General features: G+C 37.3%; 1 protein-coding gene across 1 annotated transcript; it reads left to right on the top strand.

Moving 5' to 3' along the window:
• The first annotated feature begins 34065 nt into the window (after positions 1-34065).
• On the top strand, positions 34066-63196 carry ZNF507 (zinc finger protein 507). The gene is made up of 7 exons (XM_027868204.1): positions 34066-34123; positions 38612-38729; positions 41748-43885; positions 45889-46006; positions 50906-51020; positions 58954-59088; positions 59220-63196. The coding sequence occupies exons 3-7, from the start codon at positions 41753-41755 to the stop codon at positions 59587-59589; spliced, it is 2871 nt and encodes a 956-aa protein (XP_027724005.1). The 5' UTR covers positions 34066-34123; positions 38612-38729; positions 41748-41752; the 3' UTR covers positions 59590-63196.
• Positions 63197-72089: the final 8893 nt, after the last annotated feature.

Here is a 72089-nt window from a genome sequence, read left to right as displayed (position 1 = left end):
CTAAACTGCCAAAAAATAAAATAAAATAAAGTGATCAATAATCCTCAGTTTAATAGCTGATATGAAACACTAGTAAGCAGTGCTCTAGGTTCTAGAAGTAAAATCCTCAGATCAACAGGCAATGAGACACTTATTTATTTGTCTTATTTCCCACTAAAACTTCTTGAAGCCAAAAAGCATTACAGTGAAGAAGGACGCAATTGTGTATCTGAAAGCACTAACCAGGGTACAAAAGAAATATAGATGGGATGAGTGAATAGTAAACTGAGAACATTCCCCAAGTCTGGGAGATGTGTGGTGAGCCCGTATATGGTCTCTGACATTCTGAAGCAAGGGTCAGTTGGGTCTCAATATGATTCAACGTACAAAGAAAAAATGGGAAAAAATGAAAGGCAGATGAATATAAGACAGCTCACTTTGTATCTTTGATTTAATCTGTTCTTTTACTTCTTGTCCCCCTTTCTCTAAAGTAAATCTCTTTCAACGTACATTGATTGTTCCTTTCAATGACAGCACCATAACACTGAAACCAAAGATCTATTTCTTGTTTCATAATACAATTTACATTCAAACACCCAACAAGACAACTTGTTTTTTGTTTTACAACACCAACTGGAAACATTCTAAAGGCAGACACTCTTCCACCTCCAAACTCAGGCAAGATCTAGCTCACCATCACTCTGTATTAATTCCAAGATAATATGATCCTAGAGACCAACAACAAATTTGCAGTGAAAAAAATTTCCTTAGCCTTTGAGAACTCCATTTACTCTTTTTTTAAAAAAACAGAAATAATCATTTTGAATATGTTTCAGGAAGTGAGGGAAGAAAAGTTATAGTAGAGAAATAACAAAAGGCCCATACTATCTTGCAGAGATTCCCTAATTGGGCTTCCAATATATAGAAAGCTCTCCTATTTCCCAAAAGAAAAGACCCCACCAAGAATACATATTAGAAAAATCACTCATGATGATGAAAAACTTCCTCTATTTAGTAGGGATATGGTGAGGAAGAAGTTTCAGGAGACTATAGATGTGGAATGCTGTATATGCTGTCAGAAGAGATCTCTGGGCTAATTGGTTCTGCTTAATTGTCTTCATTACAAGGTACAATTCTGGCTATGATGTAAAAACAAAAAATAAAAACTCAGTGATAAAACTTTAAATTGAATCCTTTAAAAGCTCCCAGAAAGAAAATGGGTAAGTTAAAGAATGAAGAAAGACAAGAAGCTTGAAAAGAGAGCACAATGAAATTAACAGTTCAAGAAATAGAAGGGTCTAGTTTGTAATTAAAAGAATGAGACATGAAAGCTCTCATTTTCCCTTGAAGATTTTTATATAACATACAGAGTATGAAAGTTATAATAGAGCATATTTTACCTTCATTTTCTGCTATTGAATCCCTTTTCCCAGTTTCTGGGCAACTATGCAATCATGTGACATACAGAAAAAGATAAATAAAACAATATCCCCACCTCATCAGGAGTTACAAATGCAAACAGTGTCTTGAGATGGCACTCGAAAATTCCAAGGTTTTCTGAAGATAGCAAATCTGGCATGACGCAAGAAAGGGAAAAAGATAGCAGGGGGGAAACAGCAACTTTGAAATAAATGGCCTTGGAAAGGGAAACATTCAGGTGCTTACCAAAAGACAACAGTATAGAAAACATTGTCTGTTGGAAGAAAATAGAAACTCAGAAAGGCAAAGACAAAATCAAGAGATGAGGCTTCAAAAGGGAATTCCATGGCAAATAAGAATTGTTAGTAAAAGGGGGCAAACGAAGGTTTAAATGAGAAGGAATTGACCTTGATACAAAAGGTGTGTGAAGTATTCACCTGAGGATAACGAGAAATGTTCATGGTTCATAAGCACTACTGGGTCACACCATGGTTTTGGCTCTTACTAGGAACCCTTCTGGTCATTGATAAGAAAACCTGTTGGCTACATCGCAGCTCTTCACAAATGTGGGCCAGACAGGTTTAATTGTTACAAGTGTCAATACAACGGAGGTATCACTTGTTTTTCTTCAACATTTAAAAGATTTACAGGAAATCTCATAGTAGTTCAGCTGAGAGGCTAAGCCTGTCCTTAAATTGGCCCAAAGCCAGTACTTCAGTGAGTAACTTTAATTCTTGGGATACAGTCATACAATCAGGAAGCAATTCTGACCCCAATAAGGTCAGTGTCATAGTCAACTACCTAGTGCTCAATTTAGAGACATAACTATAGCAACTACTGTGCCCAATAAGTTATTAGAGGAGATTTATTGACGGATATGCTTGAATAGCAGGGCCATTAATTGCAATTACCAGACAAGACACTTTGTTCATCTAGGGAACTGAATGCCAAAATGCCCTAACAACTTTAAAATCCCATTTGCTCTTAGGCTCTCTGATGGCATTACAGCACCTGACTACAGCTTGAAAACTCTCTGAATAGAAGAATAAAGTGAACTCCATTTTCATACAGTTCTGGTGACATGAGAAGAATGAGAAAAATGCTTCCATATTTGGCTGGGCATTCTAGACAGAACCTGACACGATGGCAAGTGGTGCATATTTGACCTTCAAGTAAATCTATCTAAACTGCCCCCCAAAAGAGCCATACATAATCCCAAGAAATTCCGCACCATGACGTGAGTATGCTGAAGTAGACTCAATGCTCTCTATACCAACATATGATTTTAGTATTCTATCTCTGCGGTCTTTGCTAAGGGTTTCATTCCTCCCCGAAATATCTTCCTACCTCATCTCTGACAATACATGTCAATCACTTTCTTCAAGATCCAACACAATACTCAACTCTTCTCAGGCTTTCTTGACAAATCTTAGCCTATTCTGATCACTCTCATGCTCTCTGTTTCTCAGTACTTACATAAAAGAATTCCTTATTATCTCTACCTAGATAATATACTTTATACTATATTATCTCTAATTGCAATTTATTTTACATCCCTATCACTCTACTGAAACTGTCATCTCTCAAGATTACCAACAAACAATTGCCCAATCCCATCCTTTTCCTTCTTGATAGTTTCCTCCTTGGATTCCATAACCAAATTGTCTCTTCAGTTTCCTCCTACCTGCCTGACCATTCCTTCTCAGTCTCCTATGTTTATCCATTTTCCTTCACCTTCCCCGTAAATTCACATGTCTCTCAGGGCTCTGAAATGCCCTTTTCTCTTCTTTTTCTCTATCTCACTGGCCTCTATCATTGTCTCTATGCAGATGACTCCAGCATCTATGTTTAACTCTAGCCCTGAAATCTTCCCTTTAATTCTACAATTTCATCTCTTACTGTCCACTTAAAGAGTTTGTCGAGATATCCTTCTAGCACCTTTGAACTTAACATATCTAAGACTGAACTGACCATCTTCACCTCAAAATCTGTTCTTTTTCTACTAAAGGCAGCACTGTTTCTTTTAAACCTTATGCCATATAAATGTGAGCTATTTTATTATTCTCCCATTCACTCAGACCCAAATTTTCAAGTCATCTCTGACTCTTCCTCTCTCTCACCTCCAACAACCAAATAGTTGCCAAGACCTAACAATTCTTCCTCCACAGAATCTTTAATATGCTTCCCTTTCTCTCCGTTCATCCTACCATGATGCAGCACTTCATCACCTTTTGCCTTAACTACTTGAACAGCCTATTAACTGTTTTCCATGTTTCCTGTCTCTATCCTTTCCAATCCATCTGTCAAAATAATTTTCCCAATACATAGGTATAAACATGTGACTCCCTTGCTAATAATAATAATAATAATAATAATAATAACAATAACAATAATAATAACAATAATAAATGTTAAAAGCACCTTCAATTGCTCCCTATTACCTATACAATAAAGTAGAAAATCCTTACCCTGGCATGCAAGGCACTCCACAGTTTAACTCCAACCTACTTTTCTAAGCCTTATTAAACATTATTTTTAGCCGTCTATATTACAATTAAACTGGCACAGTGCTGTTACCCAATCTCATCTTCAACCTACATTCCCATGTTGCCACATTCATGAAGACTATCCTCCACACCTAGAAGACACTCTCTCCTCACCTCCCCCTGTTAAAACTTTCTCATCCTTCAAGATCCAGTTCTGGTGACACCTCCTCCATGATGTCTTCCCTCTTCAATTCTTTATTTTTTTTTTCTGCCTTTATCCTTTGCTCTTAACACATTTTACCTCATATGTACTTCTTTGTGTATGTGTTGCATTTCCCTATTAGATTTTAAATTCCTGATGGGCAAATAGTGCCATGTAGCAGTTCCTTGTTAAGTATATATTGCTTTGAATTTAAATTTTCTATATTTTCTGGTCATTTCTTCTATGTATAACATGTATATCTCTCCAACTAGATCATAACCTCACTGAAGGCAAGAAATGTCTACTTTTTTTTACCATTCACCCCCCCACCCTCCAGAGTTGAGATCAGTTCTGCTCTACATGAAGTCTTTTTAAATGTTTATTAAATAAATGGTTGGTAGTATGGTTTACCTGAATCCCTTATCCATACATTTTTACTTTTCCATCTCTGATAGAGGATATAACCACCAACTATTCAGTTTTAATTCTTCCTGTAGGGTGTCTGAGTATGCAAACTAAAATAGAAATAAAGGGGATAAAAAAATCTCCTAAAGGAAGGAGACATTTAGGCAATGACCCTTCATTCCACTGGTTTTACATGTTGATTTTCTTTTATCTGCCCAGCTGGCAGTTTCATTTAACAGACTCAAGGCAGATTACAAATTACAAATCTCCCCCTCCAAATTCCAAACCCACTTGATAATCTCTCAGTTCATAAATTTAGCACTGAAGAAATGCAACATTTTAAACTTGAGACCAGTGAAACAGATCTCTCAGACTTTTAAGACAATAATGGTTCACTATCTTTCTGGAATGATTTGGATAGGATTCTTCCCAGAGGTATGAGGATGGAATAAATGGCACTATGCAGTCTCTTCCAACTATGGGATTCTGTCTTTTTTCCAATTAACTCAATGAATTTTGCCTCCAGGTACCAGTTCAAAATAGGAATTACCAAAGGTGCTCCTTTCATCCAAATTCTCTCAGCATTCATATGTGGAACAACCTTGACTAACTGGTACATTCAATTAGTTAGAATTTTTCTCCACTTAACTTTTAAGAGAAAGAAGTAAATGATAGACAAGATAACAGGGGTTTATTGGAAAGACAAACTTCTTAGGTAGTTTCTGGATTCATTACAGATTCCACCTAATCTCCCACTCATTTTACAATCCTCAATAATAAGAGTTGACATTTATATAGTGCCTTGCATATATTATCTCATTTGATCCTTCTATCACCTTAGGTGGGTAAAAAGGTACCATATTCCCATTTTAAAGATGAGGAAACTGAGATCTAGAGAGGTTAAATGATTTGCACAGGACCACATAGAAATAATGGAAGCAGGATCTAAAATCAGGCTTTGTCTGATACTAAATCCAGTATTCTTTCTCCTATTCCACATGGCCTTTCTATAAGAATTTATAAGAATGATTACCTTAAGGTCTTAGAAAGTCCTCAATAAGCAAAGAATCTATGATGTTCAGTATACTTTACTTATTAAGCCAGAGACATGAACTAACATATTTTAGAAAAATCTTCAACAGCAACGGCTAAAATAAAAATTCAAGGTTAACCAAAAGATCCAGTTATGCAAATACCCCATTATTCCCATGAGCTTTGTAGCTGATCAGGGTTTTACTATATTTAGCTCACACTATACAGGAATGCAGAATCAAAGTATAAAGTTCCTTCAAAGTTTTGATAATATACTAAGATAACAGCCTATAAATATTTAACACTGAATAGTACCTGTCTTTTACTATAATATAGAAAATCTATAATATGTATTTTTTCCTCTAACACCAGCACTATAATTTGTTCCCATGACACTGCCAACACAAAAGAAAAAGGGAGGAATGTAGCTAGCCAACCACCATCACGTAAGAATGTTACCTAGGTCAGGGAAGTCACATGAAGCAAATCATCAGTTCCCCAGTGCCTCCCACTCCTCACTATAGCACATTCACCCTGACAGGTGCTATGTTAGCTTCCCAGTTCAGAAATCATTATTATGAATGAACTCTTTTACTGGGTCCCACCTTATGCTTTGGATTAGAGATTCTGATATATAATGGTGTGGTATAATGGAAAAAGCACCTTATTTAGAGTCAAGAGGGCCTGGATTCAAATCATAAGAACCTATGCGTTGTCCAGGAAGTCATTTGAGTTCTCTGGGTATTGGTTTCCTCATCTGTAAAACAAAAGGGCCAGACTGCATGATCTTTTTCACTTCTGAATCATGTAATGCTATGAATTCTGGTCTAACTCAACACAACCTTGTGTTTGTTGTGGTTTATTTTCTTTGATTGCAGCCTGGACCATGCTTTTCCCCAAGATAAGATTCCTTCTGCCCCAAGATAAAATTAATCCTTTCAACAGTCATTAACCATTCACCTCATACCTACAGAGGCCAGGGATTCTATGGGCCTTTTTAAATTTCTTTGTATACTCTCTTGCAAATATAATAGGCTAATCCTTTTTCAGAAAGGACCTTGGACAGCACCAAAGTGAATGAGAACATATCTTTGCCATTGTGGCAGAGTTGCCCTAGCAGATGCTACCTTTGCTTCCTTCCTCCTCCTCCCCCCAGCTTCTCTGAGCCCATGGGTAATTAGCCTTACCTTACTCCAGGCAGTTGGAGGAGGATGGAAGATAGAAAATGGAATTGAAAGAGTTCCCAGGTGTTTTTCCTCAGCCCTAAAAAGATCAATAGGATGCTATTTGAGGTACACACCACCTGAATCTTATGACAAGAAAAAGGTAAACAAAATTATCACCCTAACTCATCTAGGCATAATAAGAACTAAAGAGCTTTTGTTGAAAAGATTTAGCCAAAGGTTTTCACAGTTATCTCAGGAGGTCAGAGTATGGAAGAAGTGATGGAACCAAGGCGTTTGTAGTTGCGGTTCTATGTGGTCACTGAGGAGACAGTAAAATTAGGATGGCAGGGAACTACAGATGACCAGAAGAGGGCTGAGCAGAGAAGCAACAAAGCAAAGAAGCCCAACATAGAAGAACAAGTCAACTGTTGCCCCACACTGGTACTATAAGTCACGCAAACTGTGAGGGTTTGAGGAGTTGAACCTCTAGCAAATCCAAATTCTTTCCCAAATTAGGGGAGCCTTAACTGAGTATATAACTATAAAGCAGTAGTGAATATGGGATCCCTAGGAATCCTGGGAGGAGTAGGCCCACCAGAAAGGGTAGATGAGTTTACTCACTATCTATGGGCTCAGGTACTTTGGGTAACAAATCCTTTCTGGGTTTTTTGTGGGGTAGGTAGTTATATTACATAAAACCCATTTTATTTTTCATCTCTTGTTAGCCTGAGTGCTGGAGTGGATCTTCCTTTTGGGAAAGTACCATGCATTGATATTTATATATGACACCTGAGAACAAAGTGAAACAGATATTGAAGCTCCTAGAATTATCTTTGGTGGCAGCAGAAAAAAAAAGTATTTTGTGAGAGGCCTTGCCAAGTTATACCTTGGTTTGTTACATCAGATGACAAAGGCCCAAATGATATAAGAGTTATAACATTATTTTTGTGTATGTTTTAACGTGTATTTCATTTCATATTTTGACATATTAATCTCCCTAAATAGATTCTATACCCCACAAATCCAGAATCCATGTCTTCTATTTCCTTTAAATCTCTTGCCCCTCCCTCATTTCCCTTAATCCCACTCTTACCCCCAAAGACCTAATATAAGGCTCTGAACAGAGGGTATTCAATCAAGGCTCTTATTTGACTGACTAACCAGAGGCTGCTTAGAAGTCTGATAGTAAAAGCAATGAAGTCAAGTTACCAGCAAAGCTGGGCAAAGCCCAGCTTTAAAATAATCAAATAAAGACATGGGGGAGATTGGCTGTCAAATAACAGAACCACTTGGTGGGCAAAGAGTAAAAAGCATGAAAGAGAAAGAGCTTGAACTCATAGACCTTTTCAGTTCAGGACACTTGTCCCTGAAGTCAACAGGAAGGAAGGACTGCTAACTAAAGCTTGTTTGTAGAACAGATCAAATATAATGCATGAGAGAATGACTGAGAAGAACAATTCGCTGAGAAGAATGCCTAATCATTTGTTAAAGTGTCAAGGAAAAAAATGAATGTATTAAGCAAACAGAGAGATTCATTGTTTTGCAATTTTAAAAAGAAAAGTAGAATCATTAAATGACTGAAGAAGCTCTATTGTAGGCAAGACCCAACAAAACAAAAAGGAAAAATGTCATGGCCACTGTTATAACATCATTAGGGTACAAACGAATTTATAACTCCTCAGCAGATAATTTGGATTTAATCAACGTATTACTATGTTTCTTTTTCAAAATGTAGATGATACATATCCAAGATTAAATTCACAGAAACCAACCCCTAGATGTCATTGTTGCAACTGAAATATCACCTCTTTGGTCTCTGAAACTTTTAACCTTAAAAGATAGCAATGTTGGTCTGAAGAAGTCATCTACATAATATAAATTCAATACATTTTAAATTTTTTAATGCCAAGCCCAAAGTCTTCTGGATTCCTTTTCAAATGTAACAAAATATTAGAATGCTAACATGCTTTTGGTTGACAAAAATGAGATCTGAGCAAAAATAAGCTGAAAACACACATTTAAACGTGATGGATGAATAACAAGCGGAACCAATTCAATTATTAAAAAAAACTGATTATATTCTGACCCCTTTCTCTTCCTCTTTTTACAAACTGTTTGCTGATTTTTATATATAAAACCTTCTTTAGGGCTACAACCCCAATTCATATTCAAATGGCCCTAGAGAGCCAGCTACCACTCTCAGGGTTCTAGGTGTAATCCTATGAATTACTTTTTTTAAAATAATATTTTATTATTTTTCCAATTACATGTGAAAACAATTTTTAACATTTGTTCTTTTTTTATTTTGAGTTCCAAATTTTCTCCCTCCTTCTCTCTCTCCAAACCCCACTCCATGAGAGAGGAAGTAATTTGAAATAGATTATACCTTAGCAATCATGCAAAACATATTTTCATATTAATCATATTGTCCTTATTAGTCATTGTGAAAGAAAACACAGATTAAAAAACAAACAAAAAAAGAATGTGAAAAATAGTATGCTTCAATCTGAATTCACGCTCCATCAGTTTTTCCTCTGGAAGTGGATAGCTTTTTTCCTTTGGAATTGTCTTGGATCACTGTATTGCTGAGAATAGCTAAGTCATTCACAGTTGATTATCGCACAATATTGGTGTTACTGCATAAAATATTCTCCTAGTTCTGCTTACTTCATTCTGCATCATTTCATGTAAGTCTTTCTAGGTTTTTTTGAAAGTATCCTGTTCATCATTTCTTATAGAACAATAGTATTGCATTAAAATCATGTGCCTCAACTTGTTTAGCCATTCCCCAATTGATGGGCATTCCCTCAATTTCCAATTTTTTGCTACCACTAAAAGAGCTGCTAAAAAGATTTTTTGGGCAAATGGGTCATTTTCTATTTTTTTTTTAATCTCTTTGAAATACAGACTTGGTAGTGGTATTGCTGGGTCAAAGGGTATGCAGTTTTTTAGCCTTTTTGACATAGTTCCAACTTCAGAATTTAGAATTGTCAGGACATGGCAACCAATTGGATGAGGAGGATGAGAGGAGAGTCAAGAATGATACCAAGTCATATTAGCTACCATCATAGATTTAGAATGTGAAAGGACCTTGGAGGTCATCTAGTCCAACCCTCTCATTTTATAGATGAGGAAACTGAGGCCCAGATAAGTTAAGTGATTTACCCAACGTAACACATTTAAGTTGTGACTAGGTTATTGGGATTGTTGAAACAGAGAAATGAAGAGGAATCTCCAGAATAGTTGGAGCAGCTCACAACTCCACCAACAAAGCATTAGTGTCCCAATTTTCCCATATCCCCTCCAATATTTATCATTTTTCTTTTCTGTCATATTAGCCAATCTGATAAGGATGAGGTAGTACCTCAGAGTTGTTTTAACTTGCATTTCTCTAATCAATAGAGATTTAGAGTATTTTTTCATATGACTATAGATAGCTTTTATTTCTTCATCTGAAAACTGCCTGTTCATACCCTTTGATCACTTATCAATTGGAGAATGATTTGACTTAGTTCTCTACATATTTGAGAAATGAGGCCTTTATCACAGACACTTGCTGTAAAATAATTTTTCCCAGTTTTCTGCTTTCCTTCTAATCTTGGCTATATGTTTTTGTGCAAAATATTTTTAATTTAATATATTCAAAATTATCTGTTTTACATTTCATAAAGATCTCTCTTGTTTGATCATAAATTCTTCCCTTATCCACAGATCAGACAAGTAAAATGTTCCATAATCCCCTAATTTGCTTATGATATTACCTTTATATCTAAATCATATACCCATTTTGACTTTATTTTAGCATATGGTGTGAGGTGTTGGTCTATACCTAGTTTCTGCCAAACTGTTTTCCAGTTTTCCCAGAAGTTTTTGTCAAATAGTGAGTTCTTATCCCAAAAGCTTGGGTCTCTGGGTTTATCAAATATTAGGTATCTATGAATATTTACCACTGTGTATTTGTGTGACTAATCTATTCGACTGATCCTTTACTCTATTTCTTGGCCAGTACCAGATCGTTTCGAAGATTACTGCTTTATAATACAGTTTGAGATCTGATATGGCTAAACCACCTTCCTTCACATTTTTTATTGATTCCCTTGATATACCTGACCTTTTGTTCCTCCAGATGAATTTTATTATTTTTTCTAGTTCTATAAAGTAATTTTTGGTAGTTTCATTGGTATGGTAAATTAATTTAGGTAGGTCATTTTTATTATATTGACTCAGCCTATCCATGTGCAATTAAATTTTTTGAATTGTTCAAATCTGATTTTTTTGTGTGTGAAAAGTGTTTTGTAATTGTGTTCATATAGTTCCTGGGTTTGTCTTGGCAGGTAGATTCCTAAGTATTTTATATTATCTACAATTAATTTAAAATAGAATATCTCTATGTCTTCCTCCTAGACTTTATTGGTAATACATAGAAAAACTGATGATTTATGTGGGTTTATTTTATATCCTGAAACTTTGGCAAAGTTGCTAAAGTTAATTGTTTCAATTAGTTTTTTAGTTGATTCTCTAGGATTCTCTAAGTCTACCATCATATCATCTCCAAAGAATGATAGTTTTTCTTCAACACCCATCTTAATTCCTTTGATTTCTTTTTCTTCTACAATAGCTAACATTTCTAGAACAAGATTGAATAATAGTGGTGAAATTATAAATAATGTTTAATGTTGGTTTTAGATATGTACCACTTATCATTTTAAAGAAAGCTCCACTTATTCCTATGCTTTCTAATTTTTTAAATGGGAATGACTGCTATGTTTTGTTAAAAAGCTTTTACTGCATCTATTGAGATAATCATATGATTTTTGTTATTAATATGGTCAATTACGCTGGTAGCTTTTCTAATTTTGAACCAGCCCTATATTCCTAGTATAAATCTCATCTGGTCATAGTGTATGATCTTTGTGATATATTGCTATTTGTTTGTTTGTTTTTTGCTAAAAAAAAAATACTTTGCTAGTATTTTATTTTAAATGTTTGCATCATATTCATTAGGGAACTTGGCCTATAGTTTTCTTTCTCCCTTTTTGTTCTTCCTGGTTTAGGTATCAGCACCATATTTGTGCTCTAAAAGGAATTTGGTAGGACTCCTTTGCTTATTTTTCCAAACAGTTTATATTACATGTGAATTAATTATCCTTTAAACATTTGGTAGAATTCACTTGTGAACCCATCTGGCCCTGGGAATTTTTTCTTAGGGAGCTCATTGATTGCTTGTTCAATTTCTTTTTCTAAGATAAGGTTATTTAAGTATTCTCTTTCCTCTTCTGTTTTTATAGGCAATTAATATTTTTGTAACTCCTCATTCATTTCACTTAGATTGTTAGATTTATTGGCATATAATTGGGCAAAAAAGCTCCTCACCATTGCTTTAATTTCATCTGCATTGGTAGTGAATTTGACCTTTTCATTTTTTTATACTAGTAATTGTTTTCTTCTTTAAAAAAAACTAACTAACCAATGGTTTATCTGTTTTATTGTTGTTGTTGCTTTCACAAAACCACCTCCTAGTTTTATTCATTAGTTCAATGCTTTCCTTACTTTAAATTTTATTAATCTAGCGTTTGATTTTCAGACTTTCCAATTTGGTGTTTAATTGCAGATTTTTAATTTGTTCTTTTCCTAGTTTTTTTTTTAGTTCCATGCCCCATTCATTGATCTGCTCTTTCTCTTTTTATTGATGAGATATAAATTTTCCCTGAAGTAGTGCTTTGGCTGCATCCCACAAAATTTAGTATGTTGTCTTACTGTTGACATTATCTTTAATGAAATTGATAGTTTTCTATGATTTGTTCTTTGACCAACTCATTTTTAGGATTATTCAACTTCCCATTAATTTTTTCATGTTTCTATGGCCCTTTATTGAATGTAATTTTTATTGCATTATGATCTGAAAAGCATATATTTAGTATTTCTGCATTCATCTGTGAAATTTTTATGCCTTAACACATGGTCAATTTTTGGGTGGGTGGTTTGCCCTTTTCTTCTCCAGCTTATTTTACAGATGAGAAAACTGAGGCAAAAAGGGTTAAGTGACTTGCCTGAGGGTCATACAGCTTAAGTATCTGAGGCCTGGTTCCAAACCCAGTGCTCTATTCACTGTGCCACCTAGCTGCCCTGCTTATCTCTATTTTGTGGATGAGTTCATCCCATTCACACTTGCAATTATAATTACTGTGTATTTTCCACCATCCTGCTTTTTACCCGTTTATCCTTCTCTCTCTCTCCTTTCACTCTGTCCCTCCTCAAAAGTGTTTTGCTTCTGACCTCCTCCAATCTGCCCTCCCTTCTATCAGCATTCCCTATTTTTCTTACCCTCCTCCCCTCCTACTTCCCTATAGGGTAAGATAGATCCCTATACCCCACTGAGTCAATTCCAATGACAGTAAGTTTCAAGCATTGCCTGCTACCACACCCACCTTACCCTCCTCTGTAAAAGCTCTTTTGCACTTTTTTTATGTGAGATTATTTACCCCATTCTACCTCTCCCAACCCCCTCCTACCAGTGCATCCCTTTTTCTCACCCTTAAATTTTATTTTTTTATATCATCCCATCATAGTCCACTCACATCTGTGCCCTCTGTCTACGTACACTCCTTCTAACTGCCCTAATAAGAAAAAAGTACTTAGATGTCATAAGTATCATCTTCCCATGTACCATGTAAACAGTTTAACTTTATTGAATCCCTTATGATTTCTCTCTCCTATTTTACCATTTTATGATTCTCTTGAATCTTGTGTTTGAATGTCAAATTTTCTATTCAGCTCTGGTCTTTTTATTAGGAATGCTTGAAAAGTCCTCTATTTCATTAACTATCCATTTTTCCCCTGAAGGATGATACTCAGTTTTGCTGGGCATATGATTCTTGATTATAATCCTAGCTCCTTTGGCTTCCAAAATATCATACTCCATGCCTTCTGATCCTTTAATGTAGAATCTGCTAAATCTTGTGTTATCCTGACTCTGGCTCCATGATATTCAAATTGTTTCTTTCTGGCTGCTTGCCTTTTTTCCTCCTTGACCTGAGAGCTCTTGAATTTGGCTGCAGTATTCCTGGGAGTTTTCATTTTGGGATCTCTTTCAGGAAAGGATTGGTGGATTCTTTCAATTTCTAGTTTACCCTCTGGTTCTAGGATATCAGGACAGTTTTCCTTGATGATTTTTTGAAATATGATCTCTTGGCTCTTTTTTTTTTCAATCAAAACTTTCAGTTAGTCCAATAATTCTTAAATTGTCTCTTCTGATCTATTTTCCAAGTCAGTTTTTCTAATATTTCACATTTTCTTCTATTTTTTTCATTCTGATGATTTTGCATTATTGTTTCTTAATGTCTCATGGAGTCATTAGCTTCCACTTATCCAATTCTAATTTTTAAGGAACTATTTTCTTCAATGAGTTTTTGTACTTCTTTTTCCATTTGGCCAATTCTGCTTTTTAAGGAATTTGTCTCTTCAGCCTTTTTTAACATTTGGCCTATTCTGGTTTTTAAGGTGTTATTTTTTTCAGTATTTTTTTGTGCTTCCTTTCCCAAGCTGTTGACTCTTTCTTGCATCATTTTCATTTCTTTTCCGCATTTTTCTCTGCTTCTTATTGGATTTTTTTAAACTCCTTTTTGAGCTCTTCCAGGACCTGAGACCAATTTACATTTTTGAAGTTTATCTAAAGCTGTTTTGACATAGATCTTTGATCTTATTGTCTTCTTCTAAGTTTGTGCTTTGATCTTTCCTGTCACCATAGTAACTTTCTATAGTCAGGTTCTTTTTTTGATATCTGCTCATTTTTCCAGCCTTTTTCTTGACTTCTAACTTGATATTAAAGTTGGACTCTGAGGTAAAGCGGGTACTATTCCAAGCTATAGGATTTTTGTGCTGCTGTATTCAGAGCTAGTTCTGAGAGTCTCTAGGTTTCAGCTCTTCCAAAATAGTATGACCTAAGGAGAGGTGTGATCACTGCCCTCCTAGCCTATGCTCTGGTCTGTGGGCAACCACAAGTACTCTTCCTAGAAGTGAGACCAGGGTCCAAGCTCCAGCTAATCCTCCTCCTCATCCTGGGACTGCAACCCAAAAACACGTATGGACAATGCAACAGAGTCCTACATCCAATGCCAGCAAAAGGACACCTGGAATCTCCTTCTGACCCCCTTACTGTCTGAGAGATGAAAGCTTCAGGAATTGCCCCCACCGCCTTTGATTCAGTCACCCCCAAAGCAGGCTGTTGGCTTGCTCCAAATGACTCTTAATATTATAGGTCACAAGCTCCCATCAGTGTGATTACCACTAATAATCAGCCAGTATATACAACATCTATGAATTTGAATTTGTGTCCTAGAATTAGAAGCTATAATTCGGTTTGTTTATTGTACATATTTTTGTATATGGATATCTAATACCATCCATTTTTTTTGGATTTTTTTGCTGGCTCTCTTGTTGAGTATTACCTCCTATAAATTATTGGTTATTTTTACTGATGTTCTTCTGCCTGTGTTATGCCTTCTAATTTCTTTTTGATATGACTTCCCATTTCCTTTTTCATTTAAAAACTCTTTAATCTTAGTTACAGGACTCCAATAAAATATATTTCAGATGCACTCTATCCAAAAAAAAAAAACTTTGTTCCTGTGTTTTAAGCCATAGTCCAGAAATTCAAACCCCATTATTACTACAAGGTAACTAACTCTATAGTAGGTAAGATGTTTCAAAGTAGCATACTCAAAGCTAACACAAGACAAGGAAGAGTAGTGTGAAGCTAGCTGTGGTGTCAAATAGTTGTATATAAACCTGAGAAAATTTATGCTGCTACCAAACAAAATTCTACCCTCTGAGTTCTGAGGTATGATAGAAGACTAAATGGATCAGGAGTCAGCAACTTTTCAAATGCAGCATGCTGATTTCCACAGTAAAATAAGGAGCATGGGGAATGGCAGCTATTGTATTTGAGAAGGAAAAGGGAGATTTGAAAAGCTCTATAGCCCACTGTCATTACAGATCTTACAGATCCTACATTAAAATGCAAATCTGACTGACTTGGTACCATAACTTAAGTGCTATTAGCTAACACCTTAATTAGCAATTAGTACCACAGCAGGGATTAGCTGATCTTCAGACCTTCAGCAGAGAATCAGAATCAATCAATTGACAGATATTTAAGTGCCTGCTATATGCCAGGCATTACAGAAATGAAATAGCCTCTGCCCTCAAGGAACTTACATTCTATTGGGAAAGATAATATGTACATATATATATAATAAACAAGTATAACAAAGTATAAGTATAAATAAACAAGCATATACAAAACAAAAATAGGGTAATTTGGCAGGGTGTGAAGAGATGGCACTTGCAGCTGTAGACATAAGAAAAAGCTTCACACACATGTCCTTTGTTCAGAACTTTGAAAAAAATTAGGAATTCTAAAAGTTTGAGGTGAGGAAGGGCATGCATCCCGGGCACAGTGGATGACAGCCTTTGCAAACACACTTTAGTTGTAACAGTGTATGTACAGTAAGGCTTCAAAGACAGAATTGAAATCATGTTCTGAAGGGCTTTAAATTCCAAAAGAATTTGTATTTAATCCTAAAGGTAATAAGGAGCACTGGAGTTCATTGACCAGAGGTACGACATGGTTAGACTTGTGCTTCAGGAAAATCACATTGGCAACTCTGTGTAGAATGAATGAGAGAGGAAAGAGATGCAAGGCATGGAGACCCAATAGGAAGTTATGGCAATGGTCTAGGAGTAAGGTAATGAGGATCTGGATCAGGGAGAAGACCAATGCAAAAGAGATATTCTAGAGATCTGGCAATTAACTGACTGGACATGTATAGTGAGGGAGAGGAATCAAAATGACTACAATAGTGTGAAATGGGTGACTAGAAGGATGCCCTCAGAAGAAACAGAAAGTTGAAAAGAGGAGTGAGTTTTGAGGAAAAGACAATGAGCTCTCTTTCAGACAAATTAAATTTGAAATGTTTGTGAGACATTCGGTTCAAAATATCAAATATGAGACTAAGCTCAGGAAAGAGATATTTAGCTAATAGTAAGAAGTGAATCAGGCTTAAAGCTACTAGCATAAGTTCCTTACACAACAGCTTGGTCCTAGATCAAAGATCAGTAAACCTTTTAGCTTCAAGTGTCACTAACATAGACCTTTCAAAAGTGGGGAATGGGAGTGTTGGTACTCCTGGCAAAAGGGCCCTGGTATTCTTTGGCAGAAGCAGGAAAGAAGCTGCAGAAAGACCTGAATTCAAATCCTGCCTCAGAAACATACTAGTCCTGTGACCCTGTGTGACTCTCGGCCTTGGTTTCCTCATCTGTAAAATGAGGAGGTTGGACTACATGGTCTTTCCAGCTCTAAATCTATGATCTATAAAATGGATTATGGAAGGGAAGAGGGGGGAGAAAAGAAAAGTACATCTACTCTTGGTGACAGATTCCTCTTAGCAGCTCTTTGAGGTCAGGGACCAAAATTTTGTATCTCTTACATAGTACCTTAGGCATCATCTTGCATATAGTAGGTAATCAACAACATCTGCCAAACTGAATTAAGAACGGGACCCAGCATAGGTACAAAGAGAAGGAAGAAGTGAGAAGTAGAGAATGCCAAAAGAGAAAAGGGGGGTGCTGACAAGAGAATTCACCAAACCATAGGTTAACAGAGTAAGAGTTCAAGGGAGCTTTTGAGGTCATCTTGTCCAATTTGTTCATTATATAGAAGAGTAAACTGAAACCCAGAGAGACTAGCTGAGTTGCCCAAAATGGTAAGTAGCAGAGCTAAGACCTAAAACCAGGTCCCGATTCCAAATTCATTTACTCTTTCCATTGTCCTAAATGAACAACTTGCCATTTTCCCCATGTCTGGCCCTGCCTTTTTCCCTCAAAATCATCTCAAGTATCATGTTTAACATGCATGTAAGTTTGAATGAAAGTCCAAAGCTTCTAAGTATTTGTGTCACAAATAAGTCTTGGGGGAAAGCCTTGCTAATAGGCAAAGTAATTCTTGAAGATTATAATTTCAGAAATCCTCAATAAACAGCAGGTGGTTCCTTAGTAGAGTAGTTTTGTATTATTTAGACTACAGCTATTGGATTTAAAGATAATCTTATCTAGGCCAATCTCCCTGTGCCCCAAACTCCTGAAAAGAAAAAGAAAAAAAAGTTATAGACTCATAGTACTTGATTCAAATGAATTTAAGAAATTTCGCAGAGGCCTTCATCAAGAAAAGGCCATATTTTATTACAAAAGTACTTTCCCTTTAATAGTGGCAGTTGGGTTGTTCTATAAGTATGGCTGGAGAAGGAAGCTACCCCTTTCCTATCCCTCTAGTATAACCAAATTAAAAGATTAGGCCTCCAAAATGGAGATGAAAGTGAGGCACCCACATTGGAATTAAAACTTAAAATGACACTAGCAACACAAAGATGCTGAATCTTTGATCTTCTACGTGATATAGCCTTTAATTGACTTAATGAACTCTTTAAAGTTATGGGGAAAAGAGGTGTGTGTGTGAGTTTGTGTGTGTGTGTGAGAGAGAGAGAGTGAGAGAGAGAGAGAGAGAGAGAGAGAGAGAGAGAGAGAGAGAGAGAGAGAGAGAGAGATTGAGATTTTTAAGGACCAGGTACTATTGATAGATTTTTTTTGAAAGGTAGTATGATATGGCAGGGAAAGCACTGGACTATAAGACCTGTGTTCAAATTGTACTTGGAACATTGATTAGCTATGTCATGACAAGGTTGAGCTGCTTTCCATCACTGGGTCTTAGTTTTCTCATAGTAAAATGGTGATAATAACAATTGTACTAACTCAGAGGTGCTATGAGGAAAAAGCTTTGAAAATGTAAGCTATCATCAGAAACTTGAAACTACAATTACTTAATAGTATTGGTTAGAAATAACTACAATAGAGTTTTTTTTTTTAGTAATTGATCTGTATTATCATACATATACAGATTGCCTATCTATATGCATTATTTGCATTATAAACTTTTTTTTGTTGGTATGTGCACTTTAACTTCCAGAGAACCCTGAAAAACAAACTGTAACATTAACACTCTGACATCTTGCCAAGGTTTTTCTAACCAAAATACATCATTAAAAGAAATCCACTGAGCAATGAATGACTAATGTACCTGGCAACATGTGGTGAAAGCAGATTTGGCCCTAAAACCCATCACCATCCCCTGCCTTCAAAGATCTTCTGTGGCCCCTAGAGACCAAAAAGGGAAATACAAATGGCATCGAGTCAATAGCATTCTTTTTTTTTTATTCAGCTTCCATTTGTTCTCTTTTTCGTAAGGAAAACAATCCCCTAGGCATCCAGACATTTTATACTGCTAAATGCTGATCTTTGCTAAGCTCTACATCTCTATCAAGGGGGCTGAGTGAGCTTGTCAAAGACAGCATGGACAAGTAGGAATATCCCAGCAGGAGACATCTGGAGGCTTGGGTTCTAGTCCTCTCTCTGACTCTCACCAGCAACAGGACCTCAAGCAGGTCACTTCAACTCACTAGACCTTGTTTTTCTCCTCAGTTAATTAAGGGGATTGGAATAGATAATCTTCTAAAGCAGCAGTATCACACTCAAACAGAAATGAGGGCCACTGATCTGTACAGAAGGATCCCTGAGAGCCACATATTGACTTAGTTTTAAAATATAATATTTTCCATGTTTTAGTGGATTTTTATTTTGTTAAATTCTTCCCAATTACATTTTAAGCTAGTTCGGGCTACACTCAAGAGTGTTGCAGACCTTGTGGCCCATGGGCCCCATGTTTGATTCCTCTGCCCTAATGTACCTTCCAATTTGGAGGTTCTGTTATTTTAAGGCAGGTCTACAATTTCCATTAGTTTCTACACCTTTTTAAAGTACTTAAAGTAGGGGGCAGCTAGGTGGTGCAGTGGATAGAGCACCGGCCCTTGGACACAGGAAGACCTGAGTTCAAATCCAGCCTCAGACACATAACAATCACTAGCTGTGTGACTCTGGGCAATTCACTTAACCCCAATTGCCTCACCAAAGAAACAAAAAACAAAATAAAGTACTTGAAGTACTATGTAGGATGCTATATGAAGTAGGTGTTCAACATTCGATTTTGTGGTAATGATGATGACTGTTTCCAATCCATCTCTTGAAAGGCAGCTATCATACTTTAAAACAGTGACTCAGCCAAATTTTTTAAGCTCACAGTTATCCACTGCTCAGGATTCCTGTGCTCTGCTTGACAATTACATTTCTGCTTGTCTTCCCTTCTTCTCCATCTTGCTCCTTTTCCCATTATTAAAGGATACATAACATTGGACCTAAAGTCAGAAGTAGACCTGGGTTCAAGTCCCAGTTCCAATACTTAGAAGTTGGTACAACTCTGAGTATGTCACTAAATCCTTCTGCACCTCAGTTTCCTCATCTTTTAGTGGGGATGATAACACCTGCACTATCTGCTTCAAAGGATTGTTGTAAGAAAAATGCGCTGTAAAACTTAAAACATTAGAGAAATGTGAACTACTTTTGAAAATCTTTTTTTCTTCCTAAACAAGTAATGTTACCTGACATCCAATGGTTGCAAGTATAGTAAATAGCTACTGCCCACATAGGTTGAACTACACCACTTTCACGTCTCCAAGACTTTTCAGTAGATGAAGTGGCAAAAGGCTATCAGACTTAGCTAGGGAATGTTGGAAGGCTCTAAATCATATTTTCATCTCCCTGGTAGAAAAGAGACTGATTTTATTGACAAAGATGACTGAAAATTGCTCAGAGTATTCAAATAACAAGTCTGCCTCAAAGCAGGGAGACAATCTGGCTGAGGCAAACTCATTGCTCCACTGAATAACTCCACTGGGTCATGCTGAGCCTCCACAATCACTCTGTGGTATTTCCAAACCCAGACTCAATGGAGCCTTCTGTCATCCTCAAAAACCAGCCCCTCTCTACCTAGCCTCTATGCTACTTTTATGTTTCCTGGATCCAAATCATAAATCAAAACGAATTCTGAGAATCTCTGGCAGAAATAAGTTTCTTAGATAATACAGTGCCGAAGGGGTCTATCTAGAATAGTGGAGCAATTCAAATTTCCAACCTGCCTATTCCAATGTCAGGGGGGTAAGGCCGCAAATTTCATGCAAACCACTAGATGTCGCCAATACTTATTACTGCACGTACTTAATGACTGCAGAAGTCCACTTAATGGAATAAGCCCTCAGAAAGAATTCTGGGCAAAATTTTACCCAGCCCTTAGAACGCAATATTAAGTTTGGCTTCATGGGACATTCTGTGTCTCAAGGACTCTGCTCATCAAATCACTTTTTCAACATTTTGGTGCCTGCAGTTATTAGAGAAAATGCCCCAGTAAATACAATTAGTTAAGAAATACCCTACCCTAGAAAAAACACAAACTGTCAACCTGGAGCTTCACCTGGTTCTACATTTTGTCCCAACACTCAACTGGTCATTGTGGTGGTTCCCTAGCTCCTAGCTCACTTCAGCCCTTGCTAAAAATAAATTAAGGGGAGGTGACAGTAACACCAGAGATTTTCAATGGCAGTATGCTGCCGAAATAATGTAGGTCTTACGGCTTTTAGCATTGACTGAATGACAGACAGCTAATTTATGGTGATTCTGGAGACCTGCACTATAATTATGAAGTATTTCTAGGTGAATATTCAGGATTCAAAGTCTAAGAAACCCACAGCTAAGGTTAATTTATTACTGACAGCTGTATATGTAATAATATATCATGTCTGTTAATCCTACATTTCTTGACTACTTACATCAAGCAATCTCTTCATTCATTAATAAAATCAAGGCTTGCCATTCATCTTAATGACTGAAGCATGCATTGAACCTGGAGGACACCTATAATTATATTTTGCACTTCCATAATACCACACAAGTGAAGATGTAAAAAGAGATGATTCGAGCTTCCAATATTACAAGCAGGGCAAAAATGTCAAAGAGAGCACGCAGTAAACAAAGTCACAGGACAAATAGTAAGGTCAAAGGGAAAAAAGTCTGAGCTTCTCTTGTAACCTCCACATTTAGCATTCTCTTCCTTTTTGCCACCTTCCCTTTTGAAGATATTATATCTTTAAAAATTGCTTTTAAAATTCCTTGATTTATTTCTAAAAACTGTGGTTTTTAGCAGCTTCTAAGAATCATAATTGTTTCATTACCATCCCAGAAGAATTAAAATTACTAATAACCCAAAAAGCAATGAAAAGATGCACAACAAACATCTACAACCTGTAGCACATTACCAACCATGACTTTCCTATGAGGAGAGCCATAAACTACTTTATGGAAGATATAAAAGACTGAAAAAAGAAATGAGAAGATCACATAGCAAGAATAACAACATACTAAGCAGTGCATTAGTAACCCAGAGAAAGGGTTCTGACCTTATCAACTCAACTGAAACTTCTCTCTCCAAGGTCACCAACGATCTCTTAAATGCCAAACTGGATGGCTTTTTCTCTTTCATCATTGTCATCCTTCTCAACCTCTCTAGCATCTAACAATGTTGACCACTCTCTCCTCCTGGATGCTCTCATTTCTTTGTGCCCTTTCTTGGTTCTCTTTATACTAATCTAACTGCTCTTTCTCAATCCCCTTTGCTCAATTTCCATCTCATGCCCCCAACTGTGGGTATGCCCTCAAGACTCTGTCCTGGTCCTTCTTCTATTATCTCTTTATGCTCTTTCATTGGGTGACTTCATCAGCTCTTATGGGTTTAATTACCATCTCCATATAAATAACCATAAGAGCTAAATATCCAGCCTTAGTCTCTCTCCTCAGCTCCAAATGGACATCTCTAGTTGCCTATTAAATAGATAGCCATAAACATCTCAATCTCAATGTATCTAGAACTAAACTCATTGTCTTTTCCCCAAAACCAAATTCCCTTACACTCTTTCCTCTTAGTGTTACCTTCCCATTTGCAACCTTGGCAGTATCCTTAACTCCTTAGTCTCTCTCACCTCACATGTCCAATTAGTTGCCAAATCTTATTATTTCTATATTCACAATCTCTCTTGCATTCCATATAAGGCCATCACCTTTCTAACTACAAAAGATTGCTAATTGGTCTTTCTGCCTCAAGTCTTTCTGCCTCTCTAATCTATTTTCCATGTAGCTACCAAACGGCTATTGCTAAGGTACATGTCTGATCATGACACGCCTCTACTCCAGAGGCTCACTATTACCTCTAAGATCTAATACAAAACAATAACCCAAAGGAAAGTCAACGAGAGATTACAAAATAAGAGTAAAATAATAATAACTAGTATTTTATGTAACACTTTAAGATTTACAAAGCTCTTTGCAAATATTATCTTATTTTTATCCTCACAAGAACCCTGGGAAATAGGTGCTATTATTATCTCAATTTCACACGTGAGGAAATTGAAGCAGACAAAGGTTAAGTGACTTTGCCAAGATTACACAGCTAGTAAGTGTCCAAAGCCATACATGAGTTCAGGGCTTCATGATTTCAGGTCTATTCTACTACATAGCTTTCTCTATAAACAGAAGTGAAAATGAAAGCACAATTGAATTGATAAATAAAATTAGTAGTTTTTTTTTTGAAGGCCAATAAAATTGGGAAACCATTAGAACTTTAATTTTTAAAGGGAGAGAAAAAATGCACATCACTAAAATTGCAAATGGAAGAAGAAAGATTGCAGCAAACACCAAAGAAATAAATAATATTAAGGAATAATAATGATAACTTTCATTTATATTGTGCTTTAAGGTTTTCAAAGTTCATTATATGCATTTTATCATTTGAATATTATATATAGCAGTATTTTTGAAAATCAAAGAATTTAAAAGAATTGATAATTATCTACAAAATATATAAATTTTGAAAGTGATATAATGGGAAATTTCAAACAAAAAAATCACTCACAAAAAATATGTCCCAAAGTCACAAAATAATTCTCTCAAAAATTAAAAAACACAAATAATCTCTACATTACATAAATTATTCATAAACATAGAACAAATGAAACATCACCCAGAATTCTTTGAGTCAATATTATAATGATTTCAACATAGGTAAGGATAGAACTAAAAAGAAAAGTATAGGACAATTTCCCCTAACAAGTATAAATACAAAAATATTAAATAAAATAGCAGTAAATAGAATATAGCAATACTTTTCATCAAGATCAGGTAGTGTTTATATGAGGCAAGCAAGGCTAGTTTGATATTAAGAAAAACCATTGTCCTTGACTTCTCTCCCTTGAGTGCTATGATTCTAATTAGGTGCCAGTTCTTGTGGATTCTTCTTCCATAACACCTCTAGCATCTGTCCCATGGCTACCACCCTAGTTGAGGTCCCCATTACCTCTTTCCTGACAAGGCAATAGCCCCCTAATTGTTTTCTCTGCCTTAAGTCTCTCCTCTCTCTTATCCATCTTTCATATAATCAGCCACAGTGATTTTCCTAAAGTTCAAGCCTGAGTGCATCACTTCCCTACTCAATAACCTCCAATGGCTCCCTATTGCCTTTAGGATTAAATATAAATAAACTCCTCTGTTTGGCTTTAAAGCTGTTCCACAACCTGGCCCCAGCCTACTTTTCCAACCTTACTGCATTATTTCCATGTATGCACTCTGTAGCCCAGCCAAATTGGCCTTCTTGCTGATCTTCACACTTGATAAACTCTCCACTTTAATACTCCCTCTCCCTTCCTGAGTACCTTTGCCCTAATCATCCTCTAAGCTTGGAATACACTCCTACCTCAACCTCCTCCACACTTTAGAATCCCTTTACCCTCAAAACTGTTCAAGAAACACACCTTCTTCATGAAACCTATGCTGATTTCTGATCCCTCCACCAGCTTCCAATTCCCTCCCCTCTCAAAAAAAAAAATTATCTTGTATTTATTTTGTATATACTTATTTATGTGTATATTGTCTTCCCCAATAGAATGTAAGATCCTTAAGGGCAGGAACTATTTCATTTTTGTATTTGAACCCCTACTGCCTAGAACAATGCCTGACATATTAAGCATAGTAATGCATAGTACCAAATGCTTTTTGATTGATCATAACACATCAGTAGATAAATTTTTTTTTAAAAAATGGTCAAGAACCACACAGCATAAAAAAAAGAAAGAAAGAAAAGGAGTTGTGATTGGTATCAATGGAAAAAATGCCCACAGGGTTGAGATCACATCCATAAAAAAAATCAGAAACATTCAATTACAAGCTTAAAAATAACAATTTTATCCCCACTTAAAGAAGGTGTGCATTATTTATCCCTTAAAAATAATTCTTATTTAATGTCAAGATAAAGTATTTGTCTTTATCATATGCATGGCAGCTAAGTAATTTGCTTCCATTCTTTTTACCTATTTAAATGCCTCCTTCAAATGTAAATGAGCACACCTAGATTGTTTCATCTCAACTTTACTGTTAAAATTTTTGCTTACAAAAGTATAAAAAGAAACTTATTTAAACTGTAAAATATTGTCACTTGTCAGACTCCCTCATTTCCATGCAAGATGTATAGTCAAGATATTTGCAAGCCAAGTGGAACTTTTTTCCTTCATCAACTTATTAATTACTCCAAAAAAGAATAATATGTTGAGATAGTGATTTGGTTATCTACAGTATCTTTCATCTAGACACAGTATCAGATTCCATTGTACACAGGTTAGATAATAGAGTAAGCAAGTTTCATATCTTTAAAACAAATCCCTTGAGATGATGGGTTAATTAAATAATGATAAATATAGTTCCAAGGTAGGTGAAGGGTGATTAGAGGAGGTTACGTGAGAAACCCATGAGCTACGGGACTGAATTTCAAGGTTTCCATGTATCGTTCAACCTAAAATCCTTGATTCCTAACATACTGAAAAGAGCAGAAGATCTGCATTCAAATTCAACCTCAAGCTTACTACTTATGTAAGCTTACGTAAGTTATTTAACTTTTCTGAACCTTGGATGTCTGTTTCCCAGAAAAATTTTTATGTTCACGTGGAGCTCCATTATCTCTCTATCCCATAAGAAAACAGATTTCACAAATAACAAGATTGACCATCTTGTGCTGCCATTCCCATTTCTGAAGGACAAAAAATAAAAATGGGATTCGAATACATTAGCCCTTTGAAATTGTTGGTCTAGACTGTCAAGCAAGTTATAGTCTGTTCAATAAATGTTTATTAAAAGAATGAATCCCTATCCTATCTTCTCTGTCTTTAGAAATTATTATTTTTAATAATAGCTCACATTTTATAGTGTCTCAAGCAAACATTATAAATCAAGATACTGCTTCATTACCACTTCCCTCTATCTGCAACAGTTTTCTTCCTACTCATTTTATCTCTCCCTTTGACATTGGAAATCTTTCTCCCCTTTAAAGTTCCAGTTATCTTCAAAGATTTTCCTTCCCTCACTAGTTACAAGATCAAAATAGTCTTCATTTTAATGTATTTCCTTAATTCAGCATTCAAAATAACATAACTTTGGAGGCAGCTGGGTGGTGCAATGGAGCACTGGCCCTGGAGTTAGAAGGACCTGAATTCAAATGAGACCCTAGACACTTAGTAGCTGTATAACCCTGGGCAAGTCACCTAACTCAATTTACCTAAAAAACAAACAAAAAACAAAAACCCACCACTATAGCTTCATTCTTCCCCAAACAAATAACTGTCCACTTTATATCCAGAGCCCATGTACAATGACAGCCATTGTATAAAAAAAAAATTTAAACCCTCAACTAAGAATGCTACAAACTGGGAACTAATTTGACTAAACTCATGGGTCTTCAGGAATTTCCTTCTCTTTAAAAATACTGCTGCCCTGTCCCACCCCCTCCTTTTCTTTCTTTTGGTTTTTTTTGTTTGTTTATTTGTTTGTTTTTTGGTGAGGCAATCAGTGACTTGCCTAGGGTCACACAGCTAGTAAGTTTCAAGTGTCTGAGTCTGCATTTGACCTCAGGTCCTTCTGCCTCCAAAGCCAGAACTCTACCTACTGCACCACCTAGCTGCCCCCACCCCCTCCTTTTCTAAACTTACCTTGACTTCTTTTTTCTTTCTACCTTGGTTCTTTTCTGTTTGCTCAATGTGCTCACTCATTGCTAATTCTCCACTTGTTCTCTGGTGCTGTGATTTTTTTTTCTTGGGTGTTGTTGGGGCTGTTGTTTTAAAAATTCTGTAAAGCCTGCTACAAGAACAACCTTATTTAGCCCCATTGTGTTCCTGTTCTGATAACAGGTTCAATCCAATATTTGGGATCTTGAAGGTTTTACATCAACCTAAGCAACTCCCCAAATTCATCAGTCTTGAGATGCTGTGAAAGGAATGCTAAAAGACACAGCCTTATCAGCTTCCCAGTATGACCAGAAAAGGGACAGTAACACTTATAGCCTGCAGACCTCTATGTCCTGAGTTCAGAGAAAGACCCTGGGTAATTGTAAGTACACAATGGAGGCCCTTGGAAGCTCAAGGGAGCAGCAGTGACCACAGCAATTTGAGTAACTGGAAGGGACTGAATGATGATCCAGTGCTAACATTCTAATAGAAGGAAAAGAAACAAGTGTCCCTTCAGAACCTTGATGTCTTCAAAGGACATTAAGGAGTCAAATAAGAAAAACAGAGTATCTGAGATGTGCTGGCTATTAAGAGAAAAAAAAAAAAGAGAGTTTAAACTTATTATGTTTCTTATAACTGGAGTGTGTGAAAGGAGTAATATAAACATGAACAGGTGGAAGGAGTGGGCAACACTTTGTTATCAAAAACAGACAAAGAAGGGTTGAATTCTCTCCCTCTCCCTCTCTCTCTTTTTCCCACCCCCTTACCCCTCCACCCCCGTAACAATTGGTGTAGAAATACAGCAAACAGGGTGTTTCACACGCAAGCACACAGGTAACACCATTTATCATGCAGGAGAACACAGGAGGGCTCCTAACGCTAACAGGTGTCCTAGCACAGGTTCACTTTTGATCTGGTCAGATAGGAAGACAGTTTTGGAGGAGTAAATAAGCTTACTTTATTCTATCTAGTCTTCTCAATAGGGTTGCTGATAATGGGAGCATCAACTCCTACAGCATTGCCTAATCACACTTCTTGCAGGGGTGGACAAGAATAGGACTACAACTCCTTCAAGATCCCCTAAGCCTTGATGGGGGTCAATCAAGACAGGCACATGCATTCCTCTATGCATTACCCAAATCCCAAAATGGGTTCCTCACTTACTGACCAGTGCCCACTCCCTTTATAGGGCAACAGACAAAGAAGGCATCTTGCCAACATTAAGCTCATAATTTAATTTTAGCAATATTGTCATGACTAGCACATCAAAGATGGACATTACATCATCCCTATATCTCACTGCACAAACATGGTGGAGGTGTTTCCAACCATAATTCCTGTGAAACATTATCTAGGATTCTGGAGCTATTGTCTAAAAAGGAATAACAAAATCCTCCTTATACACACTAAAATTCACCTTACTTACACAGGGGAAGGTAGGTGGCACACTGGATAGAACACTAACCCCTAAGTCGGCACAACCTGGAGGAGTTCAAATCAGAACTCAGACCTTGGCCAAGTCATTTCACCCTGATTGCCTCAAAAAGAAAAAAGACAAAAATGAAACTGAGCTAACTCAACTGGAAAACAAACAGGAATAAAGAGAGGGTTATAAAGAGACAGGATAATACGAAGAAGGAAATATAAACAAGCAAAACAAACTTCCTGATCCTGAAAGAAGGATCAAAAGTGGGGGTAATGGAAGAAAATATCTAAATAGAATTGGGTGCCTTAGATGGCCTCTTGGACATGTTACCCACATCTTGTCAGAGATATGCATTTTTGGATACGAACACTGTGTGGATTCATTTTGTTTGTACTTATTATTTGCAAGGGGATTTTTTTTCTTTTTCTTAGAAATATTGTGGCTCCCCCCAAAAGGGAGCTGTTGAAATAATTTTTTTTAACGCAGAGAAGGAAGTTCAGTAGGAAGCACAGACATGCAAGACAATTTAAAAAATAATATGTGGAATTTATTACTTCTAAAAAGAGTATTATGAAATAGTCACCATTTCATATACAATCATTGTTTTGTGTTCTACTACATAAATATGAAAATGCTCTTTTTCATTAGTATTTAAATTTTTTAAAAATTTTTAAGGAATCCCTATGCCTAAAAGCGATTCCTGGAGTTGTCTATTAAAAAATCCTAGGGGCAGCTAGGTGGCACAATGGATAGAGTACCAGCCCTGGAGTCAGGAGGACCTGAGTTCAAATCTGGCCTCAGACACATAATACTTACTAGCTGTGTGACCCTGAGCAAGTCACTTAACCCCATTGCTTAGCCAACAAAAAAAAAAAATCCTATTGGGGGGCAAAACCAAGATGGCAGAGTAAAAGCAGTGACTTGCTTGAGCTCACCCCCAAACCTCTCCAAATACCTGTAAAAAATGGCTCTAAACAAATTCTAGAGGGGCAGAACCCACAAAAAGACAGAAACAAATTTCTAGCCCAAGACAACCTCGATGGTTGACTGGAAAGGTCAGTTGTGCCAAGCTAGGAGAGGAGCACAGTTCAGTGTGGGCCACACAGGTAAAGACCAACTGGCCCCAGCAATCCTGGAGCAGGCCTCCAGGGACTGAATCACTAGCAGCTGTGGTGGTTTCCAGACTTTTAAAGCCACAAACACCAAAGACAACTTAGAAGGTCAGTAGGAAAGGTCTGTCAGACCACAGTGAGAGAAGAGCTTGGTCCAGCCCTAGTCCCAGCACAGCCCTGGGGCGGCAGCTGCTTCCGGAGCTCTCAACCCACAGACAGAGGGGGTAATCAAGTAGCTGATCAGAGACAGACTGCAGGGACCTCTTTGCTGGTGCTGAGGCAGAATTCCCTTGCTTTGCCCATGTTTGGATCTGAGTCAGAGACCAGGGTGATGGTCCTGGGGCAAGGAGGAGTACTGGCATGGAGGAACTTGCGGTGGCAGTGGAGAGGGAATCCTCCTCACAGTTCCAAGACAGAAAAGAGTGCTTGTGGTCACTCATATACTAGAGCACAAGCTAGGAAAGGAGTAAACACCTTGCCTTTGATCATACTACCCTGGAAGAACTGAAAAATTACAGGTCCCTAGAGGTATCTCTGAAAACAGCTGCACAAAACCCCTGAAGCTTGGGATAGTACATTCTCCACACTGGAAGCAGACCCCTACCTTAACAAAGTGTTTAATAGTCAAGTAATTGGCTGGGTACAAGAGCAAACAGTGCAAAAAAAACAGGCCATAGAATCTTACTTTGGTGACAAAGAAGATCAAAACATACAACCAGAAAAAGAAAACAAAGTCAAAGTTCCTACATCCAAAGCTTCCAAGAAATATATGAATTGGTCCTAGCCAATGGAAGAGCTCAAAAAGGATTTTGAGAAGCAAGTAAGAGCAGTAGAGGAAAAACTGGATAGAGAAATGAGAGTGATGCAAGAAAATCATGAAAAACAAGTCAACAGCTTGCTAAAGGAGACACAAAAATACACTGAAGAAAATAACACCTTAAAAAATCGACTAACCCAAATGGCAAAAGAGGTCCAAAAAGGTAATGAGGAGAATGCCTTAAGAAGCAGAATTGGTCAAATAGAAAAGGAAGTCCAAAAGCTCACTGAAGAAAATACAAGCAAATAAAAGTTAATGACTTTATGAGAAATCAAGACATCATAAAACAAAACCAAAAGAATGAAAAAATAGAATACAATGTTAAATATCTCATTGGAAAAACAACTGACCTGGAAAATAGATCCAGAAGAGAGAATTTAAAAATTATTGCACTATCTGAAAGCCATGATCAAAAAAAGAGCCTAGACATCATCTTTCAAGAAATTATCAAGGAAAACTGCCCTGATATTCTAGAACCAGAGGATAAAATAGAAATTCAAAGTATCTACCAATCACCTCCTGAAAGATATCCCAAAAGGAAAACTCTTAGGAATGTTGTAGCCAAATTCCAGAGTTGCCAGGTCAAGGACAAAATATTGCAAGCAGCCAGAAAGAAACAATTCAAGTATTGTGGGAACACAATCAAGATAACACAAGATTTTGCAGCTTCTACGTTAAGGGACCAGAGGGCTTAGAATATAATATTCTGGAGGACAAAGGAGATTAGATTACAACCAAGAATCACCTACCCAGCAAAACTGAGTATAATCCTTCAGGGGAAAAAATGGACATTCAGTGAAATAGAGGACTTTCAAGCATTCTTGATGAAAAGATCAGAGCTAAATAGAAAATTTGACTTTCAAAAACAAGACTAAAGAAAAGCATGAAAAGGTAAACAGGAAAGAGAAATCATTAGGGACTTATTACAGTTGAATTGTTTACATTCCTACATGGAAAGATGCTATTTGTAACTTCATGAGACCTTTCTCAGTATTAGGGTAGTAGGAGGGAATATATATAGACAGAGGGCACAGGATGAGTTGAATATGAAGGGATGATATCTAAAAAATAAAAATTAATGGGTAAGAGAGGATTGTACAGGGAGAAGGAGAAAGGGAGAGGTAGAATGGGGTAAATTATCTCACATAAAAGAATGAAAAGCTTTTACCATGGAGGGGGAAAGGGGAGAAGTGAGAGGAAATGAATGAATCTTACTCTCATTGGATTTGGCTTAAGGAAGGAATAACATAAATACTCAATTGGGTATGGAAATCTTTCTTACCCTTCAGGACAATAGGGGGGAAGGGGATAAGTGAGGGAGGTATGATAGAAGGGAGGGCATATTGGAGGAGGGGGTAATCAGAAGCAAACACTTTTGAGGAGGAACAGGGTCAAAGGAGAGAATAGAATAAATGGGAAGTGGGATTGGATGAAGGGAAATATAGTTAGTTTTTCACAACATGGCTATTATGGAAGTGTTTTGCATGATTACACATGTATAACCTGTGTGGAGTTGCTTTCTCTCTCAATGAGGGTGGGTGGGCAGGGAGGAAGAGAGAGAATTTAGAACTCAAAGTTTTAAAAACAAATGTTAAAAAAATTGTTTTTATATGCAACTGGGAAATAAGATACACAGGCAGTGGGGTATAGAAATCTATCCTGAAGGAAAACAGAAGGGGGAGAGGATAAGAGAAGGGGAGGTAATATAAGGGAGGGCAGATCAGGGGAAGGGGTATTTAGAATGCAGTCCATCTTGGGGTCAGGGGAGGGGAGAGATGGAGAGAAAATTTAGAACTCACGATCTTGTGGAAATGAATGTTGAAAACTAAAAATAAATTAATTTTTAAAAATTCTATTAAGATACCTCTTTGTAGTATGGAAGTAACCCTGAGGTTTCACTGAGACTATGCTAGTGGAGCACAGGTAGGTCCAACCAAGTGTATCTATAATTGCAACCACTCTAGCTAAGTTTGAAAGGATTTATCACCAAAAGACTACCTATAGCAATTTATGAAGATTCATACTTAATCACAGATCCTTGAAGTGATGAAGTAATACTACCTACATGGCAATTCTTTTCTCCTGAGAGTTTTGGACCCACATGGTCAGGAGCTATTCAAATTATAACCAACTCAAAAGAATCCATGTCCCGTTGTGATGCAAAGGTATATCATGAGAGGGCCATATTTTTAGAGTGGGAGGGAAACTCAGAGACCACTGTCCAACCCCTTCGTTTTACAGATGAGAAAACTGAAGCTCAGGGAGGCTAAATAACTCACCCAAGGTTATACCAGTACTAACCATGAAATGTAGGATTTGGATGGAATAATGGCAGCTCTCCAATTCTACTGCTTCACAGACTCATAAACAGGTTAAATTCTGGCCCTGGAGGGAGATGCCTAGTATTTAATCATAGACCCCAGGTTAAATAGCCCCTGAACTAAGGGTTCCTTACTCTAGGTCCACAGTGTAGCCACTTTTAATATTGTTATCAAGTTATTAATCATTTGAACCTCACAGTTATCCAGTGAGGAAAGTAAGCCTGGTACTATCTCTTTTTTTTTTTTAACCAATTACCAAAAAAACCCAACAACTAAGAATCAAAAATTATCAAGTAACTAGTTTAAGGTGGCAGGAATAGTAATTGAGTGCATAGACATGATCCGGAGGAATTTTAAGAGGTGGCATTCTAATCTAGAATAGCCTTGGAAGGCCAGCTGTTTTAAACTGCCTTTATGGAGACTCTACTGGATGATAAGAGGAAATGCCCAATTTATCATACGGTTTAAAAGTAAAAGGTACCAGGGACTGTTTTCTTTTTGTTTTGTACCCAGTGACCACTGCACTGCCTGGTCTAGAACGTCTGATAAATGTTTGTTGACTGACCATAGTTATAAGCAATAAAAAGAGTACTGAATTTGGAAATAGAGGACATCCATTTGGATTCCTCTTACTACCTGTGTGATTTTGGATGTTATTTAATGTCTGTGAGGCTACAAGATCTCTATAGAATCTTCCAGCTTTAAATCCCATGATCATCTAGTTCATCTCTCTCCTTTTGGAAAGGAAATGGAGACTTTAAAAGGTAATGTGACCAGTCTTTCCCAAAGTTACAAATGTGGTAAGTAATCAGAACCAGAATTTGTGAAACCACGTTCCAGATGCAGTTCTCTTCACACTGTACCCCAAGGACCCCTCTCAACTCTAAATTCTATGATCCAAGGAGATAAGGGGCAATACAAGATGAATTCTAGAAGATGCTCTCATCTCTCTGGAAGAGCATTCATAATCTGAAGAGGGGAAAAAACATGGACAGAAACAGACGATGCACAGCTGGATGTAAATCATGACACCCTGGGCCGTGGTCACCTGCACGCTACCACGCCTTCCTTCAGACAGGTTCCAAGCAGAGCATCCTAGGGCTGCCAAAAGAGGCTGAGTGGGGCCCGCTTCTGAGAGGAACGCAAAGAAAAAGTGTCGTGTCGCCCAGTCCTGGGAAGGCCTGGATGTGGCCCCGCCTGAAAACCTCGGAGGCAGCGTGGAGCTCGACTCCCTCCTGGCCGTGGGAAACGGGGGACGGAGAAAGATGGGAGAAGCCGGTAGCGCAACTAGCTGCGCGAACCCGAGTCTGGGCTCCCACGTCTCCCCAACCGGTGGAGGAGCGGAAGAAATCGCGCCCCGGATCCCCGCCCCGTCTCCCGCAGACCCCGCCCAGCCCTTTCCTCAACCTCCCTCCTTCGCCGCTCCCCCGCCCGAGCCCCGAAGCCCACACCCTCAGGAGGTCACCTGACTCGGCCCGCTAATCACGTGATCTCGTCTCCATCACCGCCATTTTGAAGCCCAAGTTGGGGAGGGGGGAGAAAGTAGTAGGGGGAAAGGAAAAAAATATTTTTTTAATTTTAATTTTTTTTTTCCACGAAAAGGGAGGGAGCGACGTGGAGGGAGGGGAGCGTGTGTTTGGGGGGGAAGGCTCTCGAGCGGCCCGGACGGAGGACCCGCCGGGGAAGGGGCAACTGCCGCTGTCGAAGCTGCTGGACCCGCAGGTATCACGACCCACTGCCCCCCAGCACCACCCCCTCGCCCCGGTCATTCCAGTCCTCCGCTTCGAGCGGTCCCGGCCCTCAGTCCCGCCCTTGCTCGTTCGCGCCCGCCCGGGGTTGCCCGGCATCCTCCCCTCTTCCAACGCCTCAGGCCTCCGGATGTGCCTCCGCGCCGCGCCTGCGGGAACCTGGGCCTCAAGCCCGCCGCCTCCAGTGTCCTGCCGCACGAGCCGGCGCCCGCGCGTCCCTCCCCCCCACTCTTGTCCGCGTGCTCCCTACCGTGTGCCGGCGCCCGCGTGCCCCCCCGCCACGTGCCGCCGCCCCCTCCGCGTGCCGTCGCCCCCCCCGGCGTCCCCCCGCGTCCCCCGCGTCCCCCCGCCCCCCCTCAGGCCGCCCCCGCCGCTTCTCCTTCCCAGCTCCGAGGATGGGGCAGCGCGGGCTGCGGGGAGGTGAAGGGGATGCTCCGCCCCGCATCCCGGCAGCTGCGGAAAACTCCTGAGCCTCGACCCGTAACTAACGGTAATCCTCTCGGCCCGCGAGGTCGGGAGGGCGGGGGTGGTCGGCTGTCTCCTTGAGGGTTGTTCGCTTCCTCCCATTGAGGAGAACCCTTCCACTAATGCAGATCTGCACCTTGTAGGGTTGGTACAACGAATTGGAAAAGGGACTTAGCCAAGGTCTCCCAGCCAGTGTGTGTTTGGAGGTAGGAGTTGAACCTAGGTCTCCCTGACCCCAGAGCAGTCTGGAGCCACACTAGCTTTCCTATTCTACCCTTACTACAGGTGGAGGAAACTGAGGCCTAGGGAGTTGAAGACAGTTGTTCAGGTCCATGCTACTAGAAGGCGTCAGGGCTGAGATTTGAACTAAGGCGGGTGTTCTTAACCGTTTTTGTCGTGGACCCCTTGGGCAGTCTCTTAGCCTATGGAGGATTACAAAGTACTACAGTTATTCAAATATTTTAACAGGTTCAGAGATAGGAGGCAAAGTACCCAACCAAGGCCTCCTTACACCCTATCTATAGTATGGCCATTTTTCATGATATTAAGTTACTAATCATTTGAACCTCTTAGTTAAACTGTGAGAGGGCCCTCATATTACCCCCATTTTACTGATGACAGAATCGAGTCCCCAGAAACATTCAGCAACTAGTCCAAGGCGATATGGATTGAAACTGAGCAACATGGTCATGTCTAATGCCATGAAATCCCCAGTTCTACCAACCTTAAAGAGGGAAATTACCTTTCCCATACTGTTTCACTTATTCTTGTGACTTATTGTGCACAGTTCTTCTTGTCTTTTTACACCATTTCCCCCAGAGGCGTTTGGCCACAAACTAGCTCTTAAGGGCCTGTTGAATTGAATTGCCTAATTGTTCATTCAATAACCATTTATTAAACTACTGTGATGAACAAAGTTTGGTTTCTTATTAATGACTCCATGTTTGCTGTTGAAAATCTGAGACTGAAATCACAGGGGTTTGCTCCTGTGAGTATTCCTCTAGTCTAGAGCTAGAAAGTACTTAAGAGATGGACTAGCCCAATCCCCTCATTTTGTAGATTGGGGATAATGCCTATATACTTTTTACACTCTCACTGGAATGAGTTTCCTAAGTCTCCAGGCCTGCCTGCTCTAGTCTGGTTTGGGGCCCTTCCCAGCCCTGGGGCTTGTCTGAGTGAATGAAAGTAGGGGAGGTCTGGATGACTCATTGGTTGAGTTCTCTGTTTCACCCTATGGGGCCATCTTTTTAGTCTTTGTTTTGGAGGATATCAAGCTATATTGATCTATCCTCTAATTAATAGATATGTCTTTATCCTGTCTTCAGTCTTTGGTGCCTATCTCTTTTTGCAGGATGCTCCCAGTAATTTAGAACAGAAAATCTATCCAGAAGGCCTTACTTCTCCAGTGTACCGGAAGGTTAACGTTAACCTTCAAAGCTCAGAAAATTCCCTTTCCCCTGGGCCTGTGAACTGTTTACTTAACAGGAAGGGAGGGGGTAGTTGCTAACTAAATAAAACATCCAGGGGTTCTGTTCTAATTTTTTTTTCTCCCTGGTTATAATTAAAGAGGAAGTTATTTCTTTTCTCTTTTTTTAATGTAAGAGACTGAGACAGAAGCTATAGAATTGAAGAACAAATATCTCTATTTTAACAAATATATAGGACAAACCACTTGTGTCACATTTCTCTGTTGTTTGTGACTTTTAGGTAAAGAACAGTTATGAGATTCATGGTATCACCTTTAGATTCAGATAGGTTTTTTTGTTTGAAATTTGCACAGAAACTCACTGAGTTTCTAACTTTTAAATCTTTTAGAAAGTGTATTCAGCCAGTTAGATAAAAACAGTAGATAACATTTTGAGAACAAAAACAGCTGTGAAATAAGGTGCAGAGTGCATATTCACTTCTACATGTAGATGGAGAGGTTTATAGTGGTTTGGGGGATTTTTTTTTTCTTTTTTACGTATTAGCTTTTTTTAAAATCTTGGCCTATTTATATTTAAGATATGTTTATATCACGTAATTTGATTATTCTATGTAAATATTTCCCTGAACTCTAAGTAGTTTGGAGCTAAATACTTTATACATATTTTTGTTCAGGCTTAATTTATTCATCTTGGAAAAGAAATGTTTGAATCTGTGCATTTTCAGTCATGGCTATGACTTAACTTTGGAAATTCATACTTGTAACTTTATTAGTTTCAACATTTATTTGATTTGAAAGATCCAGACCTCTTCCTCTTCTTTTCAGTTAAAGAATCTGTATTACTCGGTGAACTTTAAGGTTGGTCACTTTAAACATTTATTATTCTGACACCAAAACAAGAGACAATATCCATGATGGTTCTATTATGACGGGACTTATCAGTTAGTTAAGTTAGAACTGAACCTTTCTTACAGAAGTCTTGTGAAAATACTGAGAGTCTGGGACCTTCCTAGAAAATTCACGGTTCTTTAATGCATGAACTTATCTTAATTCAAATAAACATGATTATAGTTGATAATAGAAATATGAGTGTGACTGATTAACTTACTAATAGATCTGGCCTGCCCATCGTCCATATGTAATCTTCACCTTTGACAGTTATCAGTTACATTTATTAAGCAACTGCAGTGTACTAGCCACTGTACTGGGCACTAAAGATACAGAGACAAAATGAAATTGTCTCTACTCTCAAGATGCTTACTTCCCATTAAGGGGGACAACATGTAAATAAATAATGTATTTATTCAAGAAAGACTTCATGGGGAAGATGCTGCTTGTGAAGTTTTGAAGAAATCAGAGGCATTCCTTTTAGTATGTTAAACTGTATCTTCTTGCATCTGCACAGAAAATTTTACTATTTATCCAACTCATCCAATAACACATGAATGGTTCGCCTTTATTTTTTGGTGGTTACCATAGTGTAATTAAGTGCTAATATAAACTGGATAGTAAATTGTAAGAAAATTAAGACAATTGGAATAGATTGGTTCTCACTTAGCTTGAGAAAGACTTTAATTATAAGCGTTTCACCATTTTGGAAAATTAAGAATTCTGGTTAGGAAAATTGTATAGCATGCATGGTTACTTTGAGATTCACGTTTTTAGCAACTTTACGTGTTTTGAGTAGATTTTTATACATTCATAGTCATTTGTTCAATATATATTTATTGAGTACCTACTATAAACAAGGCATCCCTGCTAAGAACTGTTAGGTACTTTGCTATGTGCTACAACATAAAGAATTTTAACTTTCCTAGCCCATTTAAGTCCCTGCTCAGTCTGGCCCCAACCTACATTTACAGCCTTATCTACCATACCTCCCAAGTATCTACCTGGATGCTTTTCTCCAAACACATTATGTTTATTATCACCTTTGTAGAATTACCCACATGGCATCACTACTCCCTAACACCTTTATTCTACCTATTCAAGTCCTGTCTCCTTGAATAACTTAAATCTCACCTCCTCTCAGAAGCTATCGGCCCAGTCCAAAGTGATCTCCTTCCTCTGAACGCCAGTATTTGTGAACTGCCTTGTGGCCTCTTACATTATTATCTTATAGTGGTTGCTTAACCCTTGCTGTAAAATTAGCTCTTTAAGGGCAATGACTATGTCATATACTGCTTTGTATCCCTTTCAAGATCTAATTCAGTGTGTTACACAAATTAGGTACTTGATAAATATTGGCTGATTTTTGTTTTAATTAACATTTAAATTTAATTAATATTTTGATTTAAATATTGCTGACTTTGCATTTTTATCAAATCCTACTCATCGTTCAAAGGTCAGTTTATGGCCTACCTTCTCTGGGAATCATTTTGGTGTGTTGTTAGCCAGGAGTAATCTTATCTGTCTTTGAAATTGTTTGGCATTCATAGTCTATATAATTTGTCTGACATTTTCATATACCATCTTGTGTATAGGGAGGTTTTCATGTATAAAAGTACTATTTCTTGCCATAACTCAGAAGGAAGTATTTAAACCTGTTTATTCTATCCCCTTATCTTTCAGGTGTATTATTGTTCTATCCCTGGACTTGTAAAGATCCACAGCTCCAGTGCCTGAAATATACCCACATTTGCCAAGTAAAGTGACATAACTTGGAAAATTCAAAAGAGCAGACCTTAAGGTACTATCACTTGTTTTTTTCCTTCCACCCCTCTTTCCTCTTCCCCTTCCCCACTTTTATATAAGCTGCTGGTTCAGCATATTTTAATTATAAAAATATTTTTATTTATGTGTTTTTATATAACAAGCTGTAGTGCCAACAACAGACACTCTCAGCATAGCCCTACAAAGTATAGACTCCAAAAACAGTTAAGCAGAATTGCCTATTAGAGTGATTACCACGGAGAGTACATGTCATTTTCCACTATTGTAATTCACTGATTCTTAAATAAAGTGATCCAGCCTTTTGCTTTTTCCCCCAGTGACTTTTGTTTTAATGTGATTTGACTTTTTAAAAACTTTGTGTGAATCCAGACTGGTTATTCAGGTGTTTCTTGTTATCCTTTACATTGTCATGCCGGTTTTATGGCTGTCATTCCTATACCCAAATCTTATGTAGCCATGAAGTTGATATTCATATCTCAAGCAATTGCTCTAAAATTCCATTAACTCCTAATTCCTATTTCTACTTAAGCTACAGCAGATTCTAAAACTTAGTTGTTTTGTCATTGTTTTCTGTATTAATTTTTTTCTTGTCATAAGGTGAATTTTCTCATCTTTGCCCTTTTGCTTCCTTAGGAATATACAAAGAAACATTCACTGGGAACAATTTACATTGCTTTGTCTCCCTTCTATTATATTATCAAGTAGAGGAAAGATAGTATAAGTCATCTTTGTACCTTGTAGAGTACATTGAGCCAATTCTTACTTGTTTGCATATGTGTTGTAGATCAACTTGCAGGGATGTAACTTTTCATGGTAATTTATTCTTTCAAAATTATGATCATTAGAATCTCAAGGGACTTCTGAATTTCTTGTTTAAAGAACTTTCAAAGTTCCAAAGAGTTAAATTCATTGTCTAATCAATTTTTGATTTATAACTGGATTCATAGAAGTAGGGGTAAGAGCAAGGTAATGAGCAAGGCCGGGGGCCACACATGGCCCTCTAGGTCCTCAAGTGAGGCCCTTTGACTAAACCCAAACTTCACAGAACAAATCCTTTTATTAAGGGGATTTGTTCTGTAAGTTTGAATTCATTCAAAGGGCTGCATTTGCAGACCTAGACGGCCACATGTGGCCTCGAGGCCACAGGTTCCCCATCCCTGAGCAAGGCAAAAGAAATGAATAACACAATTTCTGCCCTTGGGGAGGCTTAAAATATATTGGGAGAAATAAGATACTAACTCAGTTCAACAAACATTAATTACCTACTATATGTAAGGCAATATACTAGACACTCGGGATATATAGACCAAAACAGCTTCTGCGAGAGACTTGTGGTCTTCTGAACATGTATACGGACTACTATAATATGAAGTAGGATATGATACATGTATGACAAAAGTATGAATAGTGTGCTCCAGAAATTCAGGCATATGCCAACAGTCATGTAGAAAGCTTTAGCTCTCTACCAATATATAGAACAATCTGAACTTGAATGGCTTGGAAAGGCAATAAAGAAAATTTTGGTTTTGAGGGGGTTGGGGTTATTTTTGTTTCTGGTTTGGTTTTTTTTTCATTCCTGACTTGGGACCTGTAGGCTTGGGGCAAGGCTCAAGTAAAGATTTAACCATTCTTGGACATTTGGAACACATGAATAAAAACTCCATAGTATACCTGGCTAAAATGAAGAATGGTGTGGTAATGAGGGGGAAAGCCTACACAGAAAATTGAAATCCAAATTAACAATTTAACTTCAGTTCGATTTCAGTCAGTTGAGATGTTTGAAGGGGAAGCACTTCGAGGAAATATAGTCTAGACCTCTTCTAATAAACAAGTGCATAAGAATTTCTGAACTGGTAAAGTGACTGCTTTGTCCACAGTGCTTTGTAAAGTATAGGTTAGAGACCACAGTTAATTCCTGCTTAGGCCCATACACATGTCTAGACCTGTAGCGTGGGTAAAACATAATGCTTTTTTCCCTCACCGCTTTCAGAGAAAGCAAAATCCATGCATATTTCCAGAAACCCATTCAACAGTTCATCACTCAACTGTTGGACCTCTGAAAAAAACCACAGTAATGTTTGTGGTTTATCCTTGGGTTATTTCAAAGGAAGTGAAAGAAGGAACTGGACTCATTGTTTTTTCATTAGTTTGATTTGTATAGTAAAAATACAGTAGTTTATAATATAATACGTTTCTGTACTTATGTAATTCCAAAAAGAATTTTATATCAGGAAACTAGCAGAAATTTGTGCTAGAAGTTTCTGTATTTATTTTTCTTAAAGTCAGAATGACATGGAGTAAGAAGTTTGAGAATTATTTGTTGTCAATCCTATACTGGCTATTTATAGTGCTATTTCAAAATGCTCTGAGATGCACTGATAGTATACGGCAGGGGGTGGGGAACCTGCAGCCTCTAGGCCATATATGGCCTTCTAGGTCCTTGGGTACAACCTTTTCACTGAGTCCAAGTTTTACAGAACAAATCCTTTTATTAAGGGGATTTGTTCTGTGAAGTTTGGATTCCATCAAAGGGCCACACTTGAGGACCTTTAGGTCACCTTAGGGCCACATACGGCTACAGGTTCCCCACCCCTGGTATAGGGATTCCATGTTCTTATCTTTATGGCAGTGTTTCATTTTTTGATCCAGAAAGTTAGGACTACTTCTTTAGGAGCTATGAGAATGGGACAAAATGTGAGTGAAAAATTAACAGGGATCAAGTAAGGGGATAAAGACAGCACAAAACCTGTGGAGTCACATTATTGGGAAGGAAAGGTGGAGAGGTTAAAGTTAATTTAGGATAAAGAGCTAGAAGGTCTTATTTTTGAGAGGACCTGTAAAACTACATAAAGTAACTAGGGCAGCAGCCAGATACATGGTGCAATATTTAAAATATGGGCACTATAACTTTAAATAGTTAAACAATGCTGGTCTCTTGTTCTTGTTAAATATTTTTGATAATAAAAATTTAAAACATAACAGTAATTTTTTTGTAACCTGACATTTTATTCTGTTGTACAATATTACCTCTTAGATATCATGGAAGATACCAGCAGTGTTGCAGTATTGGTACCAGGTATTGGTGAACAAGAAGCTGTACTGATTTCTGAAACTGTCATCAGTCCATCATTGGAAATAGGTGATGAACAGAGAAAATATAAAACAGATCCACTTATTGATGTTATCCAGAAATTGAGCAAGATTGTAGAAAGTGAAAAGTCACAAAGATGCCTTTTAATTGGGAAAAAACGCTCTCATCCAAATGCTTCAGTGCTTTCTCTTGAAACGCAAGACCTTTGTGAGATTCCAGCCAAAACAATTGAACTACCTGCTACTGGCACCAAAAGGACTGAGGAGCTGCAAGCAGATTATTATATCACTGACTATTTTCCACAGAATAATAGAAAGACCATGTGTTACCAATGCAGTCTTTGTAAGTTCCTATCTTCTTCTTTGTCTGTGTTAAAAGAGCATATCAAACAGCATGGTCAGCAGAATGAAGTGATCTTAATGTGCTCTGAGTGCCATTTTGTATCCAAGAGCCAAGAAGAACTTGAAGCTCACATTTTAAATTACCATGGAAATGATGCCAAAACTCCTATTGAATCCAAAGGTCAGCAGTGCACTGGCCTCTCCAACCCCTCAATTCAGGGAACAATAGAAGGGAGTCTCAAAACAGTTGCGGACCTCACTGTGAACTTGGACAATAGCAACATGCAAACAATCCGAGCTGCTTCTGTTGCAGAAATGGGGAGGAGAAAATGGTACACATGTGAGCAGTATGGCATGTACCGATGCTTGATTTGTAGTTATACTTGTGGTCAGCAGAGAATGTTGAAAACACATGCTTGGAAGCATGCAGGGGAAGTGGATTGTTCCTATCCAATTTTTGAAGAGGAAAATGAGACTCTGGGCTTGTCAGACTCTTTAGCTACCTCAGCTCAAAGGGTTGAAACAGTAGTTCTTGCTCTAGAGGATGATGAGCTGGGTATTCATAATGGGCAGTCTGTTCAGGTGCAGATCTGTAGTTCAGAGCAGCTGTCATGCAGATCTATTGAACAAAATAGAGAAGTAAGTGGAAGCCTAAGACAGTCAGCTACCCTTGACCCCAGTGGAGAAGAAATGTTGGAGGTGATGTCTGATACAGAGGACAGTCTGATGGCTGATAGCCTACTTTCATCAGCACAGAAAATCATTAACTGCAGCCCAAATAAAAAAGGTCATGTTAATGTTATAGTGGAACGTTTGCCTAGTGCTGAAGAAACAGTATTACAAAAACCTTTTCTGATGAATACGGACATGGAAGAGGAAAAAAACCTGATCTCCACAAAAACCCAGATTGTGCATGAAGAAACAGATGAAGTTTATCATAGTGATAAAAGCACTGTCGAAATTGAAGAGGTGATCATAGGATGGAGCAATCCTGAGAAGAAAGACAGTGAGATAATCTCAAATAAAGTTCTGGCTGCTGATGAGAATGCCCCTCCAGGCCGGAGAAGGACAAATTCTGAGTCCCTGCGCCTGCATTCCTTAGCAGCAGAAGCTCTAGTAACAATGCCTATAAGGGCTGCAGAATTAACACGAGCCAGTCTTGGGCACTATGGAGATGTAAACCTTTTAGATCCAGATACTGGGCAGCGACAAGTTGAAAGTACTATAGCAGCTTACTCTAAATTGATGTCTCCACTTAACTCTTCAGAAGTGTTAACTAGCTTTAACCAAAGTGACTCTACATTGGTAGAACTTACAGAGAACAAACAGGAATTATCAGAAGTTCCTGTTAAAATGGGTATCAGCATGTCCCTGCTCACTGTAATTGAAAAATTGAGGGAAAGGACAGACCAGAATGCTTCAGATGATGACATTTTGAAAGAACTGCAGGACAACGCCCAGAGTCAGCCGACTGGTGATGCAAACTTGCCTGGAAGCAACTTGGTAGAATTTATCCCTAATGCTGATCGACCATACCGTTGCCGGTTATGTCACTATACTAGTGGTAACAAGGGCTACATTAAACAGCACTTGCGAGTCCACCGGCAGAGACAGCCTTACCAGTGTCCTATTTGTGAGCACATAGCTGACAACAGCAAGGATCTAGAGAGCCACATGATCAACCACTGTAAAACCAGGATGTACCAGTGCAAACGGTGTGAAGAATCTTTTCATTATAAGGTAAACATTTTTCCTTGTGAAATCACTTCATGAAATCATAATGTCAGAACTAGAAAGGACCTTAGAGCTCACATAGCCCACCCCACTAATTTTACAGATAGAAAAAGAAACTGAGCCTGTACAGATTATGGGACTTATTGTCCAAGGTCACAGGACTACTTAGTGACAAGACTGAGACTAGAACCCAGGCTTTCTGACTACTAGTCCAGCATTCTTCTCAGAAGCTGCTTTCTTGACAGCTTCTGCATGTTACTTATTTTGATAGAGGCAAATCTTTCTACAATGTCGCATGTTGTATAGCAAGGATGACAAAGAATAGTTTGATGATCAACTAATATTGGATCCCATGGGACCATCAGTAGCCATTCCAAAGGCTAAGAACCAGCAATGCATTAAATGTTATTACAAATAACTCATCAGCAGCACATGATCACAATATGTAAACTCTCTGCTCTCTAGTTTTCCCATCCTTAAAATTGGATTTTTTCCCACTAGTTTAGTTAAGCAAACATTTGTTGAATACCTGCTGTCTTCAAGATGCTTCACCTAAGTATGTGATTTTTAAAAACAATTGAAATTTCTCCTGTTAGTCCTGACCCTTTTCTTTTTAGGAAAAGGATTTGGGGTGGGGAGGAAGGACATTTAAAAATCCATTCCATTATCAGCTTGTATTGAAGTAGAATTATTGTCAGTTTACCAATGAACATGAACATTAGTTCCTACATGCTCAAAATTTATTTTTGTTAGAGCTCAGAGGTCTAATGGCTATTTCTCAGCCCTATTCTTTGAGTTTAACTTATTTGGCTATCATGGTTTGAGGGTAGGGTGTAAATTAGACAGCGTCTAGTGGGTTAAAGTTGGAGTGTAGGACCTAGGTTTGAATTTCATGTATGGTATCATCTCTGTGACCTGGGACAAGTCACTTCATGGTTTGGAACCAGACGTAGATGCTAGGTGATCACTCTAAAAATTCAGTATAGCTTCCAAAGGGGTAGTTGCAATACAAACTTTCCCAGCCAGTTTGCCTTGGAGTAGACCTGAAACCCTTGGTGGTGAGAAGGCAAATGGTAACATTTAAATTGATAGCTAAAACAAGGGTAAAACTTTTAAAAAATGGATTTTCCTCAAGACACTTGTAAAACAATTAGGACCTCTGGACAGGCAACTCATTCAAATAAGAAGATTTATTCTTAGAACGTGTCTGCACCTTCATTTCTTTTGTTATTCAGTTTAGTCATTATGTCAGTTTTGTTCCACATCTTGTGGGGCATCAAAGTAAAAGATTCAAATTGATACCTTTTTAAAAAAAAATTTAAGAGGAAAAAAAAATCTATCTACTTAAATCTTCCTTGGATGTCTCTTGAGGACATGAAAGCTTATGCCAGCAGAGTACAATCCACCCAGCAGGGAAGAAGGATTCAAAGCTGGGCTGGTGACAGACTGCATGTCTGTCAGCCTAGGACCAACCAAGCTAACTTTAGAGAGATTCATCACCAGAAGGTTGGCTCTTGGGATGAATATTTCAGCCAGGGCAGCTCTTTTAAAATATAGAAGGGTTGTGATCTGCCTTGATAGAGGAAGGTACTCACACTAGGGATCTCTAAAAATGCCAAAGGAAAAAGTTAGTTAACAGTTACAAATTTCTAGCTAATTTTCATTGTGAGGGTATTATTCTTATTCAGAAAGTTACAATATGTAAATCAGAGGGGTTTCTTCCTTGTGAAAATCTACCAGTGATTTTATATCTGATTATGTGTGTATATGTATACAATTCACTGTACATACGCACAAAAAGTAGTGGTAGTGTTCTTTTAAAAGACATCTAAAAAGAAAATAGTTTTTGTTCTTGTAGTTTCTCCAGTTATTTTTCCTTGAATCTCATTGTCTGTGACTAACAGAATTGTATTTATAAGGGATATCTGAAGAGCTTTGTTTTTCAAATGTATATTTTTGTGTGTGTATTTTTTTTTTTTGAAAGTAACATACTTCTCTCGACTTTCCAGAGCCAGCTGAGGAACCACGAGAGAGAGCGACATAGTGTTCCAGATAACTTGTCAAAAGTAAATCCAAATGAACCAATAGTTTCAAATGAGGCAGCTGAAGGAAAATGTGTTCGGGAAGGTACTCAATTTTTTTTTTTTTGCATGTGCTGCATACAAAATTAAATCTTTTACTGGTGTGTGGAGAAACATGGCCTATTAGGTAGATTTCTCCAAAGAAAAACCTTGGGCCTCTGGCCTTTGACCACGAGGAAGTCCAAATATATTCTTAGATGTACCTAGATTGTATAAGTGTCACTACTAGAATAATCAGTGCCTTGACATTGCATATGCTTATTCTCAATTTAAATCTTGTTCACAAAGCAAACTCAAAAAGGTGACTGGTTTCAAAATGCCTCCTTTCCATAAGACACTTTCCTTATGCATCACATTCAGCCCTGTAAATTCAGAAATAGGAAGCCTGAAGTTTTTTCTGTACCTTTTTTTTGTCAGCATGATGCTGAGTGCCCCTGTTGAGAAGATTACATTGCAGATGGTGGTCCCACACCTCAAGCTTTAGCAGCATCTTCCTGCTGTGCTCTTACTCAAACTATAAACCCTAGTATAACTGCCAGGTTTCATATGTATTGTTTGTAGAAGATCAAGTTAGAAATTTCTAGCTGTATTGTAATAGTTACTAATGGGCTGTGTTTTTGCTAATATACTGTGTTAGAAGTAAAAAACCTAATTAGAATTCCATGAAAAGGCAGGCACCATACCCAAGAACATTAGAATAAACTCTAATAAGCAGGGCTGCTTCTCATCAGATCATTTTAATTGATATACTCTAAATGTCTCTAGCAGCATGGTAGATAGGGTTTATGTGAGATAAAACATATTAGGGCAAACTCCTTTTTTTAACTTCCTAAGAATTGAAGTTAAAAAACACTACTTCCGAGTGAAATGTGCTACAATAATGTTCCATTAAATTATACCCTCGAATGCATAATAGTTGTTTCAAAAACATTTTAGAATCAAATTGTGACACCACTGTAGCACCAGAATCCTCTTGTCAAACAGATGTCATCCCTATAAAATCCAACCAGAACAAAAGCGTTTATGATAGAGCATCTGTTTCTGCGATAGATGTCGGAGATAAAACAGTTCTGTTTCTTGTTTATGAAATAGCCCTAAATGCCTTGTCTTGCTTTAATTCATCATGTTTGCACATCCTCTTTCATGCAAACATTATGCCGTTGGATATGATTGGGCTTTAAATGTCTACTGAAAGAATAAAGTAGGCTGCTATACTATCGCACCGCCTGTTGTCAAAACTAAACTTAGGATGTTATAGTTTCCAAAACCATATTGAAAAGGTAAACACAAATGCAAGCTCAATATCTAATTAATTGTTTCTAGACTTCTACTATGTTATTTTGAAAACTTCTGCCATGTCCCATTTTTCTGTATCTTCCTTGTTGAACATGCTGTTATGTTTTGTTTTGCCTAATAATAGTTTTATATGTCACTGTACTCACCGTTTTGCTACTCAATTTGTTTTTTTCTCTAAGCTTGTTTGTTTTGTAGTTACTGAGTTGACAAACATTCTCACATAAGCATATATATGTGTGTCTTTTTTGTTAATTAAAGAAAATTTTCCATAAATTTTTTGTCACACTTTCATGAAAATTAGGGAGGAATTAATACATTTCTCTGTACATGAACTTGCTGTCTGATAGGACAAGATAAATGTAATTGGTGCATTCTGCCCAAACACAAAGGGCTACAAATGTTGTCCGTACTTAATGTGCTTGAGTAATTCTATAGTAGCCACAAAAGTAAAGGAAGCAGCTTTTTTGCAAATGTAGTTTCTTTTTGTTCAAAGAACAGGTATTGGACAGAAATTATTTTTCTAAAAACATTCTAGTTATATTATTACTGGACAAGCACTTAACCTGTTAATGCTCTAGGCAGTTCTATGACTCTCAGTTCTATGATAAGTTGCTGAGAAATTATCAACCTATATTAGTAGAGGGAATTTCCTCAGCTGGCAGTCCCTCAGTATTAATAAAATCCCAAGTCCAGCCCCTATCCTTATAGTTTGGATATTACCCAACCAATACAGATGTGCACTGTGCCCTCATTCTAAAAGTGGAAGACTTTGTGGCAAAGGAACAGGAAAATGGCAGGATTTCACTCAGTTATTTTCATGGAAACAATTATTTGAAATGGCGTGGGATTTCTTATTCTTTGCTATGGTGGCTTTTTTTTCTTTCTGGGGTGTCATTTTATTGTCATAGCTCTGCAGCATTTCTTACAGGAAGATCATCAGTCACATTTTTTTCCCTTTACTGTGTGTGGAACAGTGCCATTCTTAACTGTGTCCAAGTTTTTAACCTACCAATTAAGAGCATATCTAAATAGACTATAATTATGATTAGTGTGTATATTAATGTTATAGAATTTTATCAGGACATTCTGCTCAGCTTGGTAGTAATTATTAGTAAAAGGAAATTTCAAATTTTGAAAGCTTAATTTAACTTGTATTTGTTCCTTTGAAATTTCAGCGTGGGTTTTCTTTTGTGTTATTTTAGTTTTATAAATCATGCAATAGTCTCTTCCTTAAGCCTTTTTTCTTCTAAATGTTGCACAATAACGTACCCTTCTCTGCTTTGCCTTAACACTGTGCTTCAGTACTCAGATTGGTTCTGGAATCGAAACACTCAGTCCTCTGTACAGTCTGTTCTCAATGTTGTGGTTGCCAACAGAAATGCTAATTGTGTTGAGAAAGCTTTATACTATGCGTAGGGGACTAAAATGAGACCAAGTTATTCAGCTGGGCCCCAACCTGCTTTCTTTTGGTAAAGACCGTTTATTGCCATTGGCTAAGCCTGATTTTAAGTAGCTAGGCACTGAGCTATCTGCCTAATGTAAGAGTTTTATTAGTGACACATTTTTCTTGACATGTTTACTGAATTTTAGAGGGCTATACATTTTCATTAAATGCTATCCATTAGATTATAAAAGTTGTAATTATATTTTGCAGTTTATGAAGTTCCTTTACATCCATTAATAAATATATAGAATAAGATCTTGTATTAAATTAGTAAAATATATTCTGTACAAAGGAAATCCACAGGGTTTACACCCATGTACATTATTCCACAAAAGAGATAAAGAGGTCTTTTAAGCCTTTTACACAGAATTTCTCACAAATCCTTTGTAGCTACACTTCATGATACCACAGGTCTTGGATTTTAGCCATTCATTTCCTTCATGCTCTTCTTTGAGTTTCTTAACAGTAGTAGTGTTTCTCTGTAAAACTTTAGAAGGTACCCCATGGTCATTATGACAGCTTGAGTTAAGTACACAGGCATTGAGAAATCTGTCTGACACTGCTGAGGTTCAGAAAATTATTTTTCAGCCTTTGTTCACTGATTGAGTACAAGAGGATAGGTAACCTGACTTTGGAATTTGAATATTCACTCTAAAATTGAATCTAAGAAAGAGTATTGAGTTAACCATATTAATACTGGAAGGTATGAATATTCATTTAATATAGTCTTAAGGGATAGCAGGACATAATAAGTTAAGTTGTGTGACTGTCATCAACTCCCTTAATCTCTCAACACTATCAGGCAGCTCTCTAAGACTATATAGCATAGACACACTGCTTATCTGTATTAGTAGAGCCACACCAAGGGTTTCCTACACTGTTGAAATCACAGACTCAGGTCAGTCAGTCAACAAACATTTATTAGACGCCATATGCTAGGCGTTGTACTAAGTGCTCCAGATATACAGAAAGGCAAAAATTTGGTCCCTGCCTTTAGAGAGCTCAGAGTCTATTGGGGGAAGACAACGTGCAAGTAACCACAGACCTTCAAGATATATGTAGGAGGGGCAGCTAGGTGGCGGAGCAGATACAGCACCGGCCCTGGATTCAGGAGGACATGAGTTCAAATATGACCTCAGACACATAACACTTACCAGCTGTGTGACCCTGGGCAAGTCACTTAACCCCATTGCCTAACCAAAAAAAAAAACAAACAAACAAGATATATGTAGGGCAAATGGGAAGTAAGTTCAGAGAGAAGACCCTAGCAGTGGGGAAGCCCAGAAAAAATTTCCTGCAGAAGGGTAGATTTGAGCTAAGTCTTGAAGGAAACCTGGGAAAGGAGAGGCATCAGTGAAGAGTAGTTGTGGGAAGTCAATGCAAAGACAGGGAGACAAGATTGGGGGTGTGCTCATGGAGCTTCAAGCAGGCTTATGGAAAGCAGGGAAGAAGACGGCATTGTGTAAGAAAGCTGGAAGGGTAGAAAGGAGTCAGGTTGTAAAGGATTTTGAATTCTAAATGTGGAGTCACTGGAGCCTATTGAATGAGGGTTGATGGGAGTGAAATAGACTCACACTTCAGGAAAACCATTTTGGCAGTTGAGTGGAGGGTGGTGTGGAATGAGGAGAGACTTGAAGCAGAAGGACCAATTGGAAAGCAATTCAGTAGTCCAGGCTTGAGGTAATAAGGCCCTGTGCTAGAGGTAGCAGTGTTAGTGAACAGAAGCCAGCATGTATGAGAGATGTAGTGAAGCACAAATTATAAGATTTAACAATGGATTTAATATATAAGGTGGATGAGGAGTCAAGGATAACATCAAGGTTTCAAGCTTGAATGACTTGGGAAAATGGTGGTACCCATGACACTAACAGGAAAATTGGAAGAAAGGAATTGAAGGGAAAGATAGTTACTTCTATTTTGGCTTTATTGAGTTTGAAATGCTTATGGAACATCCAGTTCAAGATATCCAAAAGGCAATTGTTGATAGGAGACTAGAGCTCAGGGGAGAGATTAGGGCTGCAATCTGGGAATCATCTGCATAGAGATGATAATTGAACCTATTGGAGCTTATGAGATCACCAAGCAAGATAGTACAGAGGGAGAAAAGAGGAAAAATCCATTTATACTGTCGTAGTAGAAATCAAATGTTTTGATTTGTTTTTTCAAAGAAATGATGCTTATAAATATCTGAAATACTCATTCTAGGTAATAGATCTTCAATCCAGAGACTATATAAATGTGATGTGTGTGATTACACAAGTACAACCTATGTTGGTGTCCGGAATCACAGGCGAATCCATAGCTCTGATAAGCCATACAGGTAAGTGTGAGTGATCCTAGAGTTTTAGTGCATGTGATATATTTTATGTAATAACAGTAAAAAGGAATCAGTTGTGAAAATAAGCAGAAAATCACCACTCTCTATACTTGGGGGTTCTATACTTTCATCTTTAGCCTCCTATGACTTTTTTCATCTTTTCATTAAAGATCTCAAATCCAGTTGGGAAAATTAATAACCAGAAGGAGGCTCCCAAAGATGTTTAGTAGTCTTACTTGGGGAATAGAAGCTTTTAAGCTTCAGTCTTAAAGCAGTATATATTTTGTATGACTTAATTGTAATTCATCTCATTTGCTGGGCTCATGTATACATTAATTATCTGCATAAAATTTATCAGCAGTTTTCATTTGAGGGAGTACTTATTTCGCTTATTCTGACTGAATCACCCGAATTCCAGTCTTAATAGCAAATTGTCTAAATCAGAAAACCTTTGGCCTCTTTTTGAAAGAATTGAGTGTATACCTAATTAAAGCAAATCATCAAATTTGTAATATCACACCTAAAGGGTACTTTATTGATCACAAAAGCTGCTTTTTAGCATGAATTTCCAAAAGCTGCAACTTTAAAGATCATTATTTGTTGTTTTATATAGCCGTGAGGTTTAGAGTTTTTAAAAAATTATTATTTACTGTTTATAGCAAAGGCCCTGGAATTTTATAGGGAAGGATTTAAAGACACTCCAGTTTATGCAGATGTGACAGAGCCATGGTAACAAGAGCAGCAGGGGTCTCTGTGTTCAATACAGGGTTGTATATAGTATATATTTCTTTTTTGTTTTTGTAAATTCTTACTATCTATATTCACAAATTCTACATTTGTACCCCTTTTCAAGAATATAAATCCTATGAATGTAGAGAAATTACTCACTTCTAAGAATAAATAATCCTAAAAGCACTTGATATATTGTCATGTCTTCAGTTGCCTTTAATGTTTTTTTAATTTAAACATTTTGTTTTAAAGATTTGTTTGATTTGCTTGAAGCAAATTTAATTGTAGTTACTTTGCAATTGAATAATCGTTAAAAGTATTGTAGGTATTTTGAAGATGTTCTTTCTGGTCCCAGAAGCCCTTCTGAATATCTGAATTAGTTTCAAAAGTAGTGGTGTCCCCTCTCATAGAACATAAACTCCCTGAGAACAGAGATTTTTGCCTTTTTTTGTCTTTGTATCTCAGCTCTTAGCACAGAGCCACTCATGTAGAAGGAACTTAATAAATGGTTAATTGATTCTTTAAAAAGAAGGCTCATCATTTATATGGCCCTGAATTTTTCATGGGCCTTGTTCTTCAGAGTGGAAAAAGTTGTTTTTGTTTTTGTTTTTTGTTGTGACAAAGGAAGAAAGCATGAACTCACATATTAAAGAACAAAAGCCACTAATTAGGTTCCTGCCTTTAAGAGGGTATCTTTTTATTGATTCAGTAGCATCATCCATAATATTCCTAGTTATGGTTTCTCCATTTTTTGTTTACGTGAAACCCTTTGAGCAGTTTTTCATCTGATTGAAATTGTATCTGTCTCACCATGGGAATCTTAATCAGTTCTTCTGCCCCTACCCTCAAAAAAGTTTTAATTTCTGAATGTCCTGGTTAGAATCATTGCCCACATCCTTCAGTATTTTGGGAGGGTTGTTTTTAATTGCCAACAAATGTGCAACTTCTGAGAACAAAAAATGGCAACTGTTCAGCGTGAAAGAAATGTCATTCTTTGGGTTTTGGAATCCATTCCTTTATTAATAAGCGCAGTGTTTGATCTTAATGTTCTGTAGGTTGCACACAATTTTTCATTCTCATAGACAGCACAAATGCTTTCTTGAGCAGGACCTTAGAGCAATCTACCTAAGGAAAATGCAGTTTTCAGACATTGTATTTTTTTTTAATGCTTGGAATTTTAATAGGACTGAAATAAACTTCTCTTTCTTCCTGTATCTTCCTTCAAGCAAGGTTACCAGCAGGCCATCACAACGTTCCAAAAGTAGCATTCTCCAGTATCCTGTGTCAGCCCTTTCCATCATTAGTTAATATCATAAAGTTCCCAAATATGACTGTCTTCTCTGTTATAACCTTGAATAAGCTTTACAATCATACTTTTTAGCTTCCTTATCTTCATGCTTAAGTAATATTAGTTCTTTTTGAACTCTTCACTTAGATCTTATTTTCCCAACTTTTTAATCAGTGTGATTTTCCTCTTATGTCTGCTTTACTCTATACATTCTTCATTTATAGAACCCAACACTAGACAGAGCCCACAGGATAATTTACCCAGTTTCCAAAGTAACAAAAATTTTAAATGACAGATATGACTTCCTCTTTAGCCTTCAACTGATTTCGGGATTTTGAATTAGACTCTCAAAAGTGGCTTTGGAAGTCTTGAATTGATACAGAACTTTTGGGCTTATTGAACAGTAATGCTAGTCCAAGATGTGGTATTATCAAAACTAGCTTTTTTCCCTGGGTCCTGGAACTGACTCCCTATTCGTTGTTTACTAAAACTGGCCTTGTGCTTTTTGTTTTGGGTGGGATTCTTTGTTGGAGGATAGGGGGGACATTTATTTATTTATTTTATTTTAGCTGATTCACTCTGACATCAACACATTAGTCTTAGAATAAAAGTATAATTTGTAGACTCCATCAGGAATCCAGCTTTTAGGCAGTTAGGATTGCTCACATAGTGCTTTTTTCAGCAAAATATATGATTTTTCCTAGAACAAAAACAGTTTGAAAAACCACATGAGGTTTCAACCTCAGAAGAGCACCACACTGAAATACCAGTGGAATAGTACAAGTACATAATGGTAAAAATCCTGGCATTGTTATTTCGGTGGTGTGCTGCCTTAGTGGAGGTTTTATGAAGAAGCAAGCAAAAGTTCAGGGGAAATCAATCAGTACACTATTTATTTAGCACCTGCTGTTTGCCAGACTCTGTACTATGCTCTGTAGGTACAAGTACAAAGAATAAAACAATCCCTATTCACTGTGACTTTACAGAGAAAATTGAGATAGCTAAGGCCTGTGGTTACTTAATGTAAAAGCAGGACATAACCTGACAGATGGGCATGGACTTGGTTCTAGCAGTGCCCATTATCTTCCTTTAGTTCTCTCCGAACTCTTCTTACCTCATAGAGTTAGGTTTCCATTCAACTTGATACTTTTACCAAAGGTAACTTGTCCCAATAGTTCACAGAGGGAATAGTGAATGGATTTAGGACAGATTTACACGTAAACTTTTCACTTTAAAACAAAGTATCTACAGGTTATCGCTTTTTGTCTAAAAATTAAAAGCCATGTTGGTGAATTATTAACTTTTACCAGGTTATATCTTTGCTTGGACTTTAGGAGTCTTCGTATCTTAAGGCACAGTGTGCCTTCAAAACTACCTATTTCTCTAAAAGGTGTGATACTAGGGAGTTTTACAGAGCAGTAGAATTTAATCATTAATTCCAATAAGATTGATCTCTGTTTCTACTACCCTTAAAGGAATTAAGGAACTTCTGTGCATTAAAGAATGTTTCTTGTAAAAACTATCCCTATCCACAGAGATAAGTCATTTCCTAGTGAGGAGGGGGAGTGTAAGTGGGGACTTTAAAGCCAAAGGATAAAAGTCTTTATCTTCACAAGTTATTTACAAAGGAAAGTAATAGATGCTAGTACCACTTCCTATGGCACAATTATCTCCCTTTGAATTGCTTAGAATTGGAATATCTCTTAGAACAAATTAATTTAAACTATAAATTTTAGCTTTAAAAGTTCTTTGAAGTATTAAGTGGCCAAGGGGCAGCTAGGTGACACAGTAGATAGAGCTCTGGCCCTGGACTCAGGAGGACCTGAGTTCAAATGCAGCCTCAGACACATACTCACTAGCTGTGTGACTGTGGGCAAGTCACTTAACCCCACTTACCTCACCAAAAAAAAAAGTATTAAGCGACCTCATCTGACTAACGTAAAAATTTTAAGTAAAAATTGTGGACCTTGAACGCATAACTTATTGTTCTTGCCAATAATCACTTTGGCTGGAATTTGTCTATTCATTCCACCTAACACCCAAATCCTTGTAAGTTCCTTGGAGGTAGAGGCTGTCTTTCCTTATCCTCTGATTTGTGTCCCTAGCACTTAGTGCAGTGTCTCGCCCATAGGAAGCACTTAATACATATGTGATCTCTCTGAACCCTGGTTTTGTACTGACAAGTCTGTGTGGCACAGAGTGATGAGGTCTGTGAACTTGTATATGTAGTGGGAACAACAAAGTGAATGTTGAATCCAAGAAGCATTTAAGAACTTAAAAAGCTGCAGTGATGCTGGGTGCTAGAAGAGCTATAAGGATAAACAATGATGCAGTCTGCCTCCAAGGAATTTACAATCTGATTAGGGAGTAAACAAATTCAAACTGAATTTGAGAATACAGGAGCTAAAGAAATAAGGAAATTAAGATCTCTGGGCATAAGGAGTAAGCTTAGTGTCTGTCTCAAGTTGCTTTTTCAAATAAGATTAATGACCAAATTTAAATACAAAATGGAAAATATCAAGATTGACTTTTAAGGTTTCTATTGGTATTTAATTTTTTTTCCACTTTATACTATTTTACATCTTATGAGGAATTCAGCATGCTTTATACAGTGCAGAAATTTCAGTTTTATAGCTAGTATCCTCACTTCCCAAGCAAAAATAGTCATAAATTATAGTTGTATTTTTAAAATATAGTGTTGATAATATGAATATGGTATAGCTGTGTGATCCTGGGTGAGTCACTTAACCCCAATTGCCTCACTGAGAAAAAAAAAAGAAAGAAAAAATATGAATGTGGTAGTGTCTCAATAGATTTCTCAGCATTTGTAGTTCCCCACCCCTGATATAAAGTAATTCCTAAAGTATGGATATTGTGAGAGATTTCAAAGGCTCATAGATTTAGAGCTAGAAAGGGACTTTGTGTGATCATCTTGTCCAACCTCCTTATTTTACACTGGAGGAAATAGACCCTCAGAGGTTAAATGCTTTGTTCAAGGTCATGTAGGTTTTAAGTAGCAGAGTCATGATTTGAACTCAGGTTCTCTGGGTAGAAATCCAGTACTCTGTACACTGTAACAGTCTACTTCAAGGTAGATGAATAAATGAATATTGGGAAAGAGTATTTATTGTAAGTGATGAAGCATTTTAAACAAGTAACTTACATTTTTCCTTTTAAAAATGTGTTGTGGTTTCTGAAAAAGAGGTCTTCTTTATTAGTGCTTTACTCAAACTGAATAGCACGCAAAGTACTCCATTTTTTGATAAGGCCTAAAACAATGTGAAGTTAAATGGTTGGCTTCCTTCTTCAGTTTAAAAGGCAACTCCTAGGTCTATAGTGGATACACTCCTGGGTATAACCAGCATTTTCTCTACACCCACCTCCATACCCTAACTGATTTGTCACTTTCCAGAATAGTGGTTTGTACATTTTAGGAAGGATCCCAGTTTAATAGCTCAGTGGGTGTGTGGGTGTGGGTGTGGTTATGTGTATGTATGTGTGCACACACACGCACTCACACACACATACACAAACTCTGTCTCTCTCTCTCTCTCTCTCTCTGGTTACCCTCCAAAGAAAGGTTTTGTAAATGAATGGACATTATTGAATGCACTTAAGAAAGAGAATATTTTAAAAACAATTGTATTTATGTTATATATTAATTTTATTCCTCTTATAACTATAACATTTTGTTTTGAAAAGTAGGTTTCTTAGCATGTAATTCCTCTAAGAACATAACTCACAGTAACAATGTGAGAGGTTGGAAGGAACTGTAGAGATAGATTATCAAAAACCTAACACCTTCAGTTTGCTTAAAAGGAAACTGAGGCCAAGGGAGAGATTGTGATTCGCCTCAGATCACATAGAGAATTATTAAGAGAAATGAGGCTAGAATCCAAGTCTCTTGAAGTGGCTGTTTTTACCAAATTGCCAAAGAACCAGTCCATGGTGCCAAGACCTAGGCCTATAAGCCTTCTAATTCCAGTATATCGTTGTGCTGTCTAGCTTTCATAGGAACATTTCTACATGGAATGGAAATTCTCAGACAGGAACAGAAGGTTGTCAGTATCTGGTTATTCATCCTACCTTTTTATTAATGAGTTCCTGCTGCTGTCACCAGTTGGCCTCTAGGGGCATGCTGACTCCTCTCAAGCCCACTTTCTGTGTGCCTTAACGTAGAAGTTTATCTGGAATAGGCATTTAATAAATGACAGTTGAATGAATGAATGAATAAATTAATTTAATTTAATTTCTGAAAGGGCTCCTTTATCTTATAATTACAAAATAATTTTTGGTGGTTAAGGGGCATTTTACAGTACACCTTTTATTTTGGTTGGGCATCATATACTACTATGATCCTACCATAATGCAATTAAGTGTGCTTCATGTAGCATACTGGCCTTCAGATATGTTGACTAGGATATCTGTCTGTGTAATACTTTCACTGAAAGTGAAATTGTCTGCAACTAACAGAAAAAAAAAAAAAAGATGATCAGGCTCATGAACCAAAGATCAGTTTGGGTGGCCAAGAATTTGAAATATTAGTTTTATGCATTTTACTTTCTTATTAAGGCTTATGAAAACTTAAGGTGAGTAGTTCATTTAGGAAAAAAAAAAACTACTATGGGATAATATTTCTCAAATACTAGAAGCGTTAACTTTGGACCTGGAGCTATAGATAACATAAAGTTTCCTGAAAGATATATCTATTACTGGATGTTATTGTAGAAGCCATCTATATAGAACCATACCTTCTTACATTTTAGCATGCTATTATAAATGCTGAAAAGAAAACAAGTTCTGTCCCTGCCTCATTTTCTTGTTTTGCATACATTTCTCTCTGCATCAGTATCACTAACAGTTTGTATTGTTACTTAGGGATGAGTACCAATTAATAAATAGATTTGTCTGTATTAAGTACTGAACAGAAATGTATTATTAAAGTAGCTTTCTCAAATTTTTAGTGGTAAATTCAAGACTTATTGATTTGTGCAACACTAAAGAGAATAGATGAATTTTTTTAAAAGCTTTAGAACAGCAGTTCTTGAGACCACTGAAGATAACCAAGACCCTTTCAGGAAGTCCACAAGTTTAAAATAGTTTTCATGATACTGAGACATTATTTACTTACTTAAATACTCCTCTCTTTTCCAGCTAAATATCTGTATAAGACAGGATTTTCACATACTTCAACAAAAACATACCGAAACAGATTGATGCCCAAGCAGATAAAAGAATCCTGCTTGCTTCAATTAAGCCATATGTTAAAAGAGATTTGCATAAATATATAAAACAATGCCACTCTTTTGACTACAATTTTTTAATAGTTATTTTTAATTTTAAAAATTTTTATGTTAACATGTAATGTATTTGTTATTTTAAATTAACATTTTAAAATTTTTGTCTGTTTTATTTTGTAACACAGAAGACATTGGTAGCTATAACCTCATAAACAGAAGGTCTTTGGAGTCCTCCATAATTTTTAAGAGTATAAAGAAGTCCTGAGACTAAAATGTTTGGGAACTGCTACTTTAGAGTGTTAGATTGTTAAATTAAATGCCAAATTTTACAAAATAAAAAATTTTCAAAACTTCTACAGGCCTCGCTGCTGTTTTAGTTGTATTTGGCTATTTTAAATCTAACTGAAATCCTTTTCGAAGAGTAGTTCTTAGGTTCCCTTTGTTTAGGGACAAAGGGATGTTTCATCTTATTAGTGACTCAGTCAAGATTCTGAATAGGTGACTTTTTAGAAATGTTAAACATAGTTATGTTTAGCTAGAGCAGTAGCAAATTGTTAACTTGATTCTTCAAAGTCATACCTAGAGCTGACTTTAAGAGACTTTCTTTAAGTTTTGTATTATTTCTTTAAATTGCACTGAAAAAGCATTTTGATTTTTTTTTCCTGAACCTATCTTTCAGATGTTCTCTGTGTGGATATGTATGTAGCCATCCTCCTTCTTTGAAATCCCATATGTGGAAACATGCAAGTGACCAAAATTATAACTATGAACAAGTAAATAAGGCTATCAATGATGCAATTTCACAAAGTGGCAGGTGCGTGATCCTAACCACCCTAAATCCTTCCTCCTTCCTCTCATTCATCTCATATGTTTGAATTGGAAAATTCACTCCCAGCCAGTTAATTTTAATTTAAAATGTAAGCATTTCTTGTTTTTGTTTTTTAGGGTTCAAGGACAATCCCCTGGAAAGATTTTATCAGACAGCACTGATGAGAAAGCTAATTCTGTTGTGGGGATTTCAGAGAATTTGGTGTCATTTTCAGAAACAGTTAACCAGGCTCCCAGTGAAGTTATAGGTCCCAATGAGAATAAAAAACTTAGCCCAACAAAGAATAATACCTCACAAAGTTCAGAAAAGAACCCCAAACAGGCCCCTCCCAATATGGAATACTGTGTTTTGCTCTTCTGTTGTTGTATTTGTGGTTTTGAATCTACTAGCAAGGAAAACCTTTTAGATCATATGAAAGAGCATGAGGGTGAAATTATAAACATCATTCTAAATAAGGACCACAACTCAACTCTAAGCACAAATTAGTTGGAATAATTTTCCTAGCAATAGCTCTACCTTTGTTAATGTCAGCTGAGGTACTAAAGAGGAAATTACTTGTGTGATATTTGTGTAAGTGGCAAGTGTGACTTTGGTGAACTAAATCCCTATTGCAGTAAGAGAAGGAACTCTAAATGGGCAATACTCAATAAAGAATAAATAGTCCTAGGGGGAGCAAATGGGAAAGAAACAAAGAAGTTTGTACCTACACTGTGTTCCTCCATCTTGTGCCAAATATTTGCATTTCTAAATGCCTATTGTAGACCTGAACAAAGGAGTTAATATGAAGTGTTTTCAGGAACCATTGTAGTAAAAATATATCCTTTATTTTAGGTAAAGATTATTTGTCCTCCTTTCCAGCTGATGGCGTAGCAATTTTTGGGGTAGAGAGGAATTTTACCTAAGAAAACTAGGTCTGTTCACTGTTACTGACAAGGAGGGCAGGATCAGAAGGGAAGCAAGTGGACTTTGGGACGAGAGTGTTTTCAGAGAATCTTATTAACTATCTTTAGAGTATGTATTTGGAATCCCATACTGAACTAAAAGGAAATAGTCATCCAGTCAAGCTTGGCATAAGTAAAATTTTACCCTATTTTTACAAACATGAAACCAACCACCTTTATATTCAGGTGTGGTTTGCAAGTAGACATTTTAAAAGTATCTTTTCATTTACATGTGTGGGATCATTTTTAAGGGGGGATAAGGAAGAAATAATCAGGAAATCACCAAAAAAAAATGGAAATCCAGTTTTATGGAAATGGTAACTATAAAAGTACAGTACTCATGTTGCCACTAAAAGGCTGTCTCTGAGTGATATTCAGAGCACTGTAGTTTTCTAAGTAAAATCAACCCCATCTCCCAAGTAAAAGCAAGCAAGCTACCAGAGGCTTAATAAAACTTTAAATAAGAAGAGTTTCATTTGTTGATCACTAAACTATTTTTCTGACAGCTATCCCCATCTTTAATTGAGTGAGAAAGTATGTGATAGTTTTTCCTTGATAAATGGTTTCTCTTTAAATCATTTCAGAAGATAGAGGGAGAAATTTGATGGCTCTTAAAATGAGGGCTTTTTTTTTTTTTGTAAAGTTAGTGAATCTGATGTTTTTATATTTACCTGTGCAAAAGTAGGATAATAAGCATAAGTGCTGTATCCTGAAAAATTCAGATTGCCTATAAAAGTTTAAATAACAAACAGGGTTTAATAGTCTTTAAGGATATGTCTTACCTAAGAAAAATCTAGAAAAGTTTAGAGTATTCTGAAAGAGCGAAATGAAGAACTGATTTTTTTTTAAAAGGAAATTGCCTCGAAACCTGCTATCACATAGGTGCAATTCTCCCTTCTAGTTTTTCACAAATTACAAGTTTTGTGTAAGAAACTTTATTATTAATGTATTTCAAAGAGTGATAGTAAGAACAATGTTTCTTTTGTATTTATTATCACGTATTTATGCATAATTTCTGTTACAGCTTATTTCTGTAACTACAGATCTGAAAGGCTGGTGTACACCTAGTGCACCATGTTCGTGGTGCTATTTCTGCATTTATTTTCTAATATCCTCCTTATTAAAGACTGTGATGCTGGGCAACTTAGAGTTTGTCGGGGTGTTGTATAGACACTTCTTACTTGAGGTAGTAAAATAAGCTCAAGTCTACAGAATGGAATTAAATTTTTAAGGTGTCCTTATGAATACTTTGAGTTATAGCAGTGTCTGATTTGTGTTTCTTACGTTATAATTTGACAATGACTTAGGTTACACGTGCATAAGTGTGTTAAATAAAATTAAGATTTTGCAGCAATGTCATATAGCTCATTAATTAAAATTACCTTTTACCCTTTCATTGAATTTAAGTCCACTTACGAGATTTTTTTAAAACAGATTTCCAAACATTTGGATGTAATAAATATATCACTGAACCCAGTGTGTATGGAATAACAAGAGAATTTTACATTTTCATAGTCTCATCTTTTCTGAATCAAAATGCAACATAATAAATTTTGAATCAGAGTCAAATATTTTAAATGGTACCATTGTCATCACAGTGGTCAGCACTGATATTGTGGGCCAGATTATTATTTCCAGTCATTTCTGTAAAGTTAGAGGAGATAGAGCTTAGTTTTATCAGGTGTAGAAAGAAGTAATGCTGAAAATGGTCAACCTTAAGGAATTCCTATGTTAAATATGCAACATAGCAATTCATTTTTGTGGTTCCCATTTTATATAATTATTTGGGAGGGAGAGAAGCCCTGGTAATCCCCATCTCCCCTTTCCCCGTCTATGAAAATATATATGTGTATGTGTATGTATATATAATATTTTTTTTGCCTATTTTTGGTGCCCTCAAACCAATTCCATTGATTGTTCTTTACATTTTCCACATGGGATCGTGAATTTTAAAATTGTCACAGGTAATGGAAAGAAAATGAAGGCCACAAAAATAGTCATTAAATTTGTATCAAGGCCCATGGTTTGAATCCACAGAGTTTTATTTTCCCATTATTTTGTGATATGCCTGAGGTTAACAACTGCATCAAACCAAATAATAGAATACTTTTAAAAAGTGAAAAAGTATTCTAAATATTCAAATGTCAAGGCTGTAATTTCAACAGAATTAAACATCAAAATGACAAGTAGGAAACCCCCTTTATAACAAAGGAAGAGATTAGTGATTTCATTAGTCCAAGATCTTTTACAAAATTGTGTTTTAAGAACTCCACACATTTAAGATTGCCAGAATTGATCCTGAAAGCAACTTTTTAAAAAAGTTTCTTGAGTGAGACATGTGATAATTCTATAAACAACAGTGTTATATTATTTCTCTGATGATCCAGAGACCCTTTTGTGTCAGTGCATCAACAACTAGAAAATTACTATACCACACTATACTTGAGCCTTATGTTTTCAGTTCTCTAGCCAGCCAATTTAATTTAGTGACCCTTTCCGTAACCTTTGTTCTCAATACTTTAATCCTGTTTGAGATAGAAAAAAATCATTCCAAAACCACTTAAGAGTTGTCTGTACTAGTGAAGCAAAGCGGTGGGTCCCTGTGTTTACATTTCATCATCCTACAATGTACTTGGATTGACAAGGAAGAGCAAATGCCTCTCTGAAGATTCATAGATTTTTCAATTTTCACAAGCACTTATTTAATTAATCCTTAAAAATGTACAGCAGGTGCTCAAAGTAATGTTATGTAAAATATATTTAATAGAAATTTGAGTTTAATATTCATGGACATGGATATATGTATTTTTTTAAGAAATAAGCATTGTATAACACTATGGCACTGCTTTTATAGCCAAAGCATTAAAATCTTTAGAAAACTGACATGTAAAGAATACAGTTAATTTTAACGCTGTATCTTATTAAAATAGGATGATCTGCATTTTATGAAATTATCCAGCACATTAAGCTGCATGCCTTAAAGCCTAAAATTCTAGGATTGTGTTCATGATGGAACAGAACAATGAAGCAAATTCAACAATGCTACCTTCTGAAATACTGTATGATGTTAGAATAATTTATTTTGCTCTACAGGAGTTGTCTTGTATTGACTTTAATATTGTATTTTGGTAATAAACTTTTTGTTAAAAATACTTGTCTTTATTGGATTATTCTACGCTTGGAAATGTTGATTTGGGACCATTATTTACAAAGTTGTGAAATGCTTTCTAAAGGTTAAGTGGTCAGAGGCTCATCACTATTCATTAAGTTATTAATATATTAATTAATTAATTAACATTAAACGCTAGTAGACTGAACGTATGAACTCATCTGACAAAAAGCATTTGAGCTTTTCAAAGTCTAATAATTTTAGAATTTTCCAAAAATAGTTGACTTCTTACATGGTACCTATAGTACTTTTTAACTTTGCAAAGGGGTTTTTTTCATACCTGTTAGCCAAATTAATTCTTCTAATCTACTCCTTTACCTCATCCACAGACAAGAAAAGGTCATACTCTTGCTCTCACTGTCACAAGTGTACCACTTCCATGATTAAGAACCCTGAAATATCTTATCCAGCTGGAACCCAGCATTCAAACATCTGATGCCTCAATCCCAAAACTTTTCATCTTCACCATGACCTCTAGTTCATCCCTCAGGACTGTCCTAGCCCAGTAGTTATCAGACTTTTTGGTCTCAGGACCCCTTTACTCTTAAAAAAGTATTGATCTCCTAAAGAGCTTTTGTTTATTCAGAGTCTATCAATATTTACTATATTTGAAATTAAAATTTTTCTATTATAGTGAAATTAGTTTTGACTTCCCAGATACCCTGAAAGAGTCTTGGACATTGCAGGAGTCCCCAGATCATACTTTGAGAACCACTGTCCCTAGGCAAACGCTCCTCTGGCTTCAATTTTTGCCCTTCCCAATCTCAACCCTGTAACAAACCAGTTAAGTGTTAACACTTTTTTCAACTCGATATCCCTTGCCCAAATCTAACAGTGAATTACTCTACCATCTACCTTTTGTGCAACCAGTATTTGCTGGGAGGTAGCTGATAATAGTTGTTATCTTTCCCTTTAGACCAGTCAGGGAAAGTGCCCTCTGTCTATATATGCTCCTTCTAACTGCCCTAATAATGAAGTTCTTAACAATTACAAGTATCATCTTCCGATGTAGGAATGTAAACAGTTGAATCATATTAAGTCGCTTATGATTTCCCTTTCCTGTTTACCTTTTTATCTTCTCTTGAGTCTTGTGTCAGAACGTCAAGTTTTCTATTCAGCTCTACTCTATTCATCAGGAATGCTTAAAAGTCCTCTATTTCATCAAACATTCATCTTTCCCCTGAAGGATTATATTCAGTTTTACCGGGCAAGGATTTTTGGTTATAATACTAGCTGTTTTGACCTCCAGAATATCATATTCCAAGCCCTCAGATCCTTAAATGCAGAAGCTGCTAAATCTTGTGTTATCCTGACTGTGGCTCCCCAATATTTGAATTGTTTCTTTCTGGTTGCTTGCAATATTTTCTTCTTGACCTGGGAGAAATTTGGCTATAATATTCTTGGGCATTTTGATTTTGGGATCTCTTTCATGAAGTGATTGGTGGATTCTTTCAATTTCTATTTTACCCTCTGGTTCCAGGATATCAGGGCAGTTTGATAATTTTTTGAAAAATGATGTCGGATGTCTAGGCTTTTTTTTTTTCAATCATTGCTTTCAGAAAGTTCAATAATTCTTAAATTACCTCTCCTCAATCTAATTTCCAGATCAGGTTTTTTTCCAATGAGATATTTCACATTTTCTTCTGTTTTTTCATTCTGTTGATTTTATTGTTTCTTGATATTTTATTTTGTTTTGTTTTTGTTTGTTTTTATTAGTATAGTGTATTATGTGTTGTTATTATTTCTTTGTTTTATTATTGTCTCATGGAGCCATTTGCTTCCATTTGCCTGATTCTAATTTTTAAGGAACTATTTTCTCCAGAGAATTTTTGTACCTCCTTTTCCATTTGGCCAATTCTACTTTTTAAGGAGTTTTTTTCTTTTACTGAATTTTTGTGCTTTTCCCATTTGGCCAATTCTCCTTTAAGGATTTGTTTTTTCCTTCAGTGGATTTTTGTGCCTCTTTTACCATTAATCCTTTTCTGTTTGTTTTTTTTTTAATGTTGTTTTCTTCAGTATTTTTTGTGCCTTATTTACTGAACTGTGGACTTTTTTCATGATTTTCTTTAATCATTTTATTCATTTTCCCAATTTTTTCCTCTACCTCTCTTATTTGATTTTTAAAATCCTTTTTGAGCACTTCCAGGAGTTCTTGGATCTAAAACCAATTTACATTTTTCTTTGAGGCTTTGGTTATAGCTATTTTGACATTGTTGTCTTCTTCAGAGTTTGTGTTTTGCTCTTTCCTGTCACCATAGTAACTTATTATGGTCCAGTTTTTGTTATCGTTTTCTCATTTTCCAGCCTAATTCTTGACTTATAACTTTATGTTAAAGTTGGGCTCTGCTCATTGGGTCAAGGGTGTCCCAGGCTTCAGGCCTTTCTTGTTAATATTTTTCAGAACTAGCCGTGTGGGTCTGTAGATTTTTGGTTCTTCCAAGGTGGTATGATCTAAGGAGAGATGTGGTCACTGTTCTCCTGGCATCTTCTCTGGTCTGTGAGCAACCATAAGCACTCTTTTCAACCCTGGAACAGTGACCAGGGTCCCCCACTTCTCTGTGACCTCACACTCTTAGTGCTCCTCCTTACCCTGGGACTGTGACTCAGAACCAAGTATGGGTAATACAACAAAGTCCTTCACTCAGTGCCAGCAGTGGATCCTCTGGAATCTCCTTTAGACCAATTGTGCCACCCCCTTATCATTTGTGAGCTGAGAGCTCTGAAAGCTGCTGCTGCTCAATTGCTCCCAAGGCCTGCTACTGGCTTGCCAGTTGTGGCCTGCACTGGACTGTGCTCCAGTCTCACCCCAGTGAGACAGACCTTTCTTGCCAACTTTCTAAGGTATCTTAGATGGAAAATTGTTTCACCCCATCCTTTTGTTGGTTCTGCCACTCCAGAATTCACTTTGAGGTGTTATTTTAAAGTTGTTTGGAGGGAATTTGCCTGAGATCAATGAGTCCCTGATTTTACTCTGCAATTTTCAGAGGGTCTGGATCAAATTAGTTGAGAGAAGCAATCCTGATCTTTTGAATGGTTATATGGAGCTCTTGGAGTTACAGTCAGGTAGAGGAAGCTGGCTCCCAACACATCCCTTGACTTCCAGCACTTGCAACCCTAGACACGGCTAAGACAGACTTTCTTCAACACCCACCCAAATAGAACACTCTTCTTTGGAACTGAGAGTTCCCACTTCCAAAAAGTTCATCTCCTGTTTCTTTCCCCTAATGCAAAAGTTCCCTGATTTTTTAAAAAGCCCATTCTTTTACAACCAATAATCACCTACTCAGCAAAACTGCGTGTAATCTTTTAGGGGAAAGGATATTCAATGAAATAGAGGACTTCTAACCATTCCTGATGAAAAGAGTAAAGCTGAATAGAAAACTTGACTTTCAGATACAAGACTCAAAGAAGCATAAAAAGGTAAACATGAAAGAGAAATCATAAGGAATTCAATAATGTTAAACTGTTTACATTCCTCCATGGGAAAATGGTACTTGGAACTCCTAAGAACTTTCTCATTATTAAGGAAGTTAGACAGAGGGCATGGGTGTGAGCTGACATGATGGGATGATATCTACAAAAACTAAAGAGGTGAGAAAGAGGAATGCTCTGGGAGAATGGGAAAGGGAGAGGTAGAATGGGGTAAATTATGTCACACAAAAGAGCTTTTACATTGGAGGGGAAGATGGGGTGAGGAAGTGGAGAACTACACTTGAACCTTACTCTCATCAGAATTGGCTCAAAGAGGAAGTAACATAAACACTCAGTTGTGTATAGGAATCTATCTTACCTTATAGAGAAGTAGGAGGGGAAGGGGGTAAGAGAAGGAAGGGGGCTGATAGAAGGGAGGGTGGATTGGGAGAGGTGGTGGTTAGAAGCAAAACACTTTTGAAAATGGACAAGGTAAAAATGGAGAGACAGAGAAAAAAGAAATGTAGGAAGGGGTGTAGGAATACTGGGACACTAAAGCACTGTTGGTGGAGTTGTGAATTGATCCAGTCATTCTGGAGAGCAATTTGGATCTATGCCCAAAGAGCTATAAAATCATACATACATCTTTGATGCAGAAATACCACTACTAGGTCTGTATCCCAACAAGATTGAAAAGAAAAGAAAAGGACCTATGTGGCCAGAAATATTTATAGCAGCTCTTTTTGTGGTGGCAAAGAATTGGAAATTGAGGGGATGTCCATTAATAGGGCAATGGCTGAACAAGTTGTGGTATATGATTGTGATGGAATACTATTGTGCTGTAAGAAATGGCAGCAGGATACTTTCAGAAAAAGATGGAAAGATTTACATGAACTGATACAAAGTGAAGTGAACAGAACCAGGAGAACATTGCAACAAGTAACAACAATATTGTATAATGATCAACTGTGAATGAATTAGCTATTATCAATAATACAATGATCTAAGATAATTCTGAAGAACTAATTATGAAAAAAAGCTATCCACCTCCAGAGAAAAAACTGAAAGAGTCTGAATGTAGATTGAAGCATACCTTTTTAAGTTTATCTTGGGGTTTTTTTGGTCTGTATTTTCTTTTACAACTTGACTAATATGGAAATATGTTTTACATGACTGCAATGTATAATCTATATCAAATTGCCTTCTCAAGAAGGAGGTGAACTAAAAAAATTTTTTTTGGTATTTTTTTTTTTAGGCAATTGGGGTTAAGTGACTTGCCCAGGGTCACACAGCTAGTAAGCATCAAGTGTTTGGTCTGAGGCCAGATTTGAACTCAAGTCCTCCTGACTTCAGGGTCAGTACTCTATCTACTGAGCCATCCAGCTGCCCCTAAATTTTTTTAAAATGAATTAAAACTTGTTTTTATATGTAATTAGAAAAATAAAATATTTTTAAAAGAATCCCAAAACTTGCCTATTAACAATTTGTAAAGATATTTTACATTTGTCTTGCACAGTTTGTTTCTGATAGAGAGTAATATGACTAAAACTAACCGTGCCTTCATAGAATTCATAACCCCCTTCAAAACTTCCCTTCAACAGACACCCAATGATTTCACTTATTTTTCAAAAGCCAAATCTCAGCATTGTTTGTTTAATTCCATGTTGGTATCAAACTGTATTGCTTTTTCTTCCACCTCACTACTTCTGAAATCATACATTGTGTCTAGCCCAAGATTAGTTCTCTTACACCCAATCCATTGACCTCTGTTTTAGTCTCTGCCCAAAGCCAATCCAAAAATAATCAAAATTTAAAAAATTCTTCAAGGCCTAATATCTCTTCTACAATATGCCAAGTTTACCCTGTCCTTGTGTCCTAAGGGAAAAGGTTTGCCTCTATAGTCTTCAATATGGAGTCAAAAATGGATGGCATTAAGAGTTCTTCAAAGTTTTATAATTTCTAACTGATGTTTTTGCCATGATATAAAAATTTAGATTCACTGAATAATTACAAACAAAATGGGATTTAAGGAGAGGATCCTTAAGTATGGGGAATATTTAGGCCTTTTTGTACTGAACAGAATGAATCAGATTATAAAGACAATTGGGAGGAAAGGGTAGAATATAGTCACCTGTTTGCCTCTAGATTGGGTTCTGCATAGAGCTCCTCATTAATTTTGTGGAGCTGAAAATCTTGCACATTCCCTTTCTGTTCTGGAAATGGAATAATCATTATAAAGTGATTTTTGTTTTTGCCGTGAAAAAACTTAAGAAAGCTTAACCACCATAGGATTAGGACCACTTGATAAAGTGGTTTGATTTTGTTTGCATTTGAAAACCAGACTGTAAAATGTTCAGGTTGTTCTCAAATATTCAACCAAATTTGCTGTCATGGAGTAATCTATGGACCTCTTTTAATTCAATTCAATACACATTAAGCACTTACTATCTCTATGGTATTGTGCTAGATGGTGGGGATACAAATACAAAAAAGACCCTCCCCCCCCCCCAAAAAAAACCTCTGCCTTCAAGAAGCTTACATTCTTTTGGAGATCCAACATATAAACAGAGAAGCAAATATGGAGAGAACACTAACAACAAAAGGGATCAGGAAAAGACTTCCGTTGGATGGTGGTACCTAAGCTCAAGCTTAAAAGAAGGTAAGAGGTCAAGGTGATGTGGAGTCCATTTCAGTCATGACAGCAGCCTGTGCAAACTCACAGAAGTAGGAGATAGAATATTGAGTTCAGGCAACAACCATGAGGCCAGTTTGGCTAGAATGTAGAATGAGTGAAAAGGAGTCATGTGAAATTGGTATGAAAAAATAGGCTAACGCAGAGCTTTAAACTAAACTGTCCTGGAGAAAATGGGACCCAATCAACCAACCAGAATTTATTTGTTAAACATTTACTACGAGTCAGCCATTGTCCAAGGTGGTGAGGATACAAAGACAAAAGCTAAATTGAATCTTGCTCTCAAGGAATTTACATTCTGGCCAAGGAGAGAATATGTGCATATATAGGTATATGGAAAACACATTAAAAAAAACTGATGCAAGGTAGTGTTGAAGAGAAACGTTTTAAAAGGTTTTTGATCAATATAGTAGAGTGGTCAGGCCTTTATTTTAAGAATATCAATTTGTCAGTTTTAGGGTCATCCTAGCCTATTAGAATATGAGCTCCTTAGGGGGCATAGCCAAGATGGAAGAGTAAAAGCAGTGACTTGCTTGATCTCTCCCCCAAACCCATCCAAATACCTGTAAAAAATTACTCTAAACAATTTCTAGAACAGCAGAACCCACAAAAAGACAGAATGAAACAAATCTCCAGCCCAAGACAACCTGGATGGTTGATCGGAAAGGTCTGTTGTGCCAGGCTGGGAAAGGAGCACAGTTCAGTGTGCCGGCCGTGCTGTGCACTCTCCTCCTATAAGGAGCAGGCTGCCAGAGTCATACTTACCAGTCTTCGGTCCCCAACCGGATAAACACAGAGACGAGCCTACCAGGAAGTGCCAACACCCGAGCTTTATTCAGAGGCCATCACAGCAAGGCCAAGCAGGAAGGCCAGAGCAACAGAGCAGGAGCAAAGAGAGTGTGATCCGCCACGATCGTTCCTTAAGTACCTACTTAGCCCATCCTCCTCAGCCCGCCTACTAGTCAATGATTGTAGGGTCAGATACCGGAAGGGGATGTCTGAGTTTAGCGCACCAAGGGAGAGGAAGTGTCGCAGGAGGCTAGGACCGGATACAGGAAGGAGACGTCTGGGACTAGTGCATAGACAAAGAGTATGTGACCTAGGAAGTCAGGCCCAGATACCGGGAGGAGGCGTCTGGGGTCAGTGCTACACAAAGGGAAGGTACGTGACCTAGGAAGTCAGGAAGGACACAGGAAGGAGGCATCTGGGGTTGACGTTGCATTTAGGGAGGGGACTAAGCAAAGGGAACTCGTCCTCTGCCATCCCACTCCCACGTGGCACAGCCCCCTGCCTCAGGAGCACGAGCTCCGGCTACTTCCTTGTATACTGTACCTTCCCCAGCTTATCTCACATAGCACTGCCCACTGCCTCAAGAGGGACTTCTCCATATCCAGCCCATCCCAGTTCACCACAACTCCACCTACCACAGCCCCTGCCTCGGGAGTGTGAGCTCCAGTTACTTCCCAATACCCAGTTCCTACCCCAAACTTGCCACTATCTTCACCCGGCAGCAGTCAACATCAGACAGTCCCTCACAGTTCAGCATGGACTGCACAGACAAAGACAGGGCCCCAGTGAACCTGGAGCAGGCCTCAGAGGACTGAATCACTGGCAGCTGTGGTGGTTTCCAGACTTCTCAACCCACAAACATCAAAGTCAACTTAGAAGGTCAGTAGGAAAGGTCTGTTAGACCTGGATGAGATAGAAGTGTGGTTTAGCCCCTGCCCTCATGTAGCCCTGGGGCAGTGGTGTTAGTGGCTGCTTCTGGAGCTCTTGGCAGACAGACAGTGTGGGGATCGAGCAGCTAATCAGAGGTAGACTGCAGGAATCTCTTTGCTGGTGCTGAGGCAGGATTCTCTTGTTTTGCCTGTACTTGGATCTGGGTCACAGTCCTGGGTGGCAGTCCTGGGGCAAGGGGGATCACTGGCATGGAGAAGCTTGTGGTGGCAGTGCAGAGGGAATCCTCACAATTCCAAGGCAGAAAAGAGTGCTTGTGGTCACTCATAGACCAGAGCACAGGCCAAGAAAGGAGTAAACACCTCTCCTTTGATCATACCATCTTAGAAGAACTGAAAATTTACAGGTCCCTAAGAAGTATCTCTGCACAAAATGGCTGAAGCTTAGGACAGTACACCCTCCAAACCAGAAACAGAGCCCTACCTTAATAAAGGGTTAAAAAGTCAAGCAATTGGCTGGGAGCATGAGCAAACAGTGGGAAAAAAAGACCATAGAATCTTACTTTGGTGACAAAGAAGATCAAAACATACAACCAGAAGAAGACAACAAAGTCAAAGCTCCTACATCCAAAATCTCTAAGAAAAATCTGCATTGGTCTCAGCCATGGAGGAAAAATCTGAATTGGTCTCAGCCATGGAAGAGCTCAAAAAGGATTTTGAAAAGCAAGTAAGAGAAGTAGAGGGAAAATTGGGAAGAGAAATGAGAGTGATGCAAGAAAAACATAAAAAATGAGTCAATAGCTTGCTAAAGGAGACCCCCCAAAAAAATGCTGAAGAAAATAACACCTTAAAAATAGCCTAACCCAAATGGCAAAAGAAGTCCAAAAAGCCAATGAGGAGAAGAATGCCTTAAAAAGCAGAACTGGCCAAATGGAAAAGGAGATCCAAAAGCTCAATGAAGAAAGTAATTCCTTAAAAATTAGAATGTAACAAATGGAAGCTAATGACTCTATGAGAAATCAAGAAATTATAGAACAAAACCAAAAGAATGAAAAAGTGGAAGACAGTGTGAAATATCTCATTGGAAAAACAATTGA

This window comes from Vombatus ursinus, unplaced genomic scaffold, assembly GCF_900497805.2.
Source record: "Vombatus ursinus unplaced genomic scaffold, bare-nosed wombat genome assembly UNPS02014786.1, whole genome shotgun sequence".
Classification (NCBI taxonomy): domain Eukaryota; kingdom Metazoa; phylum Chordata; class Mammalia; order Diprotodontia; family Vombatidae; genus Vombatus; species Vombatus ursinus.
Note: the sequence above shows the minus strand (reverse complement) of the source record. Positions and strands in the feature narration are given on the sequence as shown.

What these genes read in the sequence shown, in the direction of transcription:
- ZNF507 (XM_027868204.1), top strand. Translation starts at nt 41,753, where the DNA reads ATGGAAGATACCAGCAGTGTTGCAGTATTGGTACCAGGTATTGGTGAA. An exon ending in AAGAATCTTTTCATTATAAG is followed by an intron (nt 43,886 to 45,888) that starts GTAAACATTTTT and finishes TCGACTTTCCAG; the next exon opens with AGCCAGCTGAGGAACCACGA. An exon ending in AGGAAAATGTGTTCGGGAAG is followed by an intron (nt 46,007 to 50,905) that starts GTACTCAATTTT and finishes TACTCATTCTAG; the next exon opens with GTAATAGATCTTCAATCCAG.